This window comes from Pleurodeles waltl, chromosome 12 (genome assembly GCF_031143425.1).
Source record: "Pleurodeles waltl isolate 20211129_DDA chromosome 12, aPleWal1.hap1.20221129, whole genome shotgun sequence".
NCBI classification, from domain to species: domain Eukaryota; kingdom Metazoa; phylum Chordata; class Amphibia; order Caudata; family Salamandridae; genus Pleurodeles; species Pleurodeles waltl.
The window spans coordinates 675335204-675396151 of NC_090451.1; the positions used below are offsets into that span (position 1 = coordinate 675335204).

Genomic DNA, 60948 nt, shown 5'->3' on the forward strand with positions numbered 1-60948 from the left:
GCACCAGGATTCAGCCATCAGTGAATCTTGCCCTGCCAAGTGGTACCAATCCAGTCCTGGGCCCTTGGAAGTAGGTATAACGTGCTGCTCCAGTCAGAACCAACGCATCACTGCCATATTGGAACCAGCGCATTTCCCCTGTTACATGGATCAGAACTGGCGCAATAGCCTCACTGCGTGGATCGAAGTCGGCGCAATGCCTTCCCAGCGTTAATTGACCTCAGTGCCTTGCCTTTGGAACTTCCGCATCTCGGATCCAACGCATTGCCATTGCTGTGTGGAGAAAATCTCCTCATCTTTACTACTGCATGGGAAGATTGACACATCACTTTCTCTTCAGGGATCAATACTGATGAATTGATTCAGCCTGCTCCCAGTATCTTCAGCATTAACGCAACCAGGATTAGGGTACTTTTGTAGAGTGGGCCCAGCGGGGTCTCTGTAGCAGGCTCATGCTCCATCACCTATCTCAAGTTCTACTTATTGGATTTTTGTTGTTTTAGTCTTGTTTCATTTATTAAACTATCTCTACTTTTGGAACCAGGTTTCCTTTTTGTGATGTTTTCATTATTTTACAGTTCGACGTATTGCACAAATACTTAACACATTTACCAGAGGGTAAATACAGGTTAATGCCGGGTGTGTTTGTGACTTACCCTGAGTAGGTTTGAGATCCCTGCTTGACCAGGGTGCATACCTTCATCAACCAGAAACCCAATTTCTAACACTCAGGAACAGCACTAGGGTGTAAAAACTCACTCCAGCAGAGGCCATTACTAGGGTCCTGGTCAGGTCTTGGTGGTACTGTTCAGCTGGGAACGTAAGGAAATTAGCTCTTACAGCTTTTGGTAGCCCTGTCATCACAGCTTTTGGTAGCCCTGAAGTGGACCCTTGGAGTCCACGTCTGTGCCCTGCCTCAAAGGGGGAGCAGGTTTAGTTCTTCAGTATTCCTCTCAAATCACAGACACCACACCAGGTCCACTTATGTTGTTCCACTGGGTAAGTATTCTGGGGATGCCACATTTATCGCTGGCACTAGCTAGTGGGATGGAGGTAATTCCTGGCCCCTCTCTAAGCAATTGTCTAAAGCAGTGGTTCCCAACCTTTTGATTTCTGTGGACCCCCACTTTAACATTAATGGAACTCAGGGACCCCCACTGACTCATCATGGGAACCCAGGGACCCCCACCTGAGTCATTACTGGAAGCTCGGGACCTAATTTGTCAATATTTGTTCATATATTTTAATTTTCTAGGCTCTCGCTGATCCCTGAGAAGGCTTTGCGGACCCCCAGGGGTCCCCGGACCACAGGTTGGGAACCACTGGTCTAAAGGTTTCCAGGAACATCCCTATTCACATTTGCAGAATGTTCTTTTTTCCCTACTGCCAACAACCCCACAGTGCTCCCACTCCTAAAATACAAGAAGGTGAAATCCTAACATCTAGTTTAGTTATTTTTTATTTGATTTTAAAGTAATTGTGTTTGCTTTTCCAGTTTAGTTTTGTTTTTACAAATGTTTATATTTGTTATAATATTTGTAATTGTGTTTTAAAATGTGGAAAGTTAATAACATATTCTCTGTAGATTGTATTTGTTTCTTTAATGTGTTAAACGATGAAGATGGTTATAGCGAAGGTTCTACAATGGCCTTCTTGTGGTTCTCTCCCATTCTTTCCCTAATTTTCACTTCTGTTTTTTAGACTCTGCAGCCTGGGGAGATGCAGTGCAGTGTCCTATGCATGTGCTCTGACCCCTAGGTATGTCAGAATTGTTAAATCCCTGATTGGCATATTTAACTCGCCAATAGAACCCTTGTTTATAGTGTAGAAAATACACCGAGGGCATGGAGGCTAAATGTCACCCGGGGATTGTGCCAGCAACAAAGATAGCCTGAAAAACATTGCTTGGGCCTACCATGGGTAACCCGCCCGTACCAGTCAGAACACCTGCTGGCATACTGTCATAGTAACCCTTGTTGATATACAATAAGCCCTGCTTTTAAATATTAATAAGTCACACCTAGGTATACCTTATCATTTACAAGGTTGGTGACTTACTTTTTAAAAGTGGAACATGTGTGAAATTTAAGTTGACATGTTCCTCCATTGATTAAACCTCAGAATTTATTTTCACTGTCAGGACTTTAGCTGGATTCTAGAAAATGTCAAAGTATAGATTATAAACTTTAATTTGTAACTTCTGACGGATGATGAAATCTAAGAGGTCTCGAACAATATCATTTATGTAGTGTTCGAAGTCAGTTGATGCTTTGTTAAGGCCTAACGGCATTACAAGCTGTTTGATATTATTATCAATTATAAGTAGGTCATATGCTACCCACACATCAGGTTTCATGAAGCTTCTTCCTAGTTTTTGCCAGAGCAAGCAGGATGGAGACCAGTGGCAGAGGACGGCAATTTTTGAATGTGATGGCATTCAATAAATGAATCAATATTTTTTTTAAATCTTTTTATTAGATTTTTGAAGAAGCAGTTTAAAGAGGCATAAACTTGAGTCCATTGTAAATAAACAAACATTGCAGGTGGGAACATGTCCAGGCAACAATCGTTACATCTTGCCACAATAGTACAATAAGAGCAGACATAGATTGGGGAGATGGTAAGTCATTACAATCAATACATGTTAACCAAGCATCTGACTTATAAAGTAAGTACCCAGACACTTCCTCTGAGACGTCGAGGTGATGGTACGTGATCCACCCTCCCCAAACCTTGTGGAATTTATGTGCGCACCCTCTAGCTTTATAGGGGACTTTCTCAGCTGGCGTTGAGCGGTCCACCCATTTGCCACATCCCTCTTGGCGACCACAAGACCCAAGTTATAGAAGAGGAACTTCAGCCAGGGCACATCGAAATCAGTAGGTATACCCAAAACAACATATTTAGAGACTTCAGTGAGTGTTGCCCCCTCCACCACGCTTAACTCGTGTTGAATTAATTAATCTTTATCTTTAGAGCGGAGGGCAAAATCCATCTAAAAGAAGGAAGACTAACATTATTATTTAATTACTGACCTCATGAATTTGTTTTCTTCAGTTTCTAGGCTTGCAATGCCACAATGGCCCCAAAGTTCAGCTCCATGAGGGGCAGCATTAATCTCTTGGGTTTTATAAACTTCTATTGCAGGGGAAATTGGATAAGAAGAAGTACAGTTTGCAAACCTAAGAATAGCTGCAGTCCTGAGTTTTATAAGAAGGGACTTTTTGTTATGTGTGGCATTCATAAGTTACAGTCTGATTACCCAATCTCCAGGTAGTCAAATTCACTGACTTTCTGGTGGTGGCCCTCCCCCAACCTCAAAGCCCCCTGAAGTTTTTCTTGTGATTGAAGCAGATATTCATCTTCGGGCATTCACTTCCAGCCTATGCATGTCACAAAAGGTAGAAAACCTAGAGAGCAAGGTTTGGAGTGCTTTAAAAGAATTTGAGATACGCAGGGTATTATCGAAAAAGAGCGAGGCTGGGACTCTCGCACTAGCTAATCTTGGGGCTTCATTTTCAAAATCAGACAAAAAATGTATACAGCTATTAAAGAAAAGAAGAAAGAAACTGTCTCATTTATACTTGAGCAGAGTGTGGAAAACACAGGCAGTGGTCTTAAGAGCCTCATTATACATGAGCTAGAAGTAAAGATAGAAAGTTGGTGGGACACGTATTCCAGAGTCACTCAGCTGTTCAAATCAACATAAGCTTAGCAGAGAAAGCGGTAACTAGCCATGACTGTTAGAGGAGTGCTTGTAGGATAAGTCACTAAAGCTGGAAGGGGATAATATTGTGTGGCAAGAGAGGCAGAAGAAAATACTTTATTTCCAGACTAAACACTGCAGTTTGCAAAATAAAAAAGAAAGAAGGAAGCATGGAGATATAACCGGGGACTAGGGATTTAAAGTTTCTGACAAAAAACACCTTCAACAAATGAAACCCTGAAGGGAACTGGTACAGTAGGAAAATGAGACTAGACCACGAGTATTAATGTTCCACAAAATGAGCAAGCATTCTGTACCTAAAAGAAGAAGAGCAAAGCTTAAAAGACTCTCCTCCTTCTTAGTGTTCTTTCAACAGGTAGTGGTAAAGGTGTGTTTGTGAGTCCAAGCTAGCAACTTTTTATTACTATTACAACATCAGGCTAGGATCCCAAAAGCTTCTCTTCTGGAATATCACTGTTTATTAGGTATGTTCGTACATAGCGAGCGAAAGTGCTGACCAATGTAGAAGTCAGAATATTAACCCTAAATTTCCAATCGATTGGCTTGGTTAAGATTCTGGAAGGTATACGGCAAATTACAGCTGAAAAGATGTTAGTCTGTCTAGAAAGCAATAGATAATGTTGGTATATAGTTAGAAACTTCTTTAAGTCAAAGTCTGTGATCTTGAAAAATAAACATTTGGAAGGAACTACAAATAACACATACAAAGATGAATATCAAGGCAGCTAGACTGCAGAAGCATCTTCATGTAAAAAAGATTTAATCTATGTTCTGGTTTCGCCCCATCAAAAATGCCTTTGAATTATTTTCTGGTGTCAAAAGGATGATGTAACATTTTGGGAAAAATATGCAAGAAACCAATGCAAAAGTTGAAGACAGAATGGCAAAAACTTCCATGGCTACCATGTACTTTCCATGAGTGCTGAGGTAGGCTGGAATAAAAGAAAGCCAAACACTGAGGAAGGCCAGCATGCTGAAGGTGATAAATTGTGCCTCATTGAAGCAATCGGGCAGTTTTCTTGCCAAGAAAGCCACTAGAAAACAAATTGTGGCCAGGAGTCCAAGATATCCGAGGATGCCCCAAAAAGCAATGGGAGATCCCTCGTTGCATTCAACAATTATTTTGGCAGGTTCGGTACGGAGGTTGTAGTCAGAGAAAGGAGGATGAATAAACAGCCAAACGATGCACAGAAGAGCCTGGACAAATGTGCAGGCACTGATCAGTATATATGAAAGTTGGGGTCCCATCCATTTCCTTAAGTCACTGTTGGGTTTGGTTGCACTAAAGACGATAACCACCATGATGGTTTTGGCTAAGATGCAAGAAACACTTAGAGCAAATGTTATGCCAAAGGCAACTTGGCGGATAAGGCATTTCTCTGGTGTGGGATAGCCAATGAAAGCCAGTGAGCTCAGAAAGCAGAGAGTAAGGGAGAGAAGCAGAAGGTAGCTGAGTGAGCGGTTGTTTGCTTTGACAATAGGGGTATTTCTAGAATGTAAAAAGAGACCTAGAATGGTAACAGATGAGCATGAGAAGAAAATGCAAAGTATTGTCAAGCTTGCTCCTAAAGGCTCTTCGTATGTGAGAAATTCAACCTTCTTCCGGGCACAATGATTCTGTCCTACATTTGGCCAAGAATCCCATGGGCACTTGAAACACTCAACGGAGTCTGAAAGAAAAATATAATATTTACTAGAGATATCATGAGTTACTCAATGTCTTAGAATAAAATTATCACCCAGTGCTTCTGCTATACTATGTCAATCGATAAAGTACCAAAAGATGTGAACCCTGAATACTGCAATATGGATGGGAAACAATATCAGGGACAAAATATCAACACATAGGTAAGTCTATATTTTCTATACTTAACTCCACATATATGTGTCTATGTGGTACATATATTTTCAAGACATGTAGTTGTGGAGTTAGGAATAGTAAATATATATTTTCTTTTATGCACTTAACTTTCAATGTTTTGCTCCTCAATAGTCTGTCTTTGATAGTCTCTACCAGAATATCCTGAGGTTGCTATACAGTAGTACAATCGTACTAAAATATTGTAGTCATAATATCATCCGACACAAATATTATGTCCTAAATTTGTTTACAATAATATTGTCCTTTGGAGTTATTAATTGTACATTTATACCTACTGGGGCAGTTTTTCAAATGATACTTGGGACACAATATATATCTGCAAACTAAATTTTACTGCATGTATTTGCACATACAACAGTGGCAATTACCAGTAAGATTGGAAATTTCTCCTTGAGGACATCGGACACACTGGAAGCAGCAGACAGGCTGTCCTTCTCTAGCCACTTTCCTGAAACCAGTGGGGCAGCTGGGACTGCACACAGAGACTGGGACCTTTCAAAAAAGTTATATATTATTATGAAATTGGATTTATAAATGTTTAGAAATAATGAATCATTAGGAAACCATCAAAAGACAGTGTTTTGTCTTATTTACTATGGGATAAAAAGCTAATTAAGTTATTGGACTATTTCACACTAACAGCTAGTAAGAATTGTAACAATACTGTTGTCCTTGCTTTGTTAAAGATGTGTCTTGAAGTGGAAGGTGAATCTGACTTTTTCAATTACTGATTCAACCCACATCGGTATCGGTAGCAGTGACCAGCCTAAGCCAATTAGGTGCACCTATATTTTTGCATTTGTTTTGTAAAGATGAGGTTCAATTTCATCCTCAGTAGCACTCCTGTTTTACTCCTGTTGTACTCTTTTACGTGCTCTTTATGTGTTTGTGAATTGGCCAGAAAACTTCCAAACTCCTGTTAGTAATAGTACACAGTTGCCACAGTCCTTTCTGTTTGTACTAATTGTATATCAATATTCCCATTTTAGATGTTTTGAGGCTAATTAAAAAACACACACAAGAGTATATGTAGGAGTACTACAAGGGAATGTATTATGTATTCCAAAATGCCTTGTGAATATGCCCCAGATTCTGGCCACATTGGCTAACAACAAAATCAGATAGATTACCTCCATTTGAAATGATGGTCTATACGTAAGGAAGTAGCTAACTCAGAACAATCCTTACACCCACGACCACTTGATATTTTCCATAAACTGTCTTCATCCTGGGAGAGAGTTAATTGCCTACTGTCTGTAGCACCCAACTATGGTGGTCATTCTGACCGCCGCCACCCGCCATGCGGTCACCGCCATCTGGCCGCACCGCGGTCAAAAGACCGCAGCAGTCATTCTGGGTTTCCCGCTGGGCCGGCCAAACACAGAGGCCAGCTCCGAATGGATCCGGCGGTGTTGCAGGGGTGCGACGGGTGCAGTTGCACCCATCGCGATTTTCACTGTCTGCTAAGCAGACAGTGAAAATCATGCTGGGGCCCTGTTAAGGGGCCCCAGCACTGCCCATGCCAGTGGCATGGGCAGTGCCGGGGCCCCCAGGGGCCCCACAACACCAGTTCCCGCCATCCTGTTCCTGGCGGTAAAAACCGCCAGAAACAGGGTGCCGGGAAGGGGGTCGGAATCTCCAGGGCGGCGCTGCAAGCAGCGCCGCCATGGAGATTCAGCCCAGACAGGGGAAATCCGGCGGGAAACCGCCGGATCCCCTTTTCTGACCGCGGCTTTACCGCCGCGGTCAGAATGGGCAGGGAAGCACCGCCAGCCTGTTGGCGGTGCTTCCGTGGTCATCCACCCTGGCGGTCGATGACCGCCAGGGTTGGAATGACCCCCTATGTCTCTGCCTTAATATTCATAATCCGAAATGCTCCACAAAAGTCCTTATCTTACCTTTGGCACCCCTGTAGTCCACTGGATGGCACTACTGTTGATGAAGAGATGTTTTTCGTGGGGGTCACTAGAGTCATAACTACCCACCTTTACGTACTTCAAAGAGCCCATCAAGCAGCACTGCCAATTAACAATATCATACTGTGCAGGGATATTGCCGCTTTTATCAAAAAATATCTGTTCTCCAACGTTGTTCTGAAAATGAACCTTCTTGACATAATGGTGAAGCTATAGGGTGTAAGAAAGAAAAAAGAAGTATGAATGCTGGGGGTAATTTGAGGCACATTTTATTTATAGTTTGTATTTTGAAGATAAGGTGAAAATTAATATTCCCACTTGAGATTTATGGTAGTCTGCATTGCCCGTGAATGCAAGTTTGATGCTTGTTTGTTTCAAGTGTGTTGGAGCTAATGTGATGTATCGTATGCGCCTTCAATTAATCACATCGAAGGTAGCATCGTCACCATGGAACTCGAAATGTTGGCAGAACGTAGACCTTTGTGACCTGAGAAGAAACTCATTGCACTCCTTGCTCTCTAATTTGCTTTTTTCGCTACAGCAAGTCAGACAAAATTGGATTAATGAAATTGGAGCTATAATTTTTTACATCTTTTTAAATTTGTAAATCAAAAAGCAACAAAAAGCTATGAACTGGATTTGTGTTAAAAGTGAGGCTTTTAGATCCATGAGAGTGGCCAGAATGTGTATTCAGCATATTTTCTCATGATCAGCATTCTTCCAGTGCAATCACCAGAACACAATCCAGGATATATCAATGTTTTGGTCCTCCAGGAGCAAAAAAATTATCGACCGCACCAATAATGTATGCCAAGTCATCAAAAAGAGATCATTCAAGAAGCAGATTGTGAAATTACACCATCCTTTGTCAGAAAGCTGTAATCACATGAAATACTCTAGATTGTATTAAGAAGACCCTGGTGTACAAAAATGAAATTTTATGTGTTATGTTTCAATGACAAGAAATTAATTAGAACTTTGCTACGGAATCATGCAACCAAATATTCTAAACTGCAATTAGAACATCTTTTCTGAGAAGCAGCATCATTATCTGAAGCTTCAATAGAAATGATAAGGTTTCACTGACCTTGGACCAGGATTAAATTTACTATATCAACAGCAGTTTTTTAAGAATCCAATGAACTCTAACAAAATTATTCTATCTAAATATAAAGACAGCCTCCATTTAGGAGATGCTGTAAATGTATCCTGACTTTTTGCTCATGTTTGTTCGGTGGAAATATCTGTGAAATGCAAATGAACTACTTTGATCCAACTTCTTTGATTCTGAGTCACTTCCTGCACAGTGCTGAGAGATGAATGCACCTTTGTGTGGAATGGAAAAGACATCCTTATAGCCAAAAGAAAAATCTTGAAAAACTGACTAAACAAACAAAAACCTAAAGCTTTAATGCTGACTCAATATGACTTCTCAGGCATCCTCCAAAAAATGACTTGCAAGCTTTAAGAAACAGAAGCAATGTTTATAAAAGTATGGGGCAGCTACCATGAACTTTATGCATAAATATTTTGCTTTGGCTGTTGTGGTTATTGTGTTTTTTATTCCTCATCTCTCTTTAACTTCCATTTCACCCTTTATTAAAATTGTATTTAGTGTTTAATAGATAGTCTTCACTTGACCGTTAGTATTTATAACCATATTTCCCACTGTAAAACTTAAAAAAGTATGCAATAAAATATTTCTTTAAAATAAATGTAGGAAGAACATCTTACCTGCCATGGCTGAAAATCCATGATGTCTGCACAACTTCCCAGGTAGAAGGGGCCCAGTCCAATGCTGCAGTACATTAAATCCTGTAAAGCCAGTGCAATGGCATAGGCAGCATTGTAGGCACTGTATGCTCCTCCCAGGTTGTTAGGATCATAATAACTAGTTTTACGGGAATCCAGGTTCTCTTTCCCAGTACATTGCGGAGTTTCATTTTCCAAGGAACCCTGAACACTCTCCACACTCAGCCACTTGCATTCAAAAGCTTTTTCCCAAAAGGTTCTAAGAATGGTATCATCTGGAGATCTTGTTGGGTTCAAATTGTTGAGGTGTTCTTTAAATCCCGGCATCTCTCTCCTATGAATTGCAAACCCAATGGTACCCTTGAGAATTTCTGAGTACTTTTCGGTAGATATCAAAAGTGATGTTGACCACGACTCACTTGCAATCCAGATTTTACCAGTAACATTCTGCCTGACAATCTCATCAAGAATAACAGTCATAGCAGGATCGTTGCAGAAGAAGACTATTGCAATGGCTGTTGAGTGTTTGATAGTTTGTACAACATGATAGGCATTATTGTAAGCTCTGCTAGTGATGATGCTCTCAGAGAAAGCCACACAAGCTCCAGCTTTGGTGAGTTCTTCATGTAGTATTTGCACACCATGTTGACCATAGTCATTATCCTCTGCCAGAAGGCCTACCCAACTCCATCCAAAATGTATCAGCATCTGTGCCAACCCACGGGACTGGTAATCATCACTAGGGACAGTGCGAAAAAAGGATGGGAACTGATTTCGGTCACTCAGAAGGGGACTTGATGAGAAATAACTGATCTATGAAAGTAAGTTTGAGAGTATGAAAAGTAAAGCAGAGTCCTTCAAGGGTAAACAACACTCTTCTCACCTCTATCATAAATAGATTTTTTTTGGGGTGGGGGGATGAATCTCAATCACATCCTTTCGCTCCATGTCATAGTTTTTCAAATAAAGGTTTACATCTACTCTTACCGAAACACTCCAGAGAACAATTATGTGTTGCTGAGAATTAAAGACAATCGGAACTTGCATGCTGATGAGGTAGCTGATGTTAAATGAAATGACTTTGATTTGCTTGGCTTCTCTCATCATATCCAATCAGTTATTTGCTAGGCATTTGGTATGGATGATGGACTGTCTGTGCCCTGTTGACTTCTGCATTGACACATAAAATGGAAATAGGATGAAAAATCTTTTTTTGCTCAACCGGTACCCGGGTTGCTGTGGTCAGATTTTGGGCCTAATTACAACCTTGGCGTATGGGATTCTCGATCACAAACGTGATGGATATCCCGCCCATCGTATTACAAGTTCCATTATATCCTATGACAGCTGTACCCTTCTTCTTGTTGAAACCTGCCATTTCTAGCAAATTGATCACAAGCTTCGACTGATGTGTTTAATTGCTCTTGATCTAAGGTAGTACTCAGAAGTCAGAGTAAATTATTCATCAATCAGAAACTGCAGTAATCAAGGCAAAATATTGTCACTCAAATAAAATGAAACAAATGAATAAAGAAAGAAAGAACATTTCAAATACTTTGAGGTCGCATGTAAAATAATTATATTTTGTCAAATAGAAATCTGCAAGAGGTGAATTCTTCTGTTTTGTTGTGATTTGCTGTACTTGTGCAAAAATTAATTTCAGTTAAATGATTCAATTTAAAATCCTATTCAGAAAAAATATCTTTCTGATACAACCTTGCAATTTGTTTTTCCTGACTAGAGAGAATTAGCCAGAAGTGTATTTTTGATGGAATTTCTGTATTCATTAAAACGATTGTGGGTCTCACACCTAAATTTCCCCCAAATTATACTAACAACCCCTATTAATGAACTTCCAATTAATTCAGGAGAGTTTTTCTGAAATAAATCCAACTTCACCTTCACTCTCCCACAACTAGGGCAGCAACTGAAATTTCTACCATCTATGCTCTAATATGTTCATCACTTATTCATCTCTTAGAAAACTTGTTGTCCTGTTTTTTTTGTTACTATTCATTGTTTCAGCTACTATGGATTTTGGAGAGCTAATGTATAACTTTAAAATGTATGGAATCTTCATTTGTTTGCATGCCTCCCAGCATTATAGAGGTATCTCTCTAGTAGTCAGCAACTAAATGGATAAAAAGGTCTGTACGGTTGGAAGTATGAAATCACTTATACCATCTACCCTGGATTTGGATGTGAGGCCTCATATGTACTTCAGTAACATTGTCTTCATTCTCCCATAATGAATTGGTGATGATACAATTTAGCATTTGTAGCTTCTGGTACACTTTAAGAGACTTCTGGGGGTTATTACAACTTTGGAGGAGGTGTTCATCCGTCCCAAAAGTGACGGTAAAGTGACAGATATACCACCAGCCGTATTACGAGTTCCATAGGATATAATGGACTCGTAATACGGCTGGTGGTATATCCGTCACTTTACTGTCACTTTTGGGACAGATTAACACCTCCTCCAAAGTTGTAATAACCCCCTTCTATGTCTGAAACTCGCAATATCATGAACAGGCTGTCTTCTATAAAATTAAGAACTTAGTTATGACGTTATTACTAGCTATATAGACACTCTCCTTGCCCTACATCCAAGGAACTCTGGGGCACTCAAATGTATAACATCTAGAAAGAGGGGGTACATATTTTCTATTCTAATTTCTGGTCCACAGATATTGTTCTCAAGGTTGGAAAGGGGCAAGCACCTTCATCAGAGAATATCAGTCTGTGAATGTAGTCGAGGTTAGGATTAAAGATATGGCTGTCTCCCTTCAGAAGGTCCTACGATTATTTGTATACTATGTTCATTGGACAGATATGTAAAAACAGTGGACATGCCAATTTATAAAATGTTTCGACCGATGCATCTAGCTATTAATCAGAAGCTGATTTCTCATACACTGCAAAGATAATCGTGGTTCAAGCTTCCACCCAAATTTAGTGCTTCCTATTAGATAATGATTTTGTAGCTAATGCCAATTAGGGTTTGAGACAATGAGGAGTATTGAGTCTATGGTGACCTTTGTGAGGGAACAAGTATTAAATGTAGGAGACAAATAAATATCTGCATCCATTAAATCATCAGATCTTTCATCTGCCTCTAATTCTACGGACCCTTCCATCATATTGCAATTCCTTCTCCAGACCTACTATATGGGGCTGTACTTAATGTTCCCCATTTTAGGGGCGCGTTCTGGTGGCTGAGGACGATGGCTGCCTTAAGCCAAAGCTCCAATACATTATGAAGCCCTGGCAGAGCTAATGTCGAAACACAGCAGTGTATCCCCAAGCACAGGAGTAGATGTACTCCTGATGCATGCCAGAGCAGTTCTTGTTCCTGCTGGGCCCTGCATGTACAACCCAGGAGCGACAAAGACATTGTGGTTGTGTAAAATGTGGCAGTGACTTGCAGCAGAAGGGTGTGGTGCCGGGCCCAGGCACCAGGGTCCACTCCACAGGATGTGTGGCCCGTGAGGACATCCCTACAGATAGTGATTGCACTCAGCAGCCTCCAAAAATTGGCACTAGCAGCCCCTAGAGAGGAGACGCTGGGAGGACTGCCCACAACTGAGGGGCCCCATCACATCCTTCCCCTTCCTGTCTGTCTGCAGGGTGTGCCACTGGCAGAGTGAAGTTCTGGAGAGCCTTTACCACCAGTGCTGAGGAGGAAGGAGTGCAGTGATTTTCAGCACCTGTGAGGTGCCTAATACCCAGCTGCCAAGCCTATCAGGCATGTGTTTTGTACGGGGGAACTAGCAGGAGTCATATACATCCCCGGTGCTTTTTAAGGCAATTCCACAGGGGACCCACCATGAGAGAGCTGCTTCAACCCGTCCCCTTCCTGGGGTGCAGTGGCATAACAGGGGAGAGCAGAAAACCCACAGGGACCACCATCCACCATGCCCCTGAGCACCAGGACAGCCAAAGCTGGGTCTATTGCAAGGCTTGCACCATCACCCACACTGCCACCAATGAAGGAACCCCAGCTGGGCACGGCAAAACCACAGAAAGGTCACCAAGGACTGCCACCTGCTCTGTGGCACATATAGCTGTATCCTAAGCATGGCCTGCATAATCACTGGCACCTCTTGACATCACTGCGGGGCCTGTCTCTCTTCCTTCGCCTTTCAGTACCCTACACACTGCCCCTCAGGGCACCATACACGCAAGCACAACGTATTGGTGACAGCCAGCAAGACAGTGAGTGATGGTGTCTGGTAAATCATCTCGGCAGCTGAACTTCATGGATGTCATTGCACTGAGCAAACCTATTGACACCACTCCAATGGGCCGGCCTGAGCAAATGATGGACTTAATTCTGAAAGAATTCACCATAGTGGGCCACAGACTGGAGACCAAAATGAAAAATTTCCCTGCCGAAACAAGGTCCACATTAGTAGAGATCAATCACTTCCATGAAAAGGTTGATGGCCTGGACCACCGCCTGATGGTACTCAAATCTCACATGAACAACATGGCCTCCTGGGAACCTGATTTCTAGTACCTACAGAATAAGATGACCAACCTTGAGGACAGAAGCAGCTGGAAATCCTTAGAGACCATGGAACACTCTCATACAGAAGGGACACTGGTGAGAGGGGGATATCTACTACGCAATGCTTCTTATGCCACAAGAAGACACATCAAATACTTGCAGAGGCCTGCAAACATGGCTCAGTACAAATATGAGGGCCAGCAGATCCACCACTAAGCTGACTTCTCCAGGGAAGCGAATGATAAGCAGAAAGCTTTCCTGCCCCTCAGACCACTGTGCAAAAATGGGACATTAGGAATGGGCTGTTAAACCTGCATGCACGTAGATCACAATGGATGAAAAATCAAATGACTTTCATGACCTAGGGGATCAACAGTCTGATGGACTACAAGAAGAGAACGTGGACATGTCTAACACTACGTCAGATACAACACCCTCGTAAAATGCAAGTGTGAGTGGAAACCACAGAGATATAGCAGACATGACAACAGAAGAACCAGGTTAAAATCTGGCAAAAACAAAGTGGTCAGAGTGGTAGTGGACCTCACACAGATCTGAGGGCACGACAAATCCCACTCACCACTAATAACTGGACTGGAAAAATATTGACTCAAAGCTGGACATCCACCCCCCTCCACTGCTGAAGAGGGCAGATAAGTAATGACTGTTCTCCGTACCTTATAATATGATTCCCATATATGTAAACATTGCCCCATTCACTGGATTACCCCCTCAATCAGCTCACAAGATGGTGACAGTTCTACTCATCTGTGTATTCACCCCTATCTCTTTCACCCCACAACAGGACACCTGTTCTGATTTGAGAGGAGAAAACCTCACCCTTTGCCCTGCTGCTTTGGCCTCCCCATCCTCGATTGGGTACTCCAATTGTACCCCACGGAACTTCCCCTACCACCCTTTTGATCTGGTCAAAGACTTGGAGGGAATTAACTTGTAGGCCACTTCTTCACTGGTCCTTCAACAGCATCCCCCCTACTTGCAAGCACCTTCCTTATCACAAAGCTCCCAGGGAGGATGGCTTCTCCGTGGAGTTCTACAAATGGACAAAGAATGAGATCATGGACACCCTGCGAGCTGTGTACAAAGAGGCCAAAGAGACGGGTACCCTAGGGCCACTGTCCAACATGGCTATTATACCAGTCCTCTCTAAATCGGTGAAGAATCCCCTCTTTGCAGTAGCTATAGGCCCATTTCCAGCGAAATACTGGCTGGGGTCCTGGATGCCTACTTCAAATGGGTTATTCTGACTCTCATACACTACTCACAAGTAGGATTCATCCCGGGAAGACCGTCTTGAAATCACCTCAGTATGCTGGCTCACACCCTGTGGCTTGACCTTGGGATAGGCTTTGACCAAATACCTTTGTGCAACCCTACACAAATTCAGGCTTGGCAACAACTTCATCGCCATGGTCAAATGACTCACTTTGCCGTTAGTGAATTGTGGAGCTTTTATATCCAACTCTTTCTCAGTCAACAGGGAGATGTGAAATGGTTGCCCGCCACCCCTTCATTCTTCCTCTTAGCCCTAGAACTGCTGGCTCTGGCTTTGTTCCGACCGAAGGAGATACTTGCCATGCAGAAAAGTATCACTAACTGCGGCCTTAGCCAGGTTTATAGGGTCAATTTGGGCAAGAGTGAAGCCCTCCCCTGTCATGAGTGATGACTACGGTAGGGACTGGAGGCTATCCTTTTCATTGGAAACCCTCCCACCTCAAGTACCTAAGGGTATTCATCAACAAAGCTTTGGAGCGCATGATTCAGGAAAGCCTCATGTTCCTCATAAAACGCACCAGATACGATTATGCCAAGTAGTCATGATTAAATCTATTGCTGTGTGGCAGAACTCAGGCTGTAAAAATGGTTCTGCTCCTAAGATTTACCTATGTTATAGGAATGCTCCCTCTGTTGACACCCCTGAAGCTACTAAGAGCCATAGACAAGGGTATCAAGGACTCTAGATGGGGAACCATGAAACCAAAACTGGTGGTTACCAAACTTATCTCATATAGGAAATATGGAGGTCTTGGCCTTCCCTCTGTAGAACACTACAACATTGCTCTCCACCTAGTGCAATTGGGGTACATGTTGCTGAATGAGCATGATCCTCGCTATAGGTCACAATCAAATGTAGCCTCATAGATGGCCCGTTGGGCCTGCACCTCTTCTATAAACGTAGCCCACTGTGCTGGGAATTCAACGACCCTGTCAACCAGGCTATGGCATAAACCTAGGCTTGTGCCCATAGACTCCTTGGAGTAGATGCCAATCTCCATGACAAGGTGTCCCTGTGGCACAATCCCGGTATCTGAATAGGAGCAAAATGATCAACTGGGTGCTTTGGTAAACAGCAGGGATTCAATGATTACACCAAGTCATAACCCAGGAGCCCTCACACCCCTCAAAACACTTAGGGAAAAATTTCCCCTTCCACTGAAACCCCAGTGGAGATTGTGCTGTTGTCTTTCTTGTAGATTGGGTACAAAGCCATGGGTGATTCCAACCCCTCTGGTGATAACTTGTCTCCATTGCTGGGGAAACTTTATAGTTGTAATGTTGGATCTATATAACACTCTGATACGACACATACACTCCCTTCTGCAAGTAGAGAGGCTGCGCTCCATCTGGCAGGATCCCCTTCAAGTAGAGATATTCGTAAACCTAGATCGGGGTCAAGGGAGGTGAGAATGAAATTCCGTAGCCTCAATATGCTCCAAGACCTGTATTGGATGCCTGTGAAGCTACAAAGAGCGGGACAGCCATACCACTCTGACTGCTGCCACTGTGGGCAGCCACAGTGTGGCATAGTGCACGTGCTCCACAACTGCCCTGAGGTATGCAACCTCTGGGACGAGGTGCGAGGCACACTGAATAGCTCTAAAGCCACACCCACCCAAATGCTGTGCCACCTGATTATGCTACAGGACATAACAGATTCCCCTTCCTTAACCATTAACTCAGACTACTCTACAATCTACACATGCCTGTGCACTTTCAACACTCACCCTGACCTTCAGCTCCTCCACCATTTGTTGTAACATTGTTCCTTACTTTAAACTTCCTCATAAAGAATTACAACACAAAGAAGGTTCCTCATTCTCTGGGCAAAGTGTTAAAGTCTGAATCCGCAGTGGCAAACAGTATGGGAGATTTAGCTAAAGCTCAGAAGGGATCAGTGTTTGTTCTTGTCTTCAAAACAAAGACAGAATGGATATTTATAACTGTAAACAGGTTGTTTTGTTGACTTTGGGTATAAAGTGTTCCGTCAAGCTGCATATCCCCATATCCTCTTACAAGCACACAAGAATGTAATGATCCCACTTACTCCAACTGGGTTTTGGTTAACTCACTCAGAACTGCATAATTCAATAGCTGTAGTGAATCTTGCTAGAAATGCCATTTAAGCTAAATCAACTCTGGTGTATTCATCAACCTTGAAGTCAGTGTTTGGAAAAAAATGATGGCAGGCCATTGTGGCAAAAATGCATAGCTTTAGAATGCCTGCCCACTTTTGAAATTTCTCCAGGTTTCATATTCCAGCATATGGGTCATTGTGTGCCCTATTAGTCAGCCTGGTGGGTATATACTATGTTTATCAACTTTGGTATTAAACGGAACACTTATCTTGCACCCCTACTTTTTAACATCTTTATAATTGATATGAGTTTATTATTTGGGTCTTTACCCAATCATTCTCCTAGACTAGGTTTGCTATTTATTCCTGGATTGAACCATGCCAATGAAAATGTGCTCTTGTCATTTGCTTCAGGTGGAATGTGCCACAATTTTGAAAGGCTTGACAAATGATGTGAATCTAATGCTAGTTGTTAATATCATCAAGTGAAAATACATTGTCTTTGGCAGTGCTAGAAAATTGGATGTAAGCTGGTAAGGAAGAGTACATTTGACTATAGTAAAGGAACCAGACTCTAAATGAAAAGTATTTCATCATGGAAGTCTCTATTTGGAGATGAAAACCAGTCACTTAGGATTACCATGAGAATGATGCAATCTTTCAACAGCAAATGCAGCGAGGGAATATATGCTACAACCTTTACATTGATGTATAGGACAAAAGTTATCCTAACCTCTCAGCACTGGACAAGATAAAGAGACTATTTATATGGAATAGAGGAAGGTTTGGATCCGAATACCTGGAGTTATTAATGTCTGTGCTATAGATGTGAGCACCACAGCGCGATTGTCTTGTATCATTTAGATGAAAACAGATAACATGGACAGCAAAGCACTTGAAGTTGTTTTTTAAAGCAATTTTGCCTTTATCTTCTGTATATTCATTTATAACGAGGGTGGTTTACCTTTTATTTATCTATGGATTAAGAGGCCGATTTATCTTCAGTGTCTCCATTGACGAAGAAGTTGATTTATCCTCTGTCAGTGGATTAAGAGGTTGATTTATCTTCAGATTATCCATTGACGAAGAAGTTGATTTATCCTCTATCAGTGGATTAAGAGGTTGATTTCAGCTCTGTTTACCCACAGCAAGAAAATTATATATCATATGTTCATTCATTAAATGGTTGATTTATCTTCTATTTTCTATGGATTAAGAGCTTCATTTACCTTCTGGTATGAATGATAACTCTTCTGCCTTATTACAGGTACCACAGAATTGGTGTGAACGTGTAATAAGGCAGAAGAGATGTCCGTCACATTTTTGGCAGGAGAATCCATCTACCAACCTTTAAATCAGGCCCTTATTTTTCAAACTTTTGCCTTTGGTTACATTGGATTATTATGTACATTTCAGATTTGTTTTCTTTATGAATTATCTAGATAGTACTGTGGTAGATATTGATTGATTATCTAAGTTATGACATGGCATTTAGGGCCTTATTTCGACCTTGTCGGAGGGGTTTCCTCCATCACAAATGTGATGGATATCACGTCCTCCGTAATATGATCTCCATTGAATATAACGGGATCGTAATACGGCAGACGGGATATCCATCACATTTGTGATGGAGGAAACCCCTCCATCCAAGTCGTAATGAGGCCCTAAGTGCTTTATCAGGGAAGCAAAATAAAAATTTTCATCTAGACCTTACACCCTGTCTTATTGAAGGAGTGGGTCTGTTGCTCACTATTTTATGAGTGCCCAGAAACCTAGACTCTTCAGACACTAGTTCATGTTACTAGCCCTGATTTTGTTCACCAATGACCATTCTAATGAATCTGTTATCTACCGGCTCACCACTTGTCCTTTTGAGCATTCACTTTGATTCATAGTTAGTGGCATATGACACTCCATCATGTGACACCTTCCCTCTGGTTTAACCACTCTCACTCATGTCTCACCGGATCACCTCAGATGTTAATTGGTCACACATGAATTGTCTTTATATATCACATTCTATTGGTGAGCCACTGTAATGGCCATTCATACCTGTGGTAGTTGATATGGACCCAAGATACGGGCCATGTCGATGGAACAGGAGGACCCTGCATCTCCAACTATGGCTGCCACAGCTTGATTCTCCAGACATCGGTAGTTTGGGACAGGCCTCCCTGGCCCTGTCAGCATCCAGAAAGTCCCCTCTAGAGCTCTTTGTCTCATCAAGCAGGAATCATAGATGCGGAAACCTAGAGTGATGTTTGGTAGTATGTCAGGGTTTGCGTTGATCTCTTCAATGGCAAAAACCATGGCCTGGAGCCATTGGTAGTTCAGCAACCCAAACCTAGAAAATTGTTGGAAGCGCACATTTCAGAAAAGCACATACTAGGGAGTTTATTATGCATGGTTTAAAGGCCATAATGGTTTCTGGTGTGCATTTGCATTAAATAATTGAAGAGGGACAGTTTACACTTGTCAATGACATGCTATTAAATGTATCAGGAACACCAAGATTTGAAAAGCTGCATGCAGGCTGTGTAGGCGAAACTTCTGAATATGTTTTTATTTTTATTTTGAAAGATTACCAGGTGTGCGTCTCTTCATCCTGATTCAGTTTTCCATGATTCTGTAAATGTTAAAGCCTTTCTGTACATTGAACTGTGATAACTGTAGAATCTTATTTCACTGCTTTTCCTATACATCAAAATCTATTTCAAAGGTGTGTGCTGCCCATTTCAAACCACAATATGGACTGACGTCTTTTGTTTACCAGAGTAACCCTGCAAGCATTCTCAAGAGTGGGAAGTACTTAAATATTGATAGGAGATACTTATAAACTTGTGAATTTGTGGGTGTTAACAAATAATTTCAAGTAAAATCACACAGGAATGTCCATGTAACCTAGTGCCTGATTTAAAAACACACAAACTTCACCAGTATGGATAAAATGAACCAATTAATGGATATATAAATCAGAATTTGGATTTTACCATTGTAAATGATATTTCTGTTCACCCAAGATGAACTTTGAGGTGTAATATTGTTTAAGCATCAGAGACGTGCTTGTATCTTATTATCTGCATACTTGTCCCCTATTGTTCAGGAGATAATGTATCTATCCCGATAACTGTCAGATTATGCTCCAGTGAAGTGTCTCTTAGAGTGGGGTGGCAAAGACTGGTCGCAATGCACATGGAGATTCCCTCCTGAAATATTACAGAAACCTGTGGGCAGAGATACGCTTGCAGTCGCCCTGACAGACTACTATGAAATTTACTTGGCTTGAACCCCGGAGTTGGGCACTCGAATAGGAGATGATGAAAGCTATCTTATGCGGACGATGCATGGGACTATCCTGTGCGGTCTGACGAATATTACAAGAGGAACTCCTTCAGAAGGAGGAAGCCCTAGCGGAGCTAGTGGCTCCCACCAGACGATCTTGTGGGTCATCTTGATGAAGTAGAATTCCAACTTCAGATTGCAGCGGTTAGAGACCGACTAGAGAGTTATACACTGAAATCTAACCAACAGTTATTGTACGGAGAGGGAGACACTTCTGGCGACTTCTGGGCTTGGTGCTCTGTAGGGAGATACTGTCAGCACCATCTTACCTTTAAGGACCATATGGGGTCTGGAGGTGTTCACGCATTATGTTTTTGTAGCGGCACTCCAGGAACACATGAAACAGGTTTACAGCAGTCCGGGTCATCCTGACATTGGGCGCATTACTGATTTTTTTATGTCTGCTGGTCCCTCAACTGGAGTAGTTGGTGGCACAGGACCTGGAAGCACAGCTCACAATTGAGAAGACTAGGACGGAACTCGCATGCATTCCAGGGGGCAAGGTTCCTGGAAGTGATGGCTTACCAGCTGAATTTGATCACGCCTTTGCACCTGAATTCACGCAGAGACAGTTTGAGATGTATGCATCTCTGTGGTATTTAAGCCTGGGATGGATGTGTCTGATCCTGCAGCTTATCGCCCGCTTACCATGATTAACACAGATACGAAGGTGCTGTGCAAGGTACTTGCCCTTAGGCTGCGACCAGTGATCTTGCAATTGATAGATAAAGATCAGTGCGGTTTCATCCTGGGGCGTAAAACAACCATGAAATCTGGCAATTAATGTACGTGATGCTCAAAGTGGAAGGAAGGGGGGAGGAAATGGTGGTGGTATCCATTGATACTGCTAAGGACTTCTTCACTGTTGACTGGAATTACCTTATGGCTGTACTGGAAGTAATGGGATTTGGCTTGCAGTTCAGATCATGGGTTCGTCTATTATACTCAGCACTGATGGCAAGGGTGAATGTTGCACAATTGTGTTCTCATCCATGGAGGGTGGGTATGGGCACCCAGAAAGGCTTCCCCTCTCCTATTATGTGCAATGGCACTTGAACCACTGGCAATTCAAATTCAGCTGCAAATAGTGGACTAGGGAATCAGAGTGGGGGATGTGACCCATCTGGTCTCTATGCTGACAATACGCTTTTTATCTTACCGCTCCGTAACAGTCCTTGCCTCTACTCCTCCAATGCCTGAACACATTTAGAGAAATCACGGGGCTTAGGATCAATCAGAATAGGTTGTTGCTTTTCCCACCGGGCGCGACAGCGGTGGGGGACCCAACTGAGTTGCCGTCTCTGCTCTTACAATGGGTGACTAAGCAATCTCATTACTTGGGGATCATGGTGGTGCACACTGCTCGGGAGCGACAACGCTACAATGTTGATAAAGTGTTGATGAGACTGCATGTCTCGGTCTATGGTCAATGATGGGTAGAGTTGCTGTACCAAAGATGGTCATGTTGCCACGTTGCTTGTATGTAGTGCAGCACTGGTTTGATACACTCCCTCAAGCAGGTTTTTGAAAATTGCATTCTATTCTTATGACGTTCCACTGGGCAGGTGGAAGGAGTAGAGTGGCACGAGCATTCCTGTGCTTGCCAACCTTAGACGATGGCCTAGCGGTGCCAGATCTGGAAATGTACTATCTTGCATCTTGCGTTCCAGCATGCTGCACATTGGTTGTCAGAAGAGGAAAACTGGGAGAAGGTTCTACTAGCAGATGAGACAGGCAGTGATTCCCTTACACAGTTATTTTTTTCAATAGTTTTCGAAGGGCGTACCGACTCACCAGTGGTTTACCTCATTAAACAAAATGGGTCACTCTGGGAGCATGCAGTCAAGACAATAGTGAGGAGAGCCCCTTTTGCCTGGGAGCTACAAGTTTGGTAACTGCCGGCCTATCATACTCCAGCGGCCACAATTGACATCTCTGATTGGCAGGAGGGAGGGTGTCAGACTTTAGGGGACTTGTATCCTAACTTCATTATGTTCAAAGGGGCTCAGGCGACATTTGGGACTGGGCTTGGACAATTTTCAACTTACGCCAGTATCGCAGCCATAACAAGAGAATTATGGCATGCATTTCTGGCCACTCCCCAGGAATCAAAGTTGTTGCAGGGTCTATTAGAGCTGAGAGGCACTCATAACCTAGTGTTGCACCTGTACTTGGCCTTGATTGCTGACAAACCCTGTAGTCCATTCCCAGCTAAGGTCACCCGGGAGGAGGAACTAGGGGCACCCCCTGACGATACCCTGTGGTGCAGGACTTGTTCTATAGTCCAGGCTGCGTCTTCCAATGCAAGATTTTAATTAGTCAATTTTAATTACCTGCACCAGACCTACATTACCCCTGTGCTACTGCATAGGATAGATCTTGGAAAGCCTGGCAGTTGTCATAGGTGTCAGGCAACTGTGGTTTAATTCCTGTGTTGCCCCCTGGTCAAATCCTTTTTGGATGCTGTGGTGAACCAGGTGACTACGGCAATGGGGACGGTCATTACCAGATGACTGATGGTCTGCTTCCTAGGAGACCTTAAAAAATGTATTGGTAGGAGAATGGAGTATAAATTCTTGCTCCTTTTACTACTCCTGGTAAAGAGAAAAGTTGCCATCACTTGCCGCTAAAAGGCCCAGGCTGGAAGGAATGGTGAGAGATGTGAGTGAGCGGGTGATTGCAGAGGTTTTGCGCCTCCAGAGATGCAGAAAGGATGATAAAGTGGAAGACAATTTGCATGATTGGTATGTTCTACCGCATATGTTTTTGGGGCAGGAGAGGAGCACACGAGGACTCCTCTGAAGATGAGGACTTGTTACATACAGATAATGATGATGTTTCCCCAACAGCGCCATGACAGGAGGATACTGGGACTTGTTAATTTAATCCTTTTTAAATAACTGTGTGAAAATTGATTGACAATCACTCCAGTACACATGTCAAAAGTTGGGAAATGGCTGAATTTATTGGTTGTTGCTGTACTATTAGGTTTTAAATGTACCCAATACAAATATCTTTAAAAAATAGTTTAAGAATTAGGTCCATTGATAGCAGTCTGGTGTTCAAGAAAAGTATTCTTTAATGCTCAATGAACCCTTTTAACTTTGGTCCAGATTACAATATGTTTTCTAGTATGTTTAATACATTGAGTTTTTTGCAGTGTTTACTAAACTTTTTTGACTCCATCATTTCAGATCAGATGTTTCCTGCTTTATTGATCTAGCAAAAATCACAATTTAAAGCCGCATATTGGAACATCCAGAAAACAAGAACATGTCTACTTCCTTTGAATTGTAGAGGACATTAATATAATGTTATTGCTGTGATGAAATGCACTCAATTCCTCAAATGTATGCTTTTTCATGTAACTTGATTAGAATTATAAAACACACATCCTTATTGATAATGTGTGATGCTGCACCAAGGTTCTTGTCAAATCCTGATGTTGCGGAATCAGGACTGCAATTTATTGGCTTGATTCTTAAATGAATTTGAACACCCAGGTTCAACATCATATACAAATGTAAAATCCAATTTTTGATTCACATTTTCAGGAATGTGTGGGGTTTTAAAATCACAAATTGGGGTTTCTGCACACAAATACTTCAGAATACTCAAGCATTTTTGTGTTTCCAAACGTAGCAACAGGTGAGGTAGATTCGCCTGCAGAAATGTGTGAACACTCACTAAATCAGATGTTAAGTAAACATTTAAAGAACTTTGCACAACAGAAACACATGCAGTTTTATTCATGTCAAGAGCTGAAGAAAGTGCATATGCTGGGTTGGGATCGGGAAGCAACAAAATAAGACTCAGAGGGAGAGGTTTTGTGATGGTGAAAAATATGTAGACGACATGGCCATTATTCCTTTGCAAAGTCTGTCATTCTTGATACTTTCAGATATTAAAATCATTTTCTCATTGACTTACAGACACATCTTCAGCTCCCCTCCAAAGCAGAATGGCTGGTGGCATGCCAGCAAAGATCAGCGAACCTGAGAAAAGTGTATCTATATGTCCTTACCATAGTCCTTTGTTATTGAAAACTTGTTAGTGTAGTGTGTGTTAGTTTACAGTACGATGGTAGGTCTTATTGTGAAATGTAATGTTCATCTGCGTTTTACATGTGTATTCTTTGTGTTTAACATTGCTTTTAATTTAATGTTTTTTATTGTGCTTTGTTTTATAAGATGTTTGCAAGTGTTTTTTGGGCGAGTTTGTATGTTTTTTTCTGTCAGACTTTATTTTTTAACCTGAATGTGTTTTGTTTTATTTTTTTCTCAAGGTTTATATTTTAACCAAAATCCTTTTTTAATTGTCCTTGATGTTTTGTTTTTCACGGTGTGTTTATTTATTTTTTCAAATTTTGGGGATTTTCAAAGAATTCAAGATATTGTTGGAGTGATTGTTATATATTTCTGGGATTTCTTTTTTGATTTTTTTCTGAGCTCTGTCTTTACCAATATTTTCAGGACTGTACTTTTTGATCATCATTTCGCTTATCAAGACTTCAGGCATGAAATTATAAGTTTTATCTTATTTTATTTATTTATGTTATTCAGTAGACAATGTAAACTTTTTGATCTTATGTTTGTTTATTTATTGTGTATTTTAACAATATTTTATGGTGTTTGCATATTTTTATAGGTAATAAAACATGTTATATTATCTTGCATATTTATTCACTTTCAATATTTATTATAAGAGATATCAGCCAAATGCCCAAATGTTTCAGCATTGTCCAATTCTTCAAATCTATAAATCAGAGGGTTTGTAAATGCTAAAACTCTTTTCCTATGTAATAAATGCATTTAGTGGTTCGAAAAAGTGTTTCTGAATTGTTGTGATTAGAAATTGTTAACGACTTAGTATTTGGGAGGGGTGGGTTGTGGGCATCCCTTCCAGACTCTGGATCGGTACGCTTTGTACTAGTGTTTTGCAACTCAAATCTGATCACTAAGCGTGAATATTATTCTAACACCTCAAAGGAAACTGTAACCCATTTGTAAAAATAAAAATATCCCTTTGGGAACTTTTTCCCTTTGTGTATGTAAAAAAATAATTTGATTTGTGAAGTCAGAGGTCCTTGGGATGACAACCTCCTCTTAAACAAAAAAAGAAACTTTACTTTTTAAACATAGTTCTATTTCATTTAAGGACTGAATATAAAAAAGTTAGCTTTATTAAAAAGCAATCACAGACATGGCCATCTGCTGTGATTGCCTGCTGTACTGAGTCAGAATTTGAAGCCTCTCTCTTTAGTATTCATTAGGTAGGCCAAATTGCCACCATCTATGATTCATTTCTTTGCAAACCCACCTAATAATAAATAGGGCGGTGCCCAAAATACAACAGTGGTTGCAAATTGTTTGTTTAGTACATCTGGCCCTTAATTATCCATCATCATTTATATCTTCAGAATTGTTTTTTTTTTGGTATTTTAAATTTGCTTTAATGATGTTGTTAATATATCTTCTTCAAGGTATTGGGGTCTTTCAAATCCTGCTGGTCCTAATTCTTCAAATGTTTCTGCTATTCTAGCTGCTCTCGAGGTTGAATTTGCACAGTTTGGTAGATTTTCTTAATAGAATATTCCTTGTTTTACATTTGTGCTATACCTTTTGCAGTTATGATTTCTTTCCTATTGCATATGTCTTTACTTGTGCTCCCTTTCATTTTGTTTTCTTTCACTATCATCCCTCTGATCTTTGTCTTTAAATTAGCTCTATTCAACATAATTTAACATAAAGAAATAGTCCAAATTTTAGGACCTGATTTAAAGTTTGGCAAAGGGGTTATACTGAACCAAATGTGATGGATAAACCATCTGCCTTATTACAAGTGCATTATAATCAATGGCAATTGTAATATCTGTTGTGTTTGTGATGGATTATTGCTTCCGCTAAGCTCTCAATCAGGCCTAATGTTGATACAAGTCCAGCCTTTGTGTGCAGCATTAAACTGCTATGTTGACCTGGTAACATAAACCTTTTTGCCAGGCCCAAAACATTATTTTTAATACATATATGTCACACCTATTTTGTGCTCTGAACAACCCAGGGGCAGGTTTCAGTGTGTTGATCATGTTGGACGGTACCTTTAACTTATACATATCTGGGTAGTGAAAAACTTCTAAATTAGTTTTTCACTACTGCATGGCCTACCTCTCCAATTAGTAAACATTAGGTTACCTTATTACATTTAATAAGTGACAACTTTCAATTAGGAGACGGTAGACAGATTGAGTTTGGTGTCTAGAGCACTGTAACTAAAAGCCCTCTTTAATTGTAAAGTCAAATTTTTAGTCATAATTCTGAAAATGCCACTTTCAGAAAGTTCGAATTTTCTTGTTCTTACCATTTGGTTCCTGCAGCCTGATCCTAGGTAACATGACTAGGTGTAGCTGGCAGTTGGTCTTTGTGTTTTTCTCCCAGACAGTGAGACAAGGGGAAGATAGGCATTGGAAGGATGTGCCACTCTGAGTTAACAAGGGGGGAGGTGCTGTCACCTGCCACACTTGCACATCACAAGGACTCTGCCTAAGCAGTCTCACAAAGGGTTTGTCACTAGTCTTTTGTGACCCCAGAATAGCTGGGGCCAGCTCAGGGAGGAAGACGATGCCTGACACCTCAAAGGAGGAAACCTCTAGAAGTGTCTCGTACTTCAAATTGGGCACTAGGTATAAGTATTGTCCTCAGACCCCAACTCTTCAGTACACTTTTCGACCTGTGAACTGCTGAGCTTCTGAAAAGACTGCCACTATGCTAGATTCCTGCCTGGAAGGACAGTTGCCCTGCTGTCCTGCTCTGCTGCCCTATTGCCTGGGTAAGAAGGACTGGGCCTGCACCTCTAAACCCAGGATCCCAGAGTGACTCCAAGGACTAGTGATGTGGCATCCTGGTCCTCAAGGACAAAACATGCTTCCAGCAACCTTGAACCCAGCACCTGGAGCCTGCCATCTGTGAATCCTTCCCTCCCAAGTGGTGCCTCCCCAGTCCTGGGCCTTTGGAAGTGAACCTTAAGGTGCTCTCCAGGCCATATGTGAATTCAGCAGAACTGAGGCATCTCCTCTGTGGCACATCTCCTGCAGAACCAGCGCATCACCTCTGCTGCTCGACTCATCGCCCTCAGAACCCGCACATTGCCTCTGCTGCACAGACTTCCCCAATGCAAGGATTTTGCATTGACTACAGCAGCCCATCGGAATCACCATTGAGTGGCTCATCTCCACACAAGGACATTACCTCACCCAACGCAGCCCATAGGAACCACCGTTGTGCAGCACATCTACACGCTATGACATCACATGGCACTTTGTAGCTCCCCAGAACCGCTGATGCACAATGCATCTCTTCAGCCAGACCTCACACGACCTCTGTTGTGCAACGCATCCTCGATGCAAGAGTCTGCATCTCTTTGCAACCAAGATTAAGGTCCTGTATTCAGCAGACCTAAGTGAATCTCTGTAGTCAGCTGGGCTTCATTGCAGTTGGCCTGAACTTGAAGCTTTCTCCCGGCAGACTGAACCAGATAACCACAATTGGCGCTTTGTTCTTTTTGGCATATTTTCACTTTAACATTGTGTTTCTCCGATTCTACTGAATTTTTTTTGTTGTCATTTTGCTCTTAAATTATTTAATAAATTCTTCTCTATTTTTCTAAATTGGTGGGGGATTTTTCTTGTGTAGTGTTTCACTTTATTACAGTTTAAAACACTGCATAAATACTTTACACATTGCCTCGAAGTTAAGCCTGACTGACTGTGCCAAACTACCAGATAGTCAAGAACATATCAGTTTGGGGTTTGCTTGTGACTTCATTCTGACAAGGACTGTGGCTGCTGCTTGAGGTGTGTTCCACCCCCCCTCCCCCCCCCCCCCCCAACCAGTAATGGAGTTTCTGACACTTTGGAAGAGGCTGTATTATGACTCTTGTTCTGGAGAAAATTAAATATTTGGCTAAGCATATCACCGTTTTTGTGTATGAAGGATCTCAATTGGATGTCGTCCTTTGGTTTCTGTGCCACAACACCTGACAAACATGTCATTGTTAAAACTGCTTATACAAACCATGACTGTTTCTTTGCCTTGAAAATGGTGGTGGAACTTTTATCTCATTTCATTAAAAATCTTTTTTTGAATGCTCATAAAATTTACATCTGTACCCCACAGGTGCTGGAGAGGTAATCAATCATAGGGTCCACATTTCCCTGTGCTCTGTAAGAGAAGGTGACTGATACTGAAAACAGATAGATAAAGCACTCAATGAGTAATTGGAAAGAATATTGTATTTTTGCAAAGACTGGGTACACCAATCTTAATTTCATCTGCAATTGGTTTCTATTTCCCATGTGTTCAGCTTGACTTTAGCTTACATAGGAGGGTGTAACTCAGCTGGAGGAACGCATGCATGTCCCAGTGAGCACCGATCATCATATGCTCTCTCGTGGCTTTCAAGAAAACAATTAACCAAGCACACACTGCTCATATTCAGTACTAGTTCCAGAAAGAACTGATTCATTGATGGCCCTTGTCTCTCACTATTGTATGGATCATGTTCAAGATGTATCTGATGATAATGAGAATTAAGGCAGTTGTAAGGGTGAGAAATATTGAGAACTTGTTTTCTCATTGCCAGCTGCCTATCCTTGACTTTTAAGGGGCATCTCAGTCCTGCAGTTTGTCCAGGGCCATGCCAACCATACCCGAGTGAGTTGCATAGTAATTACTATCATTTTCTACGGAGCTGTGCTTGTGTTTTTAAATACTGGTGAACCCCACATACGATTATTTTCAGTTTGGTATCATTACTAGTGGCCTGATGTACAATTACATTTATACAAGGTGGTTGCACTGATCTGACTCTGCAAACCCACCTATGTACAAATAAATCAGTTCACAAAACACTGCATCACATATGACTGCAGAACAACATGAACGATATCAATAGGTAGGTCGCAATTTGTAATCACCTGTGTTTGGGTACAAGAACGTCGACTGTGGCCTGGAATTGACATGAGACCAGAATCCCTCTGATTGATTTCCAAAATGGAAAACCTTTTTATTTCAAAGCAGCAGCTTTAAAAAGAAAAAAACTTTCTGTTTTGAAAAACTTCAATGAGTGACTTGCAGTTTGGAAGAAACACCTTTAACAAGCTTCTTTTCAAATTGCAATTCGGTATGGGTTTCTCAAACAAGGACAACAGATAATGTGATTTAGCGAACGCAAATCCAGGAAACTCAGGGTTTGCATGTCCTAAATCACTTTGTACATCAGGCATAGATTTTTGTTCTCTTGAGGTCACACTGAGATTGCAGACTCTCTCTTCCTAGTTTAAAAATCTGTTTTTCTACAAGAGCTTTCATCTAAGTTTTTTGAATAAATATGAAGATGAAGGAACTACAGATGTGCAAATGTATCTTTTGAGAATGTCCACAATTTCGTCTGTGCAAACTGTTTTGCAAGCTTTTTTCTCAGTAATGTAGATTTCACTCTAGTCAAACATAGACAAACTGGAAGATAGATGCATATTTTCATTTTCTGCAAATGTTATATACTGTTGAGATTTTTTAGGTGCAGTGGCTTTGTACAGGAAGGAAACACCAAGACCCACTGAAAACGGACACTTTTGGGTTTGGAATTCAATATTGTGATAATTACCTTCAACAAATTACATGATTCAAAATGGGGAATAATAGCCAACTTTTGAAGGCTTTCTGCAATTCATCTTGCATGTTTTTTCTCGTTACCGTGCACTTTGAGAGGTGTGCCCTGGAAAAATTAAACCGTGGACATTTGGGGCTGTGGTATTTACTGAAGTAGTAAAAATTCCGATATGCGCAGTATGCAAAGGGTTGCAAAGACCTTTGTAAGTCTGCCTTTGCAAACCCCTAAAGGAAGCTCAATCCAAGTACATTCCATTAAGTTTTCTCAGTATTTCTTTAGCTGTACCTAATTCAAGAAGACCCTGAAAGTGACCCATGTATTTACTTAAAGTGGGAAATCAAACAACATCTTTTCTCAGGAAAAAAACTGGAAAAGGAGTAGTGAATGGTGCATAGAGGCAGACGCAACGAATGGTGGTTTAAGGCAACTATACAAAAGTATGCTAAGGATAAATCCACACTAAACATATTTTACCTTGTGCAGGTGAGCGGTGCAGGTCTTGATGTGAAGGGGATTTCTTGGTAAAGGATGTCAGTGTGAACATTAAACATCCCACCAATGAGGACATCTCCGTCTCGCGCGAGTCCACTCAGCTCATACCCTTGCAAATGGCACTCGGGCCTTGTCCTCTGGCTGTCGCAATGTGGCCTCAGGTAGGACACAATCAGACAGAGAACCATATTTTGGTATGAAGGCATTTTGAAGCAGTTTTTGAAATTCATCCTGTATGGAGGAATGAGTCTTTTGGGCCTGAAGGGCTGAAATATTTCCGCACATATAAGTTCCTAGAGGAAAATCGTAAAATCAGTCAACTGACAAGTGTAGCATTTTGGTTATATATATATTTTGCTGCTACACCGGTCTATACATCAAAATTTTGCTAACTACCTTATTGCAGCTCTGCAGTACAAGGGCCATGCAGCTTTCTCGAAAAACCAATACCTGACTGAACTACTCACCTTCATTCATAGGTAATTAACTGGACTATAGTAGACTCCTAATTTTAATATTCCTTTTTTTTTAAACTTTTTTTTTTAATCAAGCCTTCGATGACCAGGCGCTCTCTTCGATGGAGGCACGTCAACAGATACGGAATTCTCTTCTCCTAGTTCAACGTCTTTTGACTGTTTCTTTGTACTTTCAAGGATGTGTGATAATTGGGCTTATTGGAAACCTACCTGAAAGTTTAATGTACTGAACAGTTGGTGAAGTATGCTATCAAGGTAGGGTTAAAGATATTCTTTTTTCAAATTAATTAAATTAATTTCAAAATTCAGCACCGACATTCGTGTCTTAATTTGAATCCATGCACTCAGAGTAGAGCATAAGAACTGACACAGAGAGTTTGTCCCCTTCATAGAAAAGCAGGTCAGCACAGACACCCCTCAGCTTTACACCATGAGTGGGCACATGTTGCACTTTTATCCTTAGAACCGCTGCGCGTACAACACTATTGGTGAAACAGCCAAGTTAAAGGTTGAACAGCTTCTTACATCATCAAAGGTCTCAGGGTGTGGCACCTCAGGCTTGGGTGGCTCACTCAGTCCCGCTAGTGCCTCTGATTCTGGCAACTTTGACGTGTTGCAAAAAATGCAATCTCCAGAATGCTCAGAATAAAATCAGGACTCTCACCTGAGATGGAAGAACTAGAGACCAGATTCCAGAAACACAATTAAAGATGCCATGTTTAATAAAATGGATATCACCTTGTAAAACCATGAGGACTTACTGCGTATCAGGCCACTATTAGGAAATCCCAATGCACAGGGGGTGTGCACATGGGCTAGAAGCAGACTATAGTCCATAGTCCCTGATGAATGTCAACAGTGAAGTGGAACAAAGCAAAACATTCAGAGACTTTAAGATGCAGGGAGCACTATATTTTTTTCTAAAAGTACAGACGGTTGGTCAGTTGGTTAGATACAAGTATTGAGCATTTAAGGAGGGTTTTAAGGGATATTACACAAAACATCGTACAGTAAATCAGAGGACCTCACAGTACTATAATGGTGCATTTTGATTGGCGTCATGGTGGTTGATATCTACCAGGGGTTTCAAAGCCAAAAGGAGGGCTTAGCCTAATTACGGTCACAACCCCCACACTAAACCCCTATGCTTTGTCTCTGTGTGGCTGTCTACTAAGGAATCTAAAGTACATACATATAACTCAGAATTTCATGAGTTCATTCATGATAATTAGACACTGCAAGTCAGAAACAGACAGAGGCAATATCTACACCCTATTTCCAACTTGCTCTGTCTAAATTTCAAGCAGAAATTCAGAGCTATATGTATGAAGTTTAAACGCCTCAGACACATAAAAACAATCGCTTGGCTTTGCTCTTAGCCAGTGCTCCAGGGTCCGTATAATGATGGGCATTTCTGGTACAGAGTAGAGACGAGCACCTATTTATGCGCCCGCAGCAGTGGAGTAACAAAGGTGCCCGCAGCCCCCATGGAGCGGGGGCCCGAGCTCCAGGGAGCTCCCTCAGCACAGTACCCTGGCCTAAGACCTCCTGAGTGAGTTTGGAGGTGGGGCCACCATGTACAGGTTTGCAGGGTGCAAGGTTTATCGGGTTAAATCAGTTCACTTTATCCCCTGCGGGCGCATAAAACAGGCGGCCCATGGCTTTGCAATGCATATTATTAGAGTTCACGACCCTAGATGTTGCAAAATGGAACTGGTTAAGACTATCACATACATAAGAAAGAAGCAGAAAGCCCCAGTCTAGTTCTTATAACAGACAAGGCGGCCCCCCTTGGACACATACTCACAGGCTTCTTCAGGGATTGAAGCAATGGCCAGTGAAGGGGACAGACAGTGTTTTTCTTTTCATCTGAAACTCTCTGGTGCATCCTCAGCCCTCGCAGAGCACACAGTTTAGAAGTGTGATGACACCTTCTCATGGGGCAACACTGATGTCCTGGAGTTCATGGAAGAACATAGCAAGTCTTTATATATATATAACAGAAGTCTCGAGAGAGGAAGGGGAGGGATTAGAGGATCAGCAGCTGCGTGAGCTAATTACACATCATCAGTTTATTGACAGGGGGTTCTTTTTTTCTTCAAATCTGAACACAGCTGTCAGTGACATTTGGAGGCAGACAGAATTTTGTGCCCCTCCCCGGTAATGTCTAAAAGCTTGACCAGGCCTGAGCCCAACGTCCACCTGTGAATTCAAAAAATTTTCCAGTTGTGTGGCTGCGTCATGCATGCAAATATTCCCAGGCTAAACTATTCAGACACTTGAAATGTTCACATTTTGCAGAATGTCATCATGCCAAACACATTTCTTTGCAGTGATGTAGCACTTGGTCCATGGGAACATGCACAGGAAATGCAGACTTTGAGAAGATGCATTCATGTTCCAATAAAATCACTAGGATGCACAACCAGCCACTGAGGGGAAGTAGGATGGACAACATAACGTGTACATTGTTCTGATGCCCACGTGCGTCAAAATAAAGACTTCGAAACGTGTTGTCCCCCCAGAGAACATTGTGATGCACTTGTTAGCCACATCATGCAATCTCTCTACCAAAGACCCTGCACTTTTCCACAGTGGATGGGCTCTGGAGCAAATTATATAGGGACTCTGCATTTTTCCCTGAAGAAAATTATTTATTGGCTCACTGGCAAATAGAGTACTTTTGTCCTGTGATATTCAGTGTACTTTGAGAAAGGTGGGGCCTGGCAAGTGAAAGTATGAAAATAACTTAGCTAAATTGTGCTTGCCACGCCAAAGTACCAGACACAAAGAGGAACCACAGATGCTCTAAAGAAACATTAATTAAATAGACCCTTACTGTTGTGATGTGCTGGGCAATCCATGCCTTCCCTATCCCTGGGAGAGTTGAATCTTACCCTCCCAATAGCAACTTGCAAATTATTGCAGACCAGTTCATTTTTCAATATAATTTCCCTAAAACTTGTCAACCATGCTAGGTGTGTTAAAACCATATGCTGAAATGTGGTTATGCAAGGTGGCGTCCGGTCATACGTCAAAGTATGTATAGGGTTTTTCTCTACTACATGTTCCATCTGGCCCCTTCCAAGTAGCTTCTCCATCCTATGACTCAGACTCTGCGTAAAAGGGGAAGCGTGGTTAAATAGAAGTTATAGAAATCTCGCGATCATAGGCAGTAGACAGCAGAGCGAGACAAATCTTATTGGCTGTTCAGGAATCATGCTGCTAGTTATATGGAGATCCCATGATTGACAGCAGACAGGTTAAACCAACCTTACCTGTTTATACAGTAGAAGTGATATCAAACCAGATGATGATATGTCCCCAAACAAGCCATTAAATAATAACCATAGCAGCAAGTGCTCTCTCTGGAACCAAGGAGGAGACATGAGCAATACATGTCACAGCCTGAGCTTTATGTATTTTTAAAAAATGCAATGATTTTGACCTCAGCAGGGGCTGAAGATGTAGATATTTGTCCTTAAAATACAATGGTTTAATTCTGGTTAAATCAGCACCATAGTCTCAAGCATAAGCTTGCCTTTATTTTCTTGAGAAAAAAATCCCTTTTTCTCCGAAAAGCAAATTTTCATTTATGATAAAAGCATTATGTGTTTTAATTTTCTGTGCACAAAACAGTCACATATATTACTGAATTGTCACACATGGATAGATTCTGCCCTTCACGTATAATTGCAGTTCAGCATCAAATACCAGACATGCTCACCATTTGCTAAGTATTTGCAAAACCATCATGAATGTTATGTTTGGACCAAAATTATACAACAACAGTTCTCCTCAGCTACTGGAGTCCCAGGGACAGGGAGAAGCAAGGAGAGCATCACGGATAGTCACTGCTGGAGTGCAAGGAGCAGGCCGGGTGTTGTGGATGGTCATCAGTGTCGCGTGAAGGTCGTGTCAGGTGCGTTGGATGGTTGGAATAAGGAACTCACTCAGTAGAGGCCCCCAGGGCTCAAGCAGGTACACCTGTAGGTCTAGTTGCAGGTCCATGCAGCAGGTTAGCTGGGCGAATGCCGGGGGTCTCTGGAGCTTGCTATGTCCCTGAAGCCTAAAATGGGAGGTCAGTCTGCTGACCCTTTGAGTCACTTCATCCTGAGATGAAGGATGCAGGCGTGTTATTCCTTCTTAGCAAGCAGGGCAGGAGGCAGCAAGGCAGCAAAGCAACAGGGCAGCAGAGGGGCAGTCCTTCTTGTAGAAATGCAGCACAGAAGTCCTAAGTTTGTGGTATTCACAGATCCAAAGTTGTACTGAAAAGTGGGTCTGAGGGTTCTATTTTTATACTTCATACCCTTCATTGAAGTAGGAGAAGTTTCTATAGAATTTGATTTGAAGTCCTTTAGGTTTTCTGCCTGCCCTGGCTTCAAACTGGCTACATGAAAACTGCATGGGGGCCAAGTCATTTGTCAGAAGGAAGGGCACAGCCTTTTCAGTTGCAAGTGGGGTTGTGCCTAGGTCTGCCCCATCCTGCCATTTGATGGCCATCCAGGCACAATTAACCCCCCTATTGTGTGGCTGTCTAGGAGGAATAAACAAAATCCAGCTCTCAACAACACCCAGTCATGTGACCCAGAAATAGGCTGCAGGCACCAAATAGTTAGGGCAGGAAAATGCCAATTTCTGAAAGTGGTATTATCAAAATTGTAACTTAAAACAACAACTTAACCATTAATACAAATTCATAATTACAATTTCTCAGACATTAAACGTGACAGGTTTACCTTTTCCCAAACAAATGTTAGCTCTCAATTTAATAAGGCAAATCAATGTTATCTTATGAGAGAAGTACAGTAGTACACATGATTAGGGCTATTAGCTTTAGAAATATTGGTAATGTTATTTAAAGGGCACTGGGCTTTGGAGAGAGCGCTGCTCATAAGGATCTGAGGATATTCTGAAATTCCTGTTCATTGTATGCTGTGAATATACATAGAAGTGCTTTGCATATATTTTTCATGGACAGATCTTGTCATAATGCCATTTATTAATGTGGTTATGTATTTTAAAAAGGGGACTATCTTTCCTAACCTGGGTTGCATAATGATGTTTTAACAAGTTGGCAGGTAAGAGGTGATGGAGAGCAATTGCTATAGAAGATTACAACCAGTACCTATGAATATAGACGTCTTTATTTTCATACAATCTTCATTTAAAAATATGTCTTTATGTTTACTACTTGACATGAGTCTTTCTTCATTGTTGCCTACAAGGTTAATGGGCATATTCCTTGGGGGTCAGTATTGTTTTCACCATATAGAGAGGAGTCAGCTTTGGGATGGAAGGATAGTTTAGTGGCATGGTTTTCAAGTTCTGGTATTGTCTACCAGAGAAGTTTCATGTTCTAGACATAGACAATGATATAAGCCAAAGGGGCAATATAACTAGACCATGCAAGGCACTGCTGAGGTTTTGCATTTCCTGGAAAGCATAAACCCCATTGATAGTCAGAGAAGTCCCACGAAATCTCTGTAGTACAAGAAGAGAATCCATACAAACCCACTCTCCCATTGAGTTCCTTCTAGCAAGCCTGCCACACCAAATTCTTGACTTTCCAGCACTGTAACAATGTTGGCTGGGTCAGGAAAGCAACATCCTCTAGCTGGTAAAGTTGCTTATTAATCAGCACATCGTTGTAAAGCTTGAGAAACACATGACTGCCAGAAGATTAGGATTTTGATTTAATGACTACACACAGTTGAACGAAAAGGCCTAGATTTCCTTTCTCAGAAACTAATATTTCATTTCAAGCCACTGTAAATTGGACTATAGGTTGAATGGAAAGCGTTTTATTACAAAGGTGCTATATGGACAAACTTCAATATTTATGAGATAGAGTAGAAATGCAGTACATGATGTTAAACAATAAATTTAATCACCTAGAGGAGCTTCGCCTGACATTTTGTGGCCTATTTTCTGCCCATCAGACGCTGCTTTGAGTTACATTCTGGTCTTAAAAGGATGATGTAACACTTGGGGAAAAATATGCATGAGACTAATGCTACTGATGAAGACAGAATGGCAAAAATCTCCATGGCCACCATATATTTGCCCTTAGTGCTGAAGTAGGCTGGAACAAATGAGAGCCAAACGCTGAGGAAGGCGAGCATGCTGAAGGTGATGAATTGTGCTTCGTTGAAGCTGTCAGGCAGTTGTCTGGCCAGAAAGGCCACCACAAAACTGATAGAGGCCAGAAGCCCAAGGTATCCTAGCATGCACCAGAAAGCGATTGGTGATCCCTCATTACATTCTACTATCATTATTCCTGGCTGAGCGATGACATTGTAGTCAGAGAAAGGGGGTAAAAGAATCAGCCATGAGGCACATAGAAGCGCCTGAATGGTTGTGCAGGCACCAATGACGGTATAAGAAAGCTGGGGCCCGATCCATCGTGCTAAGTCTACGTTGGGTTTGGTAGCGTTGAAGGCGATGATCACCAGGATTGTTTTGGCCAAGATGCAGGAGACACAAAGAGCAAAAGCGATGCCAAAGGCAACTTGACGGAGGAGGCATTTCTCTGGAGTGGGGTAGCCAATGAAAGCCAATGCGCAGAGAAAGCACAAGGAAAGGGAAAGGAGTAAGAGGAAGCTGAGGGAGCGGTTGTTAGCCTTCACAATAGGGGTGTTTCTGTAATGGATGAAGATTCCTAAAATCACAAAAGTGATGATTGAGGAAAAAATGCAGATCGTTGTCAAGACTACTCCTAAAGGTTCAGAATATGAGAGGAATTCGATCTCCTTAGGAGTACAGTGGTCCTTGTATGTATTCGGCCAAGAATCCCAAGGGCATTTTGAGCACTCAACAGAGTCTGCAAAAGAGAAACAGCAGGCTATTTGTTAGAGAGAAAGGTAAATGTCAGATCTTGAGATAACACGGCTACCCAGTGCTGCTGCTGTTCGATGCTACCTACCAGTATGATTGGAAATCTCCCCTTGAGGACAGGGGACACAATGAAAGCAGCAGATGGGCTCTCCTTCTTTAGCCACTTTCCTGAATCCAGTGGGACACCTGGGGCTGCACAAAGAGACTGGGACCTTGCATAAAAAACAAACATTTCAAATGTGTTCAGAGTTTGAAAAAACATTTTGAATGAAAGAAATTAAGTTTTGTGAACCCAATAGATACCCAGTTTGTTGTCTTTGATACTGTCTTAGAAAATGCTATTTTTGCTGTCCCTGTGTTGCAATCACTGCCTAGTAGTAACTATGTTATATGGCTATGATGAGGTTTTTGCCAATTTGGTTTTCCTCTGCCACAAAAGCATATATAGCACTGTTATTAGTGCCTTACCTGGTGAGAAAAAACTGCATTGTGTAACAGATGATTCCACAGTGGCTTAAGAAGAAGGAATGGGAAATACAAAGTGACAGGTGGAATGCTTAAATTAATCCAAGCCACTGGCATTTCCTCTCATCTGCATTCTAATTCATTATTTCTCTGCTCACTGTACCACTACAGACAGAACCCAAACTATTAAAGTCAGCCACAGTCCTGGTAAAGTAGAACAAACCTGCCAGAACTCCTAGGCCTCGTCAGTTCAACAGAAAACGCAGGCACGACTAGATCGCTTATGACTCTTGTTGGGTCCTTTCATTAAGATGGAGGTTAAGGTCAATGGGAAATTAACAGAGGATGCATGGCTGCACATACATGTGCACTGAGGTCACCTAACTATTAAAAACAAAATTAGTGAGAGGTGAAATACTTGAATTAATCTCAGCCACTTGTAATTAACCTGTGTTTGCTGTGCCATGGTACTGAAACTAACAGCTGGCTGTGCTCTCATTCAGAGACGACAAAGTCTAGTAATTAAGGTTGGATTGTCCTATTGGCTGCTGGGCCAAGACAGATTTGCATATGGTTGGTCGCTAAAAACATTCATCTAAAAACAGCCTAGAGAGAATAGCCCTCCTTGAGATTTACTGAAAAATTATACTATTCACATTTTGTGCAATTTAAGATGATTTAGATTGACTGAAGCCACAAGGAGCATTTGTTGCATAGTTTTTAAAGCTATAGCTTCTAGTAACTTAACTACTAGATCAAACTTCTACCCTAAAATTGTACTTAGAAAGTTGAAACAAAAAGTGCACATAAAAAATTGTAAAGATAGATATGGCTTCCCCATGAGTCTCTCTTCATACCACACCTCTTCAAAGATGAGCCATTCCAGTCTCCCTTAGAATTGAACCCCCCCCCTTAAGCTTTTTTTAAGTATAATGTTTTTTATATCAAGTTATTAGCCCAATATCTGGAACCCACATCCATATGATCCCCTTGATCTCTGTAACCAAAATTGTCTTGATTGTCTCATTTCTTACCTGTGGGACTCCTGCAGCCCACCGGATGGCTGTGACATTGATGAAAAGGTTTTTTTCCTGAGCAGCACTAGAGTCATAGCTGCCCACTTTCACATACTTGAGCGTACCCGTTGAGCCTGGTTGCCAGTTTACAATATCATACTGGGCCGGGATGTTACCATTCTTATCAAAAAATATCTTGTCTCCAAATTTATTATGAAAGCGAACATTCTTGACATAATGGAGAAGCTAATAAAAAGAGAACAATTGTATGAATGTATAATAAATTGGAAGATATATTCCATTCCATATTACTTTATTTCAGCTATTTTTCTAATTTGGTGTGGCATTTTTCTTCTGTTGTGTTTTCACTTTATTACTGTTGGTGTGCTGCAGACATACTTGACACATTCCCTTTAAGTTAAGTCGGACTGCTGTTGTGCCAAGCTACCAGAAGTTTAAGCACAGGTTAATTTTGTGAAATGTCTGGTTCACCCTGACAAGGAATGTGGCTGTTGCTAAAGAGGGGTTACCCCCTTCAACCAACAACCTAATTCATCACATAAACTACATTGACATATTAGTAAAGCTATTGAAAAATGGTTTGCCTGATTTTGATATTATTGAGGTCACCATATTTTAGCCATGATAAAATGCACTGAAGATATTTTTGAGATGACATTTAGGTGGAATACTTTCTTTGAAGGTTCCTGAGCTGTAGCTCAGAAAGTCCAAGATAGACCAGATTGCATTGGTCCAGGTGAACCAGGATCTTTAGTCCAAATCCAAGTGTTTGCTTATCCTGAAGAAGAGGCTGTGCACGAAACAGGACATCTACACTTTCTGAGTCTGGTAATCAAAGGTCAAGTCTTTATCTAACCACATCTCAAGTTCCATAAGTCTGATGACCAGGACAGAAGGATTCACCAAAGAAGAAGGTCACAACCTGCCTGATCAGACTCACCAATCACCACCTTTCACCTATGACCAGAATGTATTTATTTTTCCCACTCAGTTTTACAAAGGTGAAAGATATTCTATTCTAAATGGAAATTAGACAGTCACCGAGCAGCCTCAAAGTATCTGAAGTCAGGAGGTGAAATTGGAGAGGTTGCTCATCTTCTGAATATGGCAGAGCCTGAAAACAAAAGGCACAGATAACATATGTATTTTTAAAGCACACAGTCACCCTTGTTTCTCTTGGCACTGAAATAACAGATATTTATTATTACACAGCTCAATAGTACTTATTTTTCAACCTCAGAAGAATTAAATGCTGAGAGAACCCACCAGGAACCTTTGACCATGACATCAAAAACAGATTTCTGGAGTGGATACATTAGCCCCCCGAAACAATAGACCCATCAGATACATTTTTCTAACAGCTGGATATCGATGATGAGCAGACAGATCCCTGGGGAATACCATAGCTGACAGGTAGTTTGGCAGAGGGAAAAGTGCCTTCACTTGCATGCTTCTGCTGAAAAAGGAACTGAACCATTCTAGGGGAGACTTAGCCAGATCGATACCTACTTCTAACAGGTTGGTAAAGATAGAATGGGAAACCATATTTAGAGCTCCATAGAGAACTGCCAGCCAGCAGGAGTATAGAGGTGTTATGAACTTCTAATACACCAAGAGTGGCCAACGGCATTGCTTATGCGTTGTATCTTGCCCAGAAACTTATCTGCATCCACTTCACTGTTCCTAAGACTTCAAGAAGGACATATAGTCATGTGCGGCTCCATGACCTTAGAGCAGGAAGCAAACCGCCTAAACCTTTTCAGGTTCTATATGGTTATTAGTGCCTTCTTCATATAGAGGTAATACTAGCATTTTAGGTCTGGCACAATAACCATAAAAAGTATAGATGTTTGATATAAAATCCAGAAAGATGAATTCTCGAAAAGTTAATTTCTGAATATCCCTAGGATGGCCGCAAACAGGATCTGTCGTGGTCTCACCTCCTCAAATTTGTATGTTTCTCCAGCCCAGGAGAAAAGGAGTGAAAGACGCCTATCAAAAAAAATAGAAGACTTTTCTGGGCATCTGCCAGCTAAAGGATTCCAGGCAGGAAAACAGTTGGAGGTTCATTAAAACAATATTGATACTTGGTTAGGAATGTCAGGGAGTAGGGAAAGCTCACACCCTCATCAGATCACACAAAGGGGTTGCAGGCAGCATGTTTATAGTAAGACAGGTTTTTGAAATGTGCTTGGCTTTGATGCTGGTATTCCTTTAGCTATGACGCCTTGTTTCTTGTAAGTACAGGAGGAGACCTGGGTTCAGAACCAGTCTGGTAGGTTTTCTCTACTGGTGGAAAGAAACAATGTCCTCTATTAAATAGGTTGTCACATGAGGGCCAACAGAGGTCAAAGAGAGGAAATAGAATCCTGCCACCTAAGAAACTCATCAGAATAGTGTTTTTTGGAACAGTCATAACCCATGTCAAAAGACTTACTTCAAAATTTGGGAAAGACTCACTGTGTGAAATTGGTCGGGATAGGCTTCAAACACTAATAACTGTTGAGAAGTTACTTTGTTTTTTGCTTCCACCAGCAGAGACTTCAAGCGCTACGGAACATAGAAGAAAAACAGAACACGAAGACATGTGATGCTAACTGCCTGGATGATAATTGAGAAATTGGGAACTGTTCTCTCTAGTACACAGGATCTTGGTGCCCTTGTTGAGGCCATAAACATCTGGCTTTCTGCAGTTTCGGAAAGTCTGGGACAATGAAGGACAAAAAAAGTTCATCTTTTGGTTGAGTGCTGGCTAAAGGACATGGCTGAACTTAGCTTTCTCTTCTGTCTGTAATCTGATACCTGAAAGGTACTCCTTAATGAGTGTAGGCTTTATGATTGCTAAGGAGGAAGAACTTTTAAAAGAGAAAGAGTGAAGGCTGGATCAAGGTATTAAGACTCATCAAGAAAGATGCCGTTTTGTTGAGCATGTTTTCTTTGTTTGTCCTGCTTGGTGCTTTTTGACACAAAGCTTGAAGCCACAGTGGGACTACAAAAACAAAGTATCTCACCTTATGGAGACCTGTCTGGCTGTGGTTCTCACCTTTACCCTGCTAGAGGATTTTGAGAACGAAAAAAGTGACAAAGTCTAAACATACCGAGTGACGGCATGAAAGCTGCCAAAATGATCCCAGTGATGAGTTGACAGTGGTGGCAACAGATTTCACATTCATCCATAGCAAGCTTTAGGTCCTGAAACTGAACAAGCAAGAGAAGGGCTGTCCTCTCCCATAGGATAACACTGGGTTACAATATTACATTCAATAAGTGATAACTTTAAGTTTTGTTTGGTGCCTGCATCCTTGGTCACATGAATAGGTGTAGCTGGCAGTTTTTGTCTATGTGTATTTCTTCCAGAAAGTGAGAAAAAGGGAGAATGGTGTTGGAAGGATCGATCATCTCAGACTTGATGGGGGGGCGCAGAGCTGTCACTTACCACACTTGCACATCAAAAAGACCTTACCTCAGCAAACTCACAAAGACTTTCACACTACTATTTTGTGCCCCCTCACAAGCAAGGGCCAGGGCAGGGAGGAAGGAAATTCCAGACACCTCTGTAGTAAGAAACTCAAGAGGCTTCTCCCACTTCAAAGTTAGCACTAGATATAAATAGTTGATCCTCAGACCCAGTTCTTTAGTACACATCTGGGCCTGTGGAAGACTCAGAAAAACTACTACTGTGCTGCCCTGCATCAAGAAGGACTGCTACTCTGCTATCTGAGGGAGAAGGATTGCATCTGCATCTTGAACCCATGACCATTAGAGTGACTCCAAGGCCTAGCTGGCTGGCCTGCTGATCAGAGCATCAAGGACAGTAAAACACCCAATCACACTGAACCCTGCACCTATACTTTGCCTGCTGTAAATTGTAACTCCCCAAGTAGTGCCACCCCAGTCCTGGCCCCTTGGAAGTGAGACGGAGACCCTCATTACAAGTCTGGTGGTCCTTGGACTGCCAGACTTGCAGTGGCGGTCTTACTGACGCTGGGCTGGTGGTAAAAACTGCCATATTGCGACTTCAGCAGTTTGGCTGAAGCCAAACTGCCATAATGCCGCCCGTACCGCCAGGGTGGTCAGACCGTCGGTCCGGAGGTGAGCAGCTCTGGCCCAGCAGTAGCCATAATACTGCCATCGGCATTATGACTCGGCAGACCGCCAGCATTTTGCTGGTGGTCATGCACCCGGCGACAGGAATCTCCATTACTGTCGCTGGCAGACACACCCCACACAACCACACACCTACATTCACGTACCCCCACTCACCCACGCATTTGCTTACATACACACCACACTCTCGCCCCAAACATGCACTCAGGTACACCCATGTACTCGCACACACACACTCAGGCACATACACTCGCACACAAACAGACACACCCTTCCCCCCCACATTCACATTCACACAAACATAAACAGACTCACACACACAACACCTCCCTCCCCCTCTAGGCATACACGCACTCACAAACGCGCACACACCGACACCCCCCACATTCATACACACATGCAGACACCACCCACATCCATACTAACACCCCCATCCGCTCTCAAGCTGACATACACACACCCCCACTCACACATACGCACCCCCTCCGCATTCATGCACAACACCACCTCCTCCATGCATGCACACATTCACACACCCCCATCCGCACACTTTCATACAAACACCCCCACCCGACCGCATGCATACACACAGACACCCCACTCACTTGCACACATACACACAGACACCCCCACTCACTGCAGACTTGCACACATGCACTCCCACTTGCATGCATCCCAATACACAAACCTACTCACTCGCACCCAACACCCCCCTCCCATCCGCTTTCATTTGGACACACACACCCTCCACGCACACATACATACACACACACACTCATGCACACCCATAGCACTACACATAGACATACATGCACACACCACACATGCATACTTTCGGCCGGTCCACCTATCTGTCTCGGTGAGGTAGTCGTCCGGGAGGGTATGGGTCTTGGCGTTTCCAAAACCAGCACAGCACTTGCGTTCAAAAAACCGCTGTGCCGTATTACATATCGTAATACAGCAAGGGGTATCCTGTTGGTGTGGCAGTGCTGGCGGTGGAAACGCCTCTCTTCCACCATCGGCCGCCCGTAAACAGGCGGAAATCTGACATAACTCATAATGTGGCAGTCTTCGGACCACCAACACTGGCGGTCTTCTGGCACCCGTGGCTTCGGCAGTCTTGTGAAAAGACCGCCAAAGATGTAATGAGGGCCTGAATGTGCTCTGCCAGTCCAACTGAGGTCCTAGAAGAACCAATGCAGCATGAATCATCGCAGATCAACATCGGAACCACTGCTGCATTTCTCAACCTCAACGGAGGACCGCACAAGCTCCTTGAAATGGCCCCAGTGCAATGTATCCTCAAAGCAGATCTCCATATCACAGCCTCACTATTCCTTGGAACCGCTGCTGTGTGATGCATCCTTGATGCAGGACTTCTCATTACACCCTGCAACTCCTCTGAGCCACCGCTGAGCATCACATCCTCAGCACGGTGCCTCAAACCCAGCCCTGCGGCTCCTTGGAATCACCTCAGGGCCGATGCATCCTTGATGTAGGACCGTGCATTGCTCCAAAAATGGGATTTAAGGTACTTAGTTCAGTGAGCCTAACTTAGTTCCTGTATCCCGGCTGCACTCCATCATGGTTGGCCTGAACTGGTGACTTTGTCCTGGTCTGGCATGGCCAGATAACCACAATTGGCTCTTCTCGTTTGTAAGTACTATTTATACCTACATTTTTAAAATTGCAAATCTCCAGTTCTACTAATTGGATGTTGCCATTTTGATCTTAAATAGTTCAGTAAAATTCATTCATTTTTTTAATTGCTGTGGGATTTTTCGAGTGTTGTGTTTTCACTTTATTACAGTTTGAAGTGCTGCATATATACTTTACACATTGCCTCTAAGTTAAGACTGACTGCTTTTGTGCCAAGTTACCAGGGGGTTAAGAACAGATTAATTTTGGGTTTGCTTGTGTTTCACTATGACAAAGGATTGTGGTTGCTGCATGGGTATCCTTTCACTCCCTCAACCACTAGCCCAATTTCTTATACAAACGTACCATAGTGAATTGGCTATCTTCGTATATAAATGAAATAACAGTACAAACTTGCACGTTTCACATACAACACATCTTGGGGTACAGAATTTCAACTCTGCTAATGCTGATATTTATTGCATTGCTATTTTCTAATCTATTTTGTTATGTTCTGGTTCAATGTTTGCTTTTCCTTCTGTATATTGTTATGTAAAGTTACATGTAATTCATCCTAATACCTAGTCCATGAGGCTATACAAGAATGTTATATTATCAATAAATACACAATTATTATAATTATCAGATTACTCTGTTTTCCAAATATTTATTCAGAATATGCAAAGTATGATGGTGTATACATATTTGTGCACATATGTAATGCAATTTGTGTCAGCTGCATGTGTGGTTTTGCAGCGGTCTTAGCGAAAAAGGTCCTGAACTGTTGTTCCTTAAAATCCAATTCATATACAAAGGGTGAAATCATGGCCTAAGTTCTAATGCAAATAAAAATCCTCTAAATGTATATGATTAAAAATGTCTACCTGCCATGGCTGGAATTTCATGATGTCTGTACAACTCCCCTGATGGAAAGGACCCTGCCGGTGCTTGCAGGATGTAAGGTTCTGTAAAGCCAACACAATGGCATAGACAGCATTGTAGACATTGTATGCACCTCCTAGGTTATCAGCATCATAGTAACTAGTCTTAAGATCATCTAGTTTCTCTGTTCCTGTGCATTGGTAAGTTTCATTTTTCAATGAGTCAATGCTGTTCTCCTTTGACCATGTGCACCCAAACATGTTTTCCCAAAAAACTCTAATAAGGGCATCATTTGGTAATCGTGAAGGGTGCGCAATGCTGAGGTGCTCTTTAAATCTTGGCATCTCCCTTTTATGAATTGCAAACCCAATAGTACCAGTGAGGATTTCAGAATACTTCTCTGCAGATATCAGAAGTGATGTCGACCATGATTCACTTGCAATCCAAATCTTACCAATCACTTTCTGTCTGACGATTTCATCGAGAACAGGGGCCAGACCAGGGTCACTGGCAAATAAAACTATGGCAATGGCTGAGGAGTGCTTAATCTTACTAACAATGTGAAAAGCATTCTTGTCAGCCCTGCTTATGATAATGCGCTCAGAAAAGGCAACACAACCACCAGCCTTGATGAGTTCTTCATGTAATATTTGAATACCCTGTTGGCCATAGTCATTGTCTTCAGCAACCAGGCCTACCCATGTCCAACCAAAGTGTATCAGCATCTGTGCCAACCCACGCGACTGAAAGTCGTCACTGGGGATGGTTCGGAAAAAGGAAGGGAACTGGTTCCGGTCACTCAGTAGGGGACTGGATGAGAAGTAACTGATCTGTGAAAACAAGAATGAGAGAAGATGAGAAATGGCAAAGTAGTAGACCAACGTGGCCTGCATGAATGTGTCCTACATCATAGATTCAGTGGTCCTCACACCTCTCTGCACTGATCTTAGAGAGCTTTATGCTGACTAAAAAGGCTGCGTGTTGTACACCTTATCTCACTCTTCATATTATGTTCCCAATGCAAGTTCTAGGCCTATGATAGTCCCCTCAAGAAAGCAATGGAAATGGCTGATTATAATGACGAAAATGAATTTGAATCATAGCCTATTATACCTTTTATTTCATTCAGGGATGATGCTTTCAACGGGTATTTTTGCTCCTTTCTTTGTACTTTAATTTGCCTTATCTGTGTAATGTGCTATTTAGACTTTGGTGCAGTAGTAGCCTTGTTGAAGAGTGGCAGATATGTTAGATTTCCAACAGCGGAGTCTTATCTGGTTCCAGTGCAAGAGCCCTTTGATCCAGTGGCACATATGTCTGAAGGTCTGTCCTATTTAGGCATCCTATATTAATACCAGATCTTCCTGGTGAAATTGCCATGACATGCGAAGGAAGATTTGTCAATGGTCTCTATGCTTAGATGCTCAAAGAGAACCCCACCCTGGAGTGAGGACATTTTGTATTTTAGCATCAGAATCCAACTTAAAATTTAAGGCATTGTTCCCAAAAAAGACCAGCAATGCTGGCTTGCCGCCAAGACATGGCATCAGGCTTCTATCACTTTTTTGACAAAAGTGCCCACGTTTGCTGTGGGATAATTTTCTCTAAAATGATTCAAGCTACACAGCAAAGTTCTCTAAACGGGGCTGGACATCCTAGACCAGGCAAGCAGAGATGAAGACTTCTGCCTCACCAGAAACCTAGGAACCTAGTTGACCACCCACCCAAATGTATTTGGGCTACAGCAGATATTAACCATTCTCTAATTCCTTCTCATTAAGGTTTACTGTTATGCTTGGAAAAACAGAAATAGTTATAGGTAATCCTAAACTTTAATGTCCCTATTAGCAAATGTATGTTTTCATGCAGAGTTCTCTGTGCATGAAAAATTATCAAAGAACCACAGCACCAGGAGCGGGCCATCATGGCGAGAACGCAAGTGAAATGAGTCCGCTGCTCGCCACCATCTTGAGACTCTGGACGCTGGGATACCGAGAAGTGTATGAGATGATAACAGAAGGTCTGGGTCAGCAGTTTACAAAGCATAATCAAACCTTCAGTTTCAAAAACAAAAATAAGCATCAAATTTCCTTCTTCTGACCAATTTTTCTACCTGAACAGTGATAAGCAGAAAGGAGAAATTTCTGGCAATGTTTCTTTTTTGCACACTTTGGGAAATTTTAGGAAAGGTAGAGCTTCTCTGCATGCTTCTACATAGTCTGAGCTACAGCATATTTTTAAATAAACGCAGGCTTGAATTACATTGATTCTAATATATTTTTGCAATAAATAAACAACAGTGTGTGTAACTTTGCAGTCGAGATTTACTTTATATTTATGTTTAAAAATACCCTAACTCTTTCATATTAAAGAGCAATACACTAAGGCAGTGGTTCCCAACCCGTGGTCTGGGGACCCCTGGGGGTCCACAAAGCCTTCTCAGGGGGTCCACGATTGCTTAGAAAATTAAAAAATATTGACGAATTAGGTCCCCAGCTTCCAGTAACGACTCAGGTGGGGGTCCCAGATTCCAATGATGATTCAGTGGGGGTCCCTGGGTTCCACTAATGTCAAAGTGGGGGTCCACAGAAATCAAAAGGCTGGGAACCACTGCACTAAGGGGTTAAGTGGTTTGTGCGAAGGGTGATGATGTAACCAAGTATTATAAGGAATACAGTACTCCTTGCAATACATCACAACAATATTGGAAGTCATTTTGGAGACACATGACCTTATAAATGAACTTGACTTTTGGCCTTGTTCCTATATATTGTCATAGACCTCCTTAGTGACCTGCAATATATGTCAGAGAGTGGTTTATTCTGTATACATATTTCACTTTCATATATCACTTTTCATGAATTATTTACAATTTTGATCCAGACATGAATGATTAATATGTTCTGGTAATGAAAGATTGGAACTACAATCAAGCTTCTTAAATATAAAGTCTGTGTCTTTCATAAATCTTGATTTTGGCTCTTGCAAATCCCCACTTTCAGCACTGTAGGAGTGTTCTTGATCTCTGACTATTCTTACAAGAATTCCTAGGTCTTAGGTAGGATCATTCCTTTGCTTTATATATCTTTCAGTTCTGCATTTGTTCACCATCTACCCTTGGCTTCAATCACTCTGAATATTTTTCAGTGGCATGTTTAATGTTACATCATATGTTTTCCCATTTGTTGAGATCTCACACATCTCTCAGTGATGCCCCATCAATTGTCTTGATGTGATATATACCTTCTGCAACAGTTATCTACTTATTCATACCTGGGGGAGCCTGTAAAGACCCAAGACCCGGGCTATGGCGATGGAACACGATGATCCTCCATCTCCAACCATTCCTGCAATGTCACGATTCCGATGACACCTGTAGTTTGGAACCAACCTCCATGACCCTGTGAGTGCCCAGAATGTTCCCTCCACAGCCCTTTGTCTTGTTAAGCAGGAGTCATAGATACGGAAGCCAAAGGTAATATTGGGCAAGATGTCAGGGTCTCTATTTATCTCTTCAACAGCAAACACCATGGCCTGCAGCCACTGATAATTTAGCAAACCAAACCTAGGAAATTACACATCACACTTGAGAGGACATACAGATCAATCTGTTGAAAAGCATGTGAAAGTTATGAGAATTTGTCTCTTGAATGTACATTTTAAATTCAGTGAAGCCTGGTAGGAACTATATCCTATCCACCCTGTTTGAAGTGCTTAAATTGAATGTACTTATAAAAAACTAAATTAATTATTAATTAAGTAACAAAATGTATGTGCATTTTCATTGGTCATGTCTGTAAGTTGCCATGAGAGAATTGAGGAGTGTATAAATTGCAAAACTTTCAAGAAGCACCCATGCTTCTCACTCACTTTTCCAGGGACCAGCTGCTAACGCATGGGTGCAGGGACCTCCATGTTTCTAGTGATGGTCCCACCACTATAAACAGAGTAGGACAACTGTTACTGTGATCTGATGGTCTTGTGGTGACCCTGACGTGAGGTCAGAAATGTCCATTGGAAAAGTCAGCTGCGGCCACACCATCAGAAACACAGCATTTCCCCAGTACTACGTAGAGGGTGGGGAAGTGCAGATGTCTTGGCAACAGCATGATTTTACAGTGGTGCTACTGATCTCGCAAACTCTAAATTAGCCCCAAAATATTTTTTCTTAAGGAATTTCAGAGATGTCAGATATGGATAAGAGTGGATGTACTGTAAATTATATACAACTTATCAAATAAAGAAAAAATGTTCAATACTTCAAAAAACTTCCATGACCATATTTTCTGCTTAATCACAGATAATAAATCAGAACTTTTTCTGAACATTCATTAAGTGAGAAAGGTATGGAAGAAAATGAGATCACATTAAAACAATCTTAGCTCTTGAGCTGGCCTCTTATTATGCCTTATGTTTGTGTTGTACATCTGAATTCAGCTGAGTAAAATCATTTAACTGGCATTTACTTATCTGTCCTGCTAATCCTACGTTGACACAGAGACTGGTAACAAGCCTGGGGGCCCATCGTAATATACTAACAATGTTTCTTTTATTCCTGCTCAAACCCTGTTGAAAGGGATGTACCTGGAGTTTGAGGGGCACAAGTTGACCTTGGAAGTTTTGCCAATCTGAAATGGTCATGCTGCCATTTCCAAATTAGTTCAGGAGGAGGCAACTTAATCCTTCTTGACCTCAAGTCCATCTGAATGCAAATGTTATATATATTGCATGTCACATGTGATGTATGAATGCAAATACAAACTAGCCTAGAACTCTTAAGTGCTGTAACGAATGGTGATATACATCTGTTTCTAACTCAGAAACAGTCTGACATTTTAATTATTCTTCCAACATTGCCCCGCCCCCATGATAAGGGTCACAATTTAGAGTTTGGCAGACAAAGTATTTACTTGCAAATGTGATAGAGTACCTTGCCTACCAAACCCTCTAATTTCCTGCCTCATTTAGAGATTGGTGGACCTTAACTAATCCATAGACAGAGCCACTGTTGGCTCCATCATCAGAATACTTAGAATCAGGGTGTGGGGATCATTGTTTGTTTCTGTTTTTCAGAAACAAACCCCTCTTTTGGGAGTTATTTCTGAGAAAAAAAACTTTGTAAAAGTTTGGTGAATAACCGTCAAAGCAAATGTGGCATCTACCAGACTTTTAGTAAATTGATCGGTGGTTGCTCTCGATATATAGAGAAGACTACTTATCTGGCTACTATAAATTTGGTAGCGGGAATATCATCAGAATAGGATACAAAACGACCTCGACCATCCTCACTGGCATTACTCAGCTGTCAAAGGCTTAATTAGGCCCAACGTTCTCCCAGTTTAGCACCATTTGCTTACGCAGGGCAATTACCACTGGGCAGTTCAGTACAATGCCAGAAACACCTATACAGTAGAAATGTACAGGGGAGCAGTAAGATATCCAAAGGATTATGTGGCCTGATAATTAAGAACAATTAAAATGGGTATCACTTAAAAGATAAATAAAAGTGATTATATTCACATGCTTTGTTCTGGAATGGGAAAGTTAACTTACTAAAACCAAAGGGGTAACTAGTTTTGCTATGTGAAACATTAGAAAAAACAATCTTGATACCCTTTCTTTGCCTGGAAATAAGTTGAGGGCTGCTCTTATTAAAGCATGTTTATGACAATAAAATCACTGCATTACCCTGGCATTGTGTTGAATATCCTAATTCAAACAGTATCTTTGAATATTCGCAGTATTGAATAAAAACCTTTTTGAGTTGCCTGCTTGCACAATCTCAATTCTGCACTGAATCTGATTTCTATGTAGTGTGACCAAATAGTCTACAATGCTGCAGTGCTATTTACAACCATTACTTAACTAATATGCTACTTTCCTTTGAACAGAAGGTGCACCAGCATTGTGGGACTGCAACACAGCAAGCTTCTTCCCACATACACAAGCATATACTGCTTTGGTAAATGTCCTCCTGCGTGGAGTTTCCAGTCATACATCGCATACCTGTTGCACCTTTCCATTTTTCCTAATTGGAATGTTTAATTACTGGCTATTGCTATTGAGATGTACTACATGTAACTTCCTGCTCAGAACTAGCTAGAGACTACCACACCACTGCTCTACTCAGGGTATATATATTTCCAGACCTGACTCTAAGTCTACATAGTTCCCTTGACATAACTTTTCAGCAAAAAACATGTGGGATATAAAATGACAAATAGGCTGTTCGACATCCAGGAGAATACAAGCTAATGCTGGATTGCTAAGAAAATGATAAAAGATTCATCAAGTAGAACTAGCCATACATTAATGACTGCAGGTCAGAGCTTCTGCTCTGCTGCCAGGGAGACTGAATCAGTCGGTTATTTGTGTGGCCGTGTCCTCCATCTGTGGGCATGCCCCCAGCTTTATCTAACAAAATCCTGAATCTTAGAGTAATCATGTGCTTGAATCTTCCCCCAGCGTCCCCCCGGAGTAGTAATGTCATGAAGGAGAAAGTTGCCTTCCAAGCATCTTCTGTAGAATGCTGACCCCACAATGCCACAGTGAATCACCCACATCTGTTCATTGGCTGTCACTGATATGGACTAACTTAATGGAAATTTACTTGAGCCATCATGTCAAAGTGGTTACCAAACTTCGGTGAGTTCTAATCATTGCAGTCTGATTTTTCCTTTGCTCAACGCTCAAGAAGAACATTGCTTGAAAGACTATGGCCCTGCATTGGATCCCAATAAAGTAAAGGACTGAGTTAGGATACTATGCCTTATTTACACATTATTATACCATTGAGAATGACTTTATCTTACTAGATTGCTAGCACTATACACCTACATTGGACTACCACAACAGAACCCCTAACCAATTTGCCAAGAATCTAGAATTTTATTTTCTAAACCTTGCAAGTTCAAGGATCAGCCTTTTGGCACCTTCCACCCAAAACTCTTTCACAGAAAGCAGACCCCAGGGCACTCAGGAAATGAATCAATATCATCTGTTCAAAAAGACTCCAGACCTTTCTCAAGGCTGTATATCAGAATATCATCTACTGAAATTTCAGTGGGCACAAATATTGCCTCCTAAGTATCGTTTAAAAAAAAATATTGTTCCACTGCGTTCAGTTTTTCTACTATTAACTCCAATGCTGCATCATTATTGTTTTAATGCCTTTGATGGACTCTGATTGTTCATGCATCTAGATTTAGACAATTAAGAGTTTAATCAAACCTCTCCTAGCAAGACAAAAATGGAAAACTGGAATAGGATGCATTGTGACCGATTCAATGATGTTGGGCGTTGGAACGACCATACATCTAACTGTGATGAAGATAAAAACAACATAAATTATCTTACCTTTGGCAAGTGATTGGGGGAGGATTTTCTTTGAAGTAGATTTCTCTGTAAAGCATGTCTGTATGAACATTAAATATACCACCAATGAGAATATCTCCATTGTGTGAAAGTCCTGTCACTTCAGATGATGGCAGATGGCACCTTGGGGTTGTACTCTGACCCACACACTCTGGCCACAGAGAGGATACTAATAAGCAAAGGAAGATGTTTGTGCTTGAAGGAAGTGCAACAAAACATTTCAAATCCATGTTTTTCATAGACCATAGAAAAACGTCTTCAATATGTTGACGACAGACCAAATCTACCTTGGCTTTTTTCAAATATCTATTCCTAAAGGAGCGGATTGAAGAGAAAAAGCAGGTAAGAGGCACCTATAAACTCTGGGTCATTGTTTTAACATGGTAAACACTGTGCCAATACACAGTTAACTTAAAGTCCACAATCTGCCCTTAAGATCATCAGTATTACAGATACTGTGCATGTATCTTGAAATATTGTAAATTATACTGCCATTTGCTTTACAATCCACTATCTACCATAAAGACTATGGCCCTCACTCTGAGTTTGGCGGGCGACTCAAACTGCCGGTAGACCATCATTGCAGTCTGAACACCACCCGCCCTATAAAGAGTTTACTGCAGGGCCTTAACATTGACACGGCTCATAATTGCTGGCACAAATGTGGCGGTGCGTGAGTGCCACAGCACCCATCGCCCTTTTCACTGTCCATAATTTGGCCAGTGGAAAGCATGACGGGGCTGTCCATGGGTGCCCCTGCACTGTCCATGCCAAGTGCATGGGAAGTGCAGGGGCCTCCGTGGGGCTCTGGGTACCCCCTTTTTGTCAGCCTCTGCATGGCGGGGCTACGGCCATGCAAAGGCTGGCAGAAAGAGGACTCATAATCCCCAGTGCAGTGCTGCCCTGGCAGAGTACAACCCCCGAGACCTCCGGGCTGTCATCTCGTGGCAACCTGGAAGTGCCAGCGATCTGACTGTGGCGCTTTCACCACAATCGTAATATCATGGTCAGACTGACGCTTTGGTGGTGGTCCAACTGCAACCCTGACCCTGGCGGTCTGGTGACTGCCAGCGTCATAATTAGGCCCTGTGAGTATTACAGAGGCTCATGAAAACTGAAAAACAAATTTGAGGTTACACACATTTTATTTTACTCTACTAAAGGGCCCCACGCTTTTCTTACACCTTCTGTGAAATAGAGGTGGTATTTGTTGTATATGGTAAATATCTTTATCCCATGGTGGGATATTTACTTTATGCTGGAAATTGGTGTCATAGCAAAATTAGGTCACGCCTGTAGTGTTTGAGACACCAATTAACCCATGTTATACCTTGTTTCTGGCCATTTTCCAACATCACCATGAGGTGCCAGTGTCACATGTGATGATCTAAGGAAAATAACCAATGTTGATGTTGTGACACTGGTATCCTGAGGTACCGCTTCACACACATTGATCGCTATCACTAAGCTGTGGTAGGATAGCCTAACTGTGCCTTGATTACATATTATCATGGTTTGGGATTTATTACATCATGTACTTGTTTGTAATGTTTGTTTCTCTTGCAGACTATTACATAAATTCTGTGTTTGCATAGTATACTTTCTGCTTTGGATGACTCCTGTTTCTTTTATCCCATTGATCATTGCGTATTTTCCTTAGAATATTGTGTCACTCCCACTCAATCTACAATTTCCGTTTCACATGTGGCATGTGTGTGATTTCACACGTGGTCTGTGCACACCAACTAAAGTTTCTTATAGAAAAAAAAAATCCCTCTTGTGTAATATTTACCATCCATAAGATGTTTCTTCACTCCCACATGGTTCTGAATGTGTGGTTCACAAGTGGCACGTGTACCTCATGGTGGCTTTTATCCAGACGTCAACAGACAAACAAACAGGATGACAACACAAACTGTGCTAGGGACCACCAGAAGTTAGGCAAGGTGGCAGCAGGGTCGCGCATATGCCATGGACCCTACTTGAAGCAAGAAAATGGGCCTCCTATCCCCTGGTCTGATAATAAAAACAACTATAATATGGGTGTAGTGAGCACCTCAAAAGTTGGGCCCTGCTGCCACTGCACCTGCTGCACTATTGATAACTGAGCCCCAGCTAGAGAGGGACTCAGATGTCATCAGTGCATAATATGTAAAAGAATGCGTGCTGGTGCCGAAAGCTCACCGGTGTGAATACAAAGGATGTTTGATGTTCATTTCACCCCAGGACTCTATGACCAACTGACAGACATTCTCTGCGCCTGTATCTCACCACTGCTGGCCCTGCCCTCCCCGTTTTTCATTCATTCTGTTCTTTCTTTGTCGCCTGAACGTTTTACTCCCTCTTGCTCGTGGTCAATATCTAATAAGGAGGGGAAAAGTGCACACACACCCTCTCCCCCTTAAAATGGGTGCCGGTGGGCGCCGCCGGCAGCCGCCGCTAACATTAACTACCAGCGATAGTAACCTCTTCATTCATTGACATGTGCTGGGGCAGATTCTGGGCTGAGGACCCAACATTCGGCAGTGGCCGGTCTTTGCTGGACCCCTGAGGGGCCATTCTTGGGCCTGCATTGAAAGTGAAAAGATTCAGGTGGATACTGGACTCAAAGAGTTTGTTCTGCAACTTCCTCCAGGACATTTTCAAGACAAAGGCAAAACAAGTGTAGTTTTCACCTAAAAATACTGCTTCTCTATCACTGAGCCTTTCCATAAAAACTCTCGCCCCATAAATGGAAAAACTAAATACAAGTTGTTCTGCATTCAGTAATGGTCATTGTTTTGAGTGTACCTGGGCATCTTGAGCGGATACATTAACTCGAAGCATATACGGGTAAATGCACATCTTACAGACAGGAGGATCCAGGGACACAAAGGGCCTTGTGATAACGGTGGCTTGTGTGTCTCAGCACAGTGCCCTGCACATGTTTTTGTGTGGGGTGTCCACAGATCATACATATACCTTGCCAGAAGTCAGAAACAACTGCGAACAGAGCTACCCTGTCAGTTTCCAACATGCTCTGTCTAACGTTTCTGCATTAACGTTCTGAGTTATGTGTCTGAAAGTTTAGAAAAAGGCGCACAGTTTTGCGCTGAGCCGGCCCATCGTGATGTGCCTCCAAGATGGAATTGCTGCCATGTGCTTCCAGCCCTTGTTGGCTTTAAAGCAAACACTAACTCGGTGACATTTCGAGTTGATATATGAACAAAAGATGTCAAAAACAATCACACAGATCACCTCAGAGGCGTGCGGTGCTGAAAAAGAGCTAATAACACTGGCCCTGCATCAGTATAATGTAGCCCTTCCCAAAGGAACGCAGGACACGCGGCGACCCTGGCCCCCATCGTGAGGGTGTGCGCAGGGGGGCTCGGCTGTGCGTCTGTGTTTCAGGGATAATTCAGTTTAAAGCCCCCAGTCGTACTTCGGGGTTTCCCAGTTGGAGCAGAGCTCGCAACTGAGCTCCAATCCGCTCGCTGTTGCCGAGCAATGCTGTCAGCACAACATACACACACTTGGGAAGGTGTAATCCCATATCTCACCAGGGACATCATGGGGATTTTGGGGTCCCTGGGCCAAGCCTATTTTGGGGGCCCATGTTCGAAACAGCTTTGAGTTTACGATCCAGTGTGAGGTCTTCCGTGCCCTTCTTGGCCGGTGCTCAGGCACACTCGCCCAAGCTCTAAGGGCCATATTTATACTCTGTTTGCGCCGGATTTGCGTCGTTTTTTTTTACGCAAATTCGACGCAAAACGAACTCCATATTTATACTCTGGCGTTAGACGCGTCTAGCGCCAAAGTTCATGGAGTTTGCGTCATTTTTTAGCGTGGACACCTACTTTGCGTTAATGATATGCAAGGTAGACGTTCTCGTCTAAAAAATTACTCCTAGGCATGTGCGCAGTATTTACACTCCCGGGCAAAAATGACGCCCGGGAGTGGGCAGGTCAAAAAAAATGACGTCCAGCCGCTTTTGCGACGTTTTTTAACGCCTGGTCAGGGCAGGCGTTAAGGGACCTGTGGGCTCGGAAGGAGCCCAGAGGTGCCCTCCCATGCCCCCAGGGACACCCCCTGCCACCCTTGCCCACCCCAGGAGGACGCCCAAGGATGGAGGGACCCATCCCAGGGAACTTAAGGTAAGTTCAGGTATGTATATATATTTTTTTTTTGTGGCATAGGGGGGCCTGATTTGTGCCCCCCTACATGCCACTATGCCCAATGACCATGCCCAGGGGACATAAGTCCCCTGGGCATGGCCACTGGGCAAGGGGGCATGACTCCTGTCTTTGCTAAGACAGGAGTCATTTCAATGGGGGTTGGGAGTAAAGAAAAATGGCGCAAATCGGGTTGAGGCGAAAATTTTGCCTCAGCCTGACTTGCCCCATTTTTTTACGCCCAAGCTCCATATTCCCCTACGCCGGCGCTGCCTGGTGTAAGTCATTTTTTTTGACGCACACCAGGCAGCTCCGCCGGCTAACGTCATTGAATAAATACGGCGCCCGCATGGCGCTTCAGAATGGCGTTAGCCGGCGTTAGATTTTTTTACGCACAGCTGCGTTGGCGCAGTTGTGCGTCGAAAAGTATAAATATGGCCCTTAGTGTGTTTACATCTAATATTCAGAAACAGTGATGCATGTTTTTAATATTGTAACACAGCAGTAGGTCACTATTAATGCAACTAATCTCTGTCATACAATGCCATTTCTTATACTCGAGGCCCTGTTTTGATCTAGAAGAAAAGTTTTCATGGATGATAAATGAAACATAAACACACCATTTCTAAGCAACGTGTATGTAACAGACACACACATCACTCACATTAAAAAATAAATTAAAGGATAATGGTACTTAAAACAATCTAAGAATTATTCGAGGTCGTCAGTGCAAGCCTCTCTGCAGACCCGAGCTGGCTCTATCAGGGGCCCCCTCAATGGCTGGGGCCCTGGGCCAGGCCCACCTTGCCCAGGCCTTAAAACGTCTCTGGATCTCACAACTGTGCCCTGGGACTTTCTTCCTTCCTGACATGGCCCCAGGGTCGGTGTCGCGAAGATGGTCTGCTCATAGCCAGCACAAAAGAGCTGCTTGTTTGCGTTGTAGGTCCCATAAAGTGCATGCTATTCACTCGGAATTTCTCCGATTTATGCGTGAACTTTACACAGCACAACAGAAAGAGGCAGTCCCTTCACGCTGTTTCGGAGTCGTTGTCTGTAGTTCATGCATTTCTCTGGAGCAGTCCAGAGTTATATAGTTCACAAAAGTAAAAAAAAAAAAAACATTTTAACAAATGTATCTGAATCTATGAAAGATCCTTTGTTAAAACAATAAGCACAATTATTTGGCAGGCTTGTGTCATAAAGAATGGAGCAAATAGACTTTACCCCAAATACGATAAAATAAATGTGGGTTCTCGCTTCAGCATCAAGATGAGTGTGAAATCCGTTAATTTGATTTATTGTTCTGTGGGCTGTGGCAAACGACATTTGCCCCATTACAGAAGCAGCAAAAAGCTGTAAACGAAGTAGCACTATGTTTTTGCACTGGTGCGAACATTTTGTAATACAAATTTGGGAGAAAAGCAACAAAGCGCCTTGAAACTAGAAATATTTGTTGCTGTCAAGTTTTCCGTTTCCATGCGCAATCTGTAAAGCCGCTCCCGTCTCTTTCCTTTCTGGGACTGGTAGTCCTAGTTTTGTACTGAGTTAAATAAAACTGCAAGCTTCGCAATCCTAAAACAACACACCCATTGACCTGGAAAAGCTGCCATTTATGGTTTATCTCGATTCCCGTTGCGAAACTGAGCAGAGTTCTCAAATGTCACAGTTCTATGCGCGGCTCATCGGTTTCATATATTTTTGGTTACATGCTGGGATTTGTAGTCCTGTAAAATCCAGTCTAAAACCAGGACTATTAGTCCCAGAATGCAAAAACCACACCTAAGAGGGATGCTCACGGAAATACATGAGCCCGGGAAGCTGGAAGACCTCTGACGGCGCACGAGCAATTGTATCAATAATTTCACATTAAGATCACTTCAAACTGAAAAGCACTAGAATTAAACTTGGTACTTCTACGCAAGCTTGTGGATTCCTCGTAAGCGCACATGGACCGTTATTCACAGGTTTCCTGAATTAAACCCAGACAGTGCATTAGGATCGCGTATGGTGACGTAGAAGGAAGTACTCTCAGAGTTTGCTGGTAGTCTGCTACTTTCAGAGTCCGACTTTTCAGCTGAGAGTGAGTGACTCACCTGCTGCCCCTACTGAGCACACGCGGGCGGCACTTCCGGTAGCCCCTGCAGAAGTGCACAAGGGCGGCGCTGCGAGGGATGTCTCCCGGATAAAATGAAAAGACAAAACACGGCTTTTAAGACTTATCGAATTCTCGAGAGAAGGGGCGAGTTGGCAGCTTCGTCTTGCGATCAAACGTGAAAAAGTAAACCATTTAATTGTCTTGTGCTAATTGTGACACAATCTTAGTAGAATTGTTACTGACATGTCGGAGCAAACCATAATTGCCGCCACACGATCACTCCATGTCAGCAGGGACAACATTTTTCCACCCGAACCTTGCTTTTTCGAGTTTATTCAGCTGGGATATGGGTCTTGGTTCTTTAAACTCAACAATTTGGGCGAAAGCTGCTGAAAGCAAATATCGACAAAACAAAAACACAGGATTGCTATATGGTGTCCCTGGTTATGTGGAGTCATCTGGAAACTAAAATTCAGCTGGGCTACTGGCCGCAAGGACCCCAGAGGTCCACCCATATTCACTGACTAGCAGCACACTTATCTGTTGACTGCATATGTTGGTGAAACTTCACAGGCACCAAAGAGGTACAACGTAGAACTCATTCGTGCTATGCACAGAAAAAAAAACATAAGTATCCTTTCATCCCGATGAAACTGACATTTGCAGAATTTCACCGTGCCACTATTTAGTTCTGTCTTGACAGGAAAGCTGTCCCAGACCTTGTGAACCAACAGAACATGAACTTTAATAATTACTACTAAGAGAGACACATAAGTTTAGCCCATATGTTGGTTACCTTTCGTACAGCATTTGATTGGGCAGAAGCTGTGTGCTTCCACTGAGAGAGAGAGAATGTATTGCAATTTTCACATTGTGGGAAAGCTTATGTTCTCTAAAGCAGGACTGACGTGGGTATGGTGCCAGGCCATTGATCAAAGCTATGAGCCTGATCTGTTTATCATGAAAACCTATGAATCGGCAGACCTGTCATAGATATAGTGCAAAGCATATATTAAAGTCAGTAGACATTTATGGGCAGTTTTAAAGCCAGCAGAAAGAGATTTTGTTACATGTAATCTCACAGTTTACCATAGCAGGAAAGGATTTTGATGTTGGCTACCCCTTCTGACAAACTTTAGGCTAGAAGCTCTGCACTGTATTAATCCTTGCTAGACCCTCTTAAGAGAGATAGTATTTTCCTTTGTCAACTGTAAATGTATATT

At 42.1% G+C, this 60948-nt stretch overlaps 2 protein-coding genes across 2 annotated transcripts; both read right to left on the reverse strand.

Annotated features, from left to right (window-relative positions):
* Nucleotides 1-4486: 4486 nt before the first annotated feature.
* LOC138267201 (extracellular calcium-sensing receptor-like) lies at nucleotides 4487-30893 on the reverse strand. The gene is made up of 6 exons (XM_069216054.1): nucleotides 30646-30893; nucleotides 19216-19507; nucleotides 9260-10090; nucleotides 7508-7735; nucleotides 5978-6101; nucleotides 4487-5397 (listed from the first exon to the last, which is right to left on the reverse strand). Exons 1-6 carry the CDS (start codon nucleotides 30891-30893, stop codon nucleotides 4487-4489), a joined length of 2634 nt encoding a protein of 877 aa, XP_069072155.1.
* Nucleotides 30894-37063: 6170 nt separating this feature from the next.
* LOC138267202 (extracellular calcium-sensing receptor-like) lies at nucleotides 37064-49636 on the reverse strand. The gene is made up of 6 exons (XM_069216055.1): nucleotides 49379-49636; nucleotides 46108-46935; nucleotides 41939-42028; nucleotides 39476-39703; nucleotides 38065-38188; nucleotides 37064-37962 (listed from the first exon to the last, which is right to left on the reverse strand). Exons 1-6 carry the CDS (start codon nucleotides 49634-49636, stop codon nucleotides 37064-37066), a joined length of 2427 nt encoding a protein of 808 aa, XP_069072156.1.
* Between the last annotated feature and the right edge of the window lie 11312 nt (nucleotides 49637-60948).

Excerpts from the sequence above, each read along its gene's own strand:
- LOC138267201 (XM_069216054.1), bottom strand. The coding sequence starts at position 30,893 with ATGAATTTCAAAAACTGCTTCAAAATGCCTTCATACCAAAATATGGTT. Across the intron at positions 6,102-7,507 it reads GGACTACAGGGGTGCCAAAG|GTCCCAGTCTCTGTGTGCAG; the intron begins GTAAGATAAGGA and ends CTTTTTTGAAAG. Across the intron at positions 5,398-5,977 it reads AGAAATTTCCAATCTTACTG|ACTCCGTTGAGTGTTTCAAG; the intron begins GTAATTGCCACT and ends TTTTTCTTTCAG.
- LOC138267202 (XM_069216055.1), bottom strand. The coding sequence starts at position 49,636 with ATGGTGTTTGCTGTTGAAGAGATAAATAGAGACCCTGACATCTTGCCC. Across the intron at positions 46,936-49,378 it reads GTCTTTACAGGCTCCCCCAG|ATCAGTTACTTCTCATCCAG; the intron begins GTATGAATAAGT and ends TTGTTTTCACAG. Across the intron at positions 37,963-38,064 it reads GGAGATTTCCAATCATACTG|ACTCTGTTGAGTGCTCAAAA; the intron begins GTAGGTAGCATC and ends TCTCTTTTGCAG.